Below are 72,089 nucleotides of genomic sequence, written 5' to 3'. Positions count from 1 at the left end.
CAGCCCTCCTCCCCCACCCAGACACCTCCACTGTGCGCTAATATAGCAGAATGTGCTGGTACTCACCCCCTTGTGTCTGCTGTGATGTCCTCATGCGCCCATCCAAATCGGGGTAGGCCACCGCCAGGATCCAGGACATCAGGGGAGTCAATTGCTGTGTGGCACCCCTCCTAGGTTGGGAGGCCATCCCCAGCAGAGCCTCAGCGGTCTTTCTGCTCCCGCGGCGGATGTCCTCCCACCTCTTTCGGCAGTGGGTGCCCCGTCTGTTGTGGACCCCCAGGGTCCACACGTCCTTGGCGATGGCACGCCAAATGTCGATCTTCTGATGGGCGCTGACCTATGTGACATGGACAGAGTGGGAAAATAAATATCATCATTTTCTGCATGGTCGATGTGCGTTGCCCCCCCCTCCCCAACCTTGCCATATGGCACATGCTCTCATCTGTTGTGCGATGCATGCCTCATTCGCTCCCCTCCCCACCATCTTTCATCCACCCCACTCAACACAGGCATTGCCCACAAAGCATGGTCCCAGTGTACTTACCTGTTGGTCTGGAGGACCGTAGAGTAGCGCATACTGGGGGAGGACCCCATCAACAAGTTTCTCCAATTCCTCAGATGTGAAGGCAGGGGCCCTTTCCCCAGTCGCAGCAGCCGTTGTCTCTTCCAGACCGAGGTCACAGCAGCACTTGCAGTATAGGTCCTCTCCTGTGGATGATCAGGTCTCGAGTGATTAAGCAGATAGAAAATGGCGGACCCTTGGCGCACATCGTCATTGGCTCCTGAGACCCATAGGGTTCAATGTTAACCAATGCTTCTTTGCGCCGCAGTCTTCGACCGCCTACCGCCACGTGTGCCACGCCAGCGCTTTGACCTCACATCCCATTGTCACACTTCACAGGTCAGGCAGCCGCCATTTCAAGGGCCCACATGGCTTAATTTCTACTGCGTCACGCAGGCCTAGGCGTTGCATTGCCACTCATACATGCCATTCAATGCATAGCGAATCGTGTTCTGTGCAAGCTGTGGTTACGTACCTGTGGGTTGCTTGACTCTGTGCTCCATGTTGTCCTTCCTAGGCACCGTCCGCTGGGACTTGCGAGGAGATGGAGGAATGTTCCCGTGTACAGACCGCTGGTGGACCTGTCGACAATGGAAGAAAGACATGTCATACTGACATACAGACTTGACCGAGCCACTATACAGGAACTGTGTGCCCAGCTGGAGCCAGACCTGATGTCCCCCATTCGCCAACCCACAGGGATTCCCCCTCTGGTGCAGGTTCTGTCAGTACTCCATTTTTTGGCAAGTGGATCATTCCAAACAACAGTGGCCATATCATCAGGGATGTCTCAGCCTATGTTTTCTAAGGTTTTGTCCAGAGTGTTGTCTGCCCTGATGAAATACATGCGGAGCTACATTGTTTTCCCTGAGGTGGGCGATTTGGCTACAGTGAAGGGTGATTTCTATGCCCTTGGCCATATCCCCAACATCATTGGTGCCATTGATGGGACCCATGTGGCTTTGGTTCCCCCCAGTGAAAGTGAGCAGGTGTACAGGAACAGAAAAAGTTATCATTCGATGAATGTCCAGGTGGTCTGTTTGGCTGACCAGTACATCTCCCATGTAAATGCCAAGTTCCCTGGGTCAGTGCATGACGCGTACATCATGCGAAATAGCAGCATCCCTTATGTGATGGAACAGCTACAGAGACACCGTGTGTGGCTAATTGGTGACTCTGGTTACCCCAACCTGTCGTGGCTACTGACCCCAGTGAGGAATCCCAGGACAAGGGCAGAGGAACGGTACAATGAGGCCCATGGGCGTACTAGGAGGGTGATCGAGCGGACCTTCGGCCTCCTGAAGGCCAGGTTTAGGTGCCTGTATATGACAGGTGGATCCCTAATGTACTCACCAAAGAAGGTGTGCCATATCATCGTGGCCTGCTGTATGCTTCACAACCTGGCTTTGCGACGCCAGGTGCCTTTCCTGCAGGAGGATGGTCCAGATAGTGGTGTTGTAGCAGCTGTGGAGCCTGTGGAGAGTGAAGAGGAGGAAGACGACGGGGACGACATAGGCAACAGGGACACAGTGATACAACAGTATTTTCAGTAGCACACAGGTACAAATCAACCCCGCCATTTTACATTTACTTAAAGTCTCCTGCCTCTCTACTGTATGTGTTTCCCCCCAGTTCCTGTTAACTGAGTTGTGACTTTCCCTTCCGTTTTCAGAGGTGTGGGCCCCACTGCGTGACCTCTGCTTTGTTTGCCCATGGACTACAGCTGTGTGACAGTGGTATGTTGTCATCACAATGTAACTGAACATTTTGGCACCGTTATGTCTAATACATTTGTTCAAAATACAAGCAGACTCCAGATTTTTTAAGTGCAATAAGTGATTTTATTAAAGTGCTAAATTTAGGGACATGATTGTAAAACGGTGATGTGTGATGGTGGAGTAATGTCCATGGCAGACTCCAGTTTTCACTCTCACAGGTGCATTGTCCATATGCCTGTGGAAGGATGGAGCAGGAGCAGTTTAAGTTTGGACAGGGTTACAATGTGGGACAGTGGGATGACATCAGGGGGTATCGTTTGCTGGCGGGGGTCTTGGCATCCTACTCTGTCTTCTTCTGAGATCTCAGGTACCGCTTGCGGGGTGGTTCTTCTTCTGCAGGAGGTGGGGTTCTGGTGGCCTGTCGTTGTGTGGGGGCCTCCTGTCCACTAGCACCGGCGGAGGTGGTAGCCTGGTCTGGGTCCATGCTAGTGACAGGGGCCCTTTGTGGTGCCACATGGTCCCGCAATGTGGTGACTATCTGGTTAAGGGCCACGACGATGGTCCCCATTGCGGAACTAATGTTTCTCAGTTCCTCTCTGAACCCCATGTACTGTTCCTCCTGCAGTACCTGGATCTCCTGGAACCTGGCCAGTACCGTAGCCATCGTCTCCTGGGAGCGGTGGTATGCTCCCATGATGGAGGAGAGGGCCTCTTGGAGAGTCGGTTCCCTGGGCCTGTCCCCCCCCTGTCGCACAGCAGCCGTCCCAGTTCCCCTGTTTCCCTGGGCCTCTGTCCCCTGGACCGTGTGCCCACTACCACTGCCCCCAGGTCCCTGTTGTTGTTGGGGTGGTGGGTCAACCTGGGTGCCCTGTAGTGGTGGACACACCGCTGATTGACGTGTCCTGGAGACAGAGGCATGGGCCCGCTGGGCGGGAGCTGTGCTGGTGTTCCCAGAAGGGGTTAGGTCTGCTGTAGCCTGTGGCTGTCTGTGGGGAACCGACTGTCCCGAGGTCCCCGATGGGCTGGGCTGGTCATCTGGGTCCAGGGAGACAGAGCTGCTGTCATCACTGGGGGCCTCTTCTGGGGGTAGGATGGACATCTCTGGACCCTCCTGGGTGGTGTGGTGGCGTTCGGGTCCTGCAGGGGTATAAGAGTATGGTTATTGCTTCTGTGTGTGCCATTTCGTGTAATGGGTGGGTGGCCGTGTACCCCAGTGCTGTCATTCCCTTGTGGGGGCTTTTGTGACGGTGGCTTGTGAGGGAGATGGGTATGTGCAGTGGGCATGCTTTGGTGATGGGTGTCCATGCTTTGGGGACGCATGCAGGGCTAGGTTTTGGGATGGGTGAGTTGTGATGGTGAGCCATTTGCAAGGAGTTGGTGTGATGGGGGTGGGGGTGAGGGTGGGGGTATGATTTGGCATGCAGGTGGGGTGGGGGGAATGAAGTAGTGAAGATTTGACTTACCAGAGTCCATTCCTCCGCCTACTCCTGCGAGGCCCTCAGGATGCAGGATGTGCAAGACTTCCTCCTCCCATGCTGTGAATTCTGGGGGAGTAGGTGGGGGTCCGCCGCCAGTCTTCTGCACCGCGATGTTGTGCCTTGATACCATGGAACGCACCTTCCCCCGTAGGTCGTTCCACCGCTTCCTGATGTCGTCCCGATTTCGTGGATGCTGTCCCACAGCGTTGACCCTGTCCACTATTCTTTGCCATAGCTCCATCTTCCTGGCAATGGTGGTGTGCTGCACCTGTGTCCCGAAGAGCTGGGGCTCTACCCGAACTATTTCCTCCACCATGACCCTGAGTTCTGCGTCAGAGAACCTGGGGTGTCTTTGGGGTGCCATGGGGTGGTGTGGATGAGGTGAGGGGTGGTGTATGTGTTGTAGAGTGTGGTGAGTGTGGTGGTGTATGGTGTTTTGTGCGTGGATATTGTGTGGGTGATGTAGTGATTTGCCTCTGTGTGATGGTCTACTCTATTCTGTGCTGTCTCTCTCTGTCCTTCAGTCGCAATTGTGGTCGTAAGGGTTTGTGGGTGATGTGGGTGTGTGTTTTATATTTAATTGGGTGTGTGGGAGTGGTGTGTGTATGTGTCTCAGGTGTGTGTATTTTGAATTGTCCAATGTGGCTGTGTTTTGTAGAGGTGTGTGTATTTTGAGCGCGGCGGTGTGTACCGCCAATGGAATACCGCGGTTGAAAGACCGCTGCGGGGATATGTGGGTTGGAATGGCATGGGCGTATTTCTGTTGGCGTGACGGTGGAGGTTTGGTCATCGCCAGTTTTTTGCTGCCCGTTGCTGTGGCGGAATTTTGTTGATGTCGGGTTTTTGGCGGTTTGCCAGTTGCGGGTCAGAATGACCGTGGCGGTTTACCGCGACCGCGGTGGTGTTATGGCGGTCTTCTGACCGGCGGTAAGCGCCTTTTACCGCCAGGGTCAGAATGACCCCCTTAATCTGTCTTCTGTTGTTGGCATTTTAAAGAGGAAACATTATAGATGGACCGCTTAGTATTGGGACTGTGATACACAACAGGGCCCTGTTTCTAATATATACGGACTTAACTGTTTTTCTATTGTGTTGGTGGGGGGCTCTTTGTATGATGAATGAATTATCAATTGAATAATGTTTTCATGGAATACCGAATGAATTATGTTATACTGTGATCAAATGTTTAGTTACAAAAATTAAAGGTTTGTCTTTTGGGTGCATTTAAGAATATTCATTAACAAACAAAATAACTATTTGTAATCATTTGAATTATTGGTATTCCTTTGAATTACGTTTTGGTCTTGGGCAGTTGTTTGTTAATGATGTCTTGTGTATTCCTTCTAGGCATTGGGATAAAAGGGGCTTGGGTGTGGGGCAGGTTGTTTCTTTACTGAGCAGGTTGTCTTCCAGGGTTGTTCTCAGCCTTCCTGAGCTTCGAAGGGTAGCCTCAGGGCTTGCCATCTGTTTCTGACTTCTAAGAGCTACCTGCCCTGCCAATGACAAATGCAGCTCACTCCTAGGCCTGACTGCCTTTTGTTACTCTGGACAGTTTGGAGTCAAACCCAGAAAAGCAGAAAGGTTAGACATAGGGGGCACGTCCCAAACACAGGTTGGCACTGGGGATAAAAGTGGCACCTTCAGAAACACATATCAGAACACTCCTGGACCTCTGGAAGTTAAAACCTGTAACTTTAAAACTGTGATTTCTTCTGCTCTATCGTGGTCCTGAAACTGTTTAAACTGGTGTAAGCTGCCAGGGGTTCACTGCATTTGTCACTGTTTCTGTGAAAAACAGGCTGTACAGAACAAGGGTTCTGGAAAACATTCTAGCATTTCTGCAACTCCGTCATTAAACATGCCCAATCTCAACCCTCTGGGGGGTGAGGTGGAACCCCCTACTCATGACTTTGAAGCAGACTCTTCAGGCCAAACAACAGCCACATACAACACCTGCCAACGTGAATCCTCAGCGCCAACTCTCTTTGCATCAGATATAACAGTCCACATCAAACACCATTGTGAAGCTCCTGCAACAACCCACTCTTTATGCTACAACAGCAACTTTCTGCAGTGCCTGACCTTTGTCTTGAACTGACCACAAACCCCTCTTGTCTCCTGACGACACAGACCTCTACCTTCTGCTCCTTGCATTGACTTGGACTCAGGAAGGTAAGCTCTTAATTGGGTTGAACCTGGTGCCTGTATCTGGCCTGCACTCCCATGCAAGGTGCCTGAAATTGTGACTTCCACACAACCAGATAACTGCAAGAGGCGCTTTGTGCTTTTTGGTGCTATTTTTAACTGAAACTTTCACAAGCCATAACTCTGTTTCTACTGAATGGATTTCTGACGTTTTGTTATCATTCTATGTTTTGAAATGCACTCTATTTTTTCAAATTGATTCCGAATTTTATTGGTGCTGTGTTTTCACTTAAGTACTGTTTGAGTGCTGCATAAATACTTTACACATTGCCTCCATGTTAAGTCCGGCTGCTTAAATGGTAAGCTAACAGAGGGCTAAGTACATGTTTATTTAGAGACTTCTGTGGTTCATCCTGACAAGGACTGTGATTATTATTTGTGTGGGGCTTCCAACCTTTTCAACTAATAACCCAATAGCTTACAGCGACTCTTCCGAATATCCATGGAACTATCCTTCACTTTGTAATACACGTGAAAAGTGTTAAGTGTCTCCTTAATAGGGTCTCATTTGTGAGGAAAAAGGGAGAAGAGTAAACAGCCTGCTTGGCAGTCATGTAGCTCTTAAGTGAAGATAGAAATTATTGCAGAAGTAGGCAAACAAGACACCAAACTGTTTCTGCCACCAGGGCAGAGAATCAAGTCAGGACATTAAAAAGAAGAGGCAAAGGGAATTATAGCCACATTGAGGAAAAAATAGGGAAGGATAGTGGAAGATTAAAGTGACAAAAATAAGAGAACAAGTGTGTTGCAATGCATCCATCACTTGCTAATGCCTCCTTTCTACATGGTTCAGACAGGAACTGATATCACATGAAAAGATGCAACTTCATCTTGAATTGGGTAGCTTACACTGTAACACGTGGATGGACTACCATCATGGAGAGGTCCTTTCATAAGGTTTAGGAATACCTCATTCTTCCATACATGGATTCTAGCTCCCACGCAATCCTGAGCCCTCCTCTCACACCTGCACAGGCCCTTAAAATTTGTGTAGGGAATCCCAAGATGGCCACCTCCATTCTGTAGTACCAGCTTCTCTCTACCCTAAACAGCGCAGTGAGCAAATAGACAAAGAAGATAGTAAGAACACAAATTTGTGCTGTGTATTCTTGAAACTTTGAAGCAGATTTTTCCTCTACTCGTTTAAATTGAGTTCTTGGCTTTTTATGCAATTTGTTCATTTGAAACTGCTGTTTTTTGATACCCGTTACTGTTTACATTTTTCTTCACGTTTTCATTTGTACTGTGACAAGGCCTGTAAAGTGTAATCCACAACCCCCACTCCCCCTGTGTATCTGAAAGGTCAAAAGACAAACTATATCTCAGAGGCTAAGCAGAGTGACTTTAAGAGACTGCTTAACCTGCTTTATAGTTTAAACTGTATTTGCCAAGAGTATGTAGCACTCGTTTTGTGCTAGAGAAAGTGATTTGTTTAAGTACGCAAAAAGCAGTACTTTTAGTGGCTTTAGATTTGGGTCTTAACTGCAGGATTGAACATGACCTGCAAAGTGTGGATTGCACCTGTCTGTATCCAAAGAGATTATGACTTGAGGAGCGGCTCCCTGCCCACCAGCCTATGCTTTCCTGATTGGCCCTCTAGCTCCCAAGAAAGCCTGAGCTCTCCTCTAACACCTGCACAGGCCCTTAAAGTTTGCGGTGGGAACCCTAAGACAGTCACCTCCATTTTGTAGCCCGAGCATCGCTGTGCCTTAAACATGTCCAGTGAGCATAAAGACAAAGAAAGTGGTAAAACACAAACCTTTGCTATGTATTCTTGAAACTTTAAAACTGCTTTTTCCTCTACCCATGACTGTTTATATTGAACTCTTGGTCCATGTGCAATTTGTACTTTTAAAACTGCTGTTTGTTTTTGCCCATGACAGTTTAAAATTCTCTTCTAGTTTTCCGCTGAACTGTGCCAAGACTTGAAAAGTGTAAAGGGTAATACGCCCCGACACCCTGGGTTTTTAAAAGGTAAAAAGGAAAACTTTATCTCAGAGTCTAAGCAGAGTGTGTTTACAAGACTTTTTAATCTACCTTATTGTTTAAACTGTGTTTGGAAAGTTTGAGTAGCACGTATTTTGGGCTAGAAAAAGTGATTTTAAGTGTGCAAAAAAGTAATATTTTAGTGGTTTCAGATTCGGGTCTTTCCTACATGGTTGAACCGGACCTGCAAAGTGTGGATTGAGCCTTTTTGTATCCAAGAAGATTCTGATTTGAAGAGCATTTCCTTGCCCCTGCCCATCAGTCTGTGCTTTTGTGATTGGCCCTCTCACTCCCATGCAACTCTGAGCTCTCCTCTTACAACTGCACAGGCCCTTAAAGTTTATGGAGTGAATCCCAAAAGAGCCACCTCCATTTTGTAGTGCCAGCTTCTAAGTGCCCGAAATAGCTCAGTGAGCAAATAGACCAAGTAGATGGTAATTACACAAAGTTGTGCTGCATATTCTTGAAACTTTAAAGCTGCTTTTTTCTCTTGCTGTGACTGTTTACATTTAGGTCTTGATTTCTGTGCAATTTGTACTTTTCAAACTGCTGTTTTGTGCTGCCTGTGACTGTTTGAATTTCTTTCCTAGTTTTCCCCTCTACTATGCCAAGACTTGAAAAGTGTAATCCAACCCCCAACCCCGAGTTTTTAAGAGGAAAAAAGGCAAATGATCTCAGAGGCTAAGCAGAGGGTATTTAAAAGAATGATTACTTTATGGTTTAAACCTTGTTTGGAAAGTGTAAGTAGCACTTGTTTTTGGCTTGAAATGTGATTTGTTTAAGTAACCAAAAAACAGTATTTTTAGTGGCTTTAGATTAGGGCCTTACCTGCAGAGGTTGAACAGGACCTGCAAAGTGTGGATTGCACCTGTCTACATCCAAAGAGATTATGACCTCAGGAGGAACTCCCTGATTACTGCCCACCAGCCTTTGCTTTCCTGAATGGCCCTCTAGCTCCCAAGCAACCCCAAGCTCTCCTTTCACACCTGCACAGGCCCTTAAAGTTTGTGGCGGGAACCCTAAGTCAGCCACCTCCATTTTCTAGCACCAGCTTCTCTGTGACCTAAACAGCGCAGTGAGCAAAAAGACAAAGAAAGTGGTAAGAACACAGACTTGTGCTGTGTTTGCGTGACACTTTAAGACTGCTTTTTCCTCTGCCAATAACTGTTAAATTGAACTCTTGGTTTCTGTGAAATTTGTACTTTTAAAACTGCGTTTTTTTGCTCCAGGTGACCATTTAAATTTCTCTCCTAGTTTTCTGCTGTACTGCTGTACTGTGCCTAGGCCTGTAAAGGGTAATCTCCACCCCCCTATTTTTAAAAAGTAAAAAGGCAACCTTTATCTCAGAGGCTAAGCAGCATGTGTTGCAGAGACTTTTAAATCTATTTTTTGGTTTAAATTGTGTTTGGAAAGTGTAAGTAGCGCTCGTGTTTTGGCTAGAAAAAGTGATTTATGTGTGCAAAGAGCAGTATAGTGGCTTTAGATTTGGGTCTTTTCTGCAGGGTTGTACAGGACCTGCAAAGTGTGGATTTAGCCTGTCTGTATCCAAGGGGACTCTGACTTGAGGAGCAGCTCCTTGCCCACTGCCCACCATCCTGTACTATTCTAATTGACACTCTAGGTTCCAAGCAACCTTGAGTCTTCCTCTCACATGTGCACTGGCCCTTAAAGTTTGTAGAGGGAACCACAGGAAAGTCACCTCCATTTTATAGCCCCAGCTTCTCTGTGCCTTAAACAGCCCGGTGAGCAAAACGACAAGGATGCAAATAAGAACACAGACTTGTGCTGTGTATTCTTGAAACCTAAAACAGTTTTTTCCTATACCTGGGAATGATTAAATTAAACATTTGGTTTCTGTGCAATTTAAATTGTCAAAACTGTTGTTTTTTGTTACCTGTGCCTGTTGAAATGTCTCTCCTAGTTTCCCCCGATACCATGCCAAGGCCTGTAAAGGATAATCCACTGCCTACTAATAAATGCTTGATCACGCTCTAAAAAACAAGCACCACATCTAAGAGCTATTCACTGACAGACAACCTGACTTACTCTTAATAATTACATCATGGTTTGGAGATGACATGGCTCTAGTATTGCTTGAAGCTGTTCCTACAGGATATCCAACTATCATACAAAATCATATAGGCAAAAGAGGAGGAGGACTAGCTGTTATATTCAAGCAAACAATAAATCTCACCAATGTTTCCAAAAAGGTTGTGTGGCCCTCATCAACAGATGCAACCCTACACCAACTTCCTCCTGTAACTTTCTTCTCTTTCATAGATCGCCACCTACAAAAGCAACATTCTCAGGCACATTTCTAGACATAGTTTCAAACCTCATAACACTATACTCCAACCTATGCATTTTTGGTGACTTAAACATTTGGTTTGACAACCTCAATAGGCCCTATCCACAAACTATCATCACTGGCCTAAACACAGTGAACCTACATCAGATCGTCCATGAACCCACACACACCGTGGGATACATCCTAGATGTCATTTTTGCGAGTCCAGAACTAGTTACCTTGCAAAGGATTACTCCAGTGGCATGGTCAGACCATCATTTGCTAGCTTTCGAACTTAAAACACCACAAAGCAATACCCCTAATACCACCTTACATGCATCTCCCTATTGAATAAGGAACAAACTCAATTTTGATTAATTGGAAGCACAACTAACCCCCAAAACAGGTCTAGACACATTAAATTATGTTAAAAAGCATTAAGAGTGGCTACATGAAGTTTTTGATATCCTAATACCACTAAGACAAATAAAACAGGACAAAAGAAAATAAGCACCCTTGAGAAATACAGAAATAAAAGAGATAAAACAACAAATTAGAAAGCTGTAATGCACCTGTCTCAAAGAAAAGGCTAAACATCACCCACAGAAACTTAACAGAATGCACAAATCAACAATCAAAAAAGCTAAAAATGTACTATTCAGACAAAATTTAAAATAAGAAATGTGCAAATAAAGATTTTTATGGAGTTCTCACTGAATTTCATAAACCTAAGTGCACAGAATGAACTCCTCCCATTATTCAAGAATTCACTGACAAACTAGCAAATCATTACAAAACTAAACCCAGGGCTGGAGAATTCATATTGCCCGAGACATATTGAGTTTGACAGATTTAATATCTATTTTGTCCAACAAACAACTAGACATTAAAACAAAGTAAACAGGGGCAAAGCAGAAACACTTGAAGGCTTAGCATGGGAAATGTGCAAGCCGGAGACCCTTTCAATAATCCTCTCAGGCCCTTCCCTCACTTTATTTTCACCCATTGCATGAATTTGACGTTCTGGGCCTTAACAGGGAAAGATCATTTATTTACGATGCATTCCAGTGCTCGAGTGTCTGGCAGGAGCCCAAGGTTGTTTGCGAATTAAATGAGAGGGAGAAGTGTCAGTAAAAAAAAGTCTCCTTAGAAACACATTTTGGTTCCTTTTAGAGAGCTGATAATGTATATATGAGTGCAGGGCCATAAATGTGCAGGAAGCTGACTAAAACTTATAATGCTGATTTGGGCCAACAGAGCTGAACTATACTGTAAGAGTGTTTTGACCTGTAACTTTAAAACTGTGATTTCTTCTGCTCTGCCGTGGTCCTGCAACTGTTTAAACTGGTGTAAGCTGCCAGAGGTTCACTGCATTTGTCGCTCTTTCTGTGAAAAATAGGCTGTACAGAACAAGGGTTCTGGAAAACATTCTGGCATTTTTGCAACTCCGTCATAAAACATACCCAAGCTCAACCCTCTGGGGAGCAAGGTGGAACCCCCTCTCCCCAGCCCACCTAGTGCTACAAAGTACTTGTGAATGTGAGTACTATCTTTAGCTACATCAACTAGCTGCAGCTTTCTAGGAGGGCATGTGTATAAGTATATACATACTGACAGTAAGTTTGTACTCAGTTCTGTATTTGCCCAAATTGCACTTGTACAGAGCTGGTGTTGTTATAACAATAGTAGGCACCTGATTACGGTGACATCAGTTGTGCTTAGAATTATCAGGCATGCCCCAAGTAGCCCATCATTGCAAACAGATAACACTCTCCATGCTCCATTTAGTCTGCTGTGTGTCCCACAATATGCAGTAGCTACACAGTTTCAAGTTCTCTCTTTAGTCCTATGGTATGGTGTGTGTACAGTCCAAGTCGGTCAATGTTGTACATCACCTTGAAATCTGAATCACTGTACCATCTCCTCAAAACAGCAGTGAAGGTGGTTCTGTTTGCTTGAGCCAGGCCCTGACTCCTGTCAAGAGATCAGCATTACCAGAATATTTTCCACATTAAAGGAATTAAGTTGCGAGAGTTAAAAATGCAGTACTTTCAAAAATTAAAGCAACTAAGCTCAGAAACTTCAATTTTGTTGATTAATGCCATTTATTCTGTGCTTGGTGGACTTGTGAAGTTTAGAACATCACATGTAAAAGAACAGAGATCCTTAAACAGCCAAAGATACTGGGGGTGTCCAACGTGGGCCAAGGAGGCTCAAACCCATACTAGACTTTTAGGGTTATCACACAAAATAAATAGATACTCAGTTAATCTCATTGGACCTTATTTGGATATATGTATGTCTGTGCAGGGCAAGTGTGTCTGCAGTGGGTGTGTGTCTACACAGAAGTTGTGTGCCTGTACAAGAGTATGTCTCAGTCTACCCTGGAGGAGGGGTGAGAGGTTGTGCCTGTCAATAGGAGGTGCTTGGATCTTTCTATAGTGGGTGTGTTTATGCCTGCACCTAGGGGCGTATCTCTAGGGGCACGTTTCTGCATGGGGTTGTGTGGCTGTGCAGTAAGTGACCTATCTGTCGATGTCGGGATGTGTGCCTCTGTAGTGCAGATATGTGTATATGCAATGGGGTAATTTGAGTGTGCAGTGGGTGTGTTTGTCTGTCTAGGGAGTGTGTGTCATTGCAGTTGAGTTGTGTGCATGTGCAGTGGGTAAGTCAGTAAGGCAAGATGAAAGGGAAAGAACCAACTAGGATGGAATCGGGCCTGTCGTCTCATGATAGACAGCACCTCGCCTACTGCACAGAATTATTGATCCATTTCTTTGTTACTACAATACTGATATTGACTTCAGAATATCGTGCCACCAGAATATTATATACAAACTATTGAGGACTGAAATATCTAGAAGGTAATTGGTAAGTAAAGGTTTACTATTCTTAACTCCAGACTCCATATTTTGGTCCTCAAAATGTTGGCAATATTTTCTGTAGTTGATATTCTAACATACAACCAACATGGCTGGATGTGCAAATATGCTTTACTTGCCTTTTGGACTAGTATATCCAAACTGCTGTACCTAAAGCCAGTTATTAAAGAACATTATTGTATTTTAGTAGATAAGGAGACTATCACTTTTCTTAGCAACTAAGTCAAGTTCTTTAACATTTGTGAAAGTCATTGAAACTGCTGGTCAGTTTTAATAATGTGTCTGCCCACATAATTGATTTGGGAATAGGTTGGGCATGTTGATGGTCTTAAAGGACGTATATATTTTGGTTTCATTTTGTCCCATGGACAAGTAGATCATTTAAAGATCTCCACACCCCTGCAAAACAGACACATTGGACTACTATTTAAAACATTGAAAACAACCTGCACCAATCTACTTCCCAAAATCCCCTCCAAGAGTAGGCAAACCCAGCCTCTGCATTTCGTCAAACAAAGATCACAAAGTGAATTTATGGATCTGGTCAAAGCAAGCAGACCAACTGGTTATGCTTCTGACCCTCGTCCACCACAGATCTTCTAAAACATTATTTTAATTACCTCGGCTGCCACACCAGTAAGAAGGACTATCAATAAATCTCTAACTATGGGAATCTTTCCTGAATACCTAAAAAAGGCATACATATGTCCATTATCAAAGAAAATTAACCTGGACCCACATGACCTCAATAACTACAGACCAATTACAAATGGAATTTTCCTTGGCAAACTGATAGGAAGTACAGCGATCGCCCAAATGTCACAGTTCATTATTGAAGATAACTCCATAATTTCAGACTACCAAACAGGATTCCATCCAGGAAGAAGCACGGAATCTGCACTCATCGCCATCGGGGATGACCTTAAAAATACAGTAAACCGGAATGGGGTCCCTGCACCACTTCTCTTGGACCTCTCAGCTTTCTTCCACACAGTTGACCATGATACTGTAATACAAATAGTCTACAAAGCCAGCGTAGAGGGGACTGTTCTCAACTGGATCACATCCTACCTTCAAAACAGAATAAATGTAATCTATACTCCCCCTTTCTCATCCAAACCCTAGATCACAAAAGCAGGGTCCCTTCAGGCTCTAGCATCTCACACATTCTTTTCAACATCTACATGAAGTCATTACCGACAATGATCGATGAATTTAAGCTCACATGCTCTAACTATGCAGATGACACACAAATACTTCTTAAACTGGAAAGCCCCAAAGATATTGGAAATACAAAAATCTTCAGTTGTCTCACAGCCGTTAGTCAGTGGATGACATGGAGCGATCTCCAACAGAATTCCTCCAAAACTGAAATACCTACATGAGGCAATTGGAAAAATGATGACCCACTCTATGCCTGACCTGACAATCGAGGACCATCTCCTAAAGTGTCTGAGGAAGTAAGAAACCTTGGAACAACCACTCCAAGCTACCAATGAACACTCAAGTGAACAAATTAACAAGCTCAAGCTCCATTACTATGAAAACTGTGTGACCCATCTTCCACCACGTGGGATTGCGACACAAGGTCAAGGCAACTACCTCTCTTGTACTGTCTAAACTGGATTACGCCAATGGCCTCTGCCACAGATCTTCTTTATCAACTATGAAAAGGCATTATTGATTCAGAACTCTGCTGCCGGAATACTCCTACATGTAAAGTCACAAGCCCACATCTCCCCTGCCTTGGGGGCCCACAATAGGTACCGGTTGGCAAAAGATCCACGCTCAAGCTGCATTGTACTACCCACAAAGCAATACATGGAACAGGACTGCTTTTTATCAGGAATATAATCACCAAATACATTCAACAAAGGAACCTCGGCTCAAGATTGGCAAGATCGCCTCAAAATCCCACAGTGCAAGGGAAAAAAATAGGTGGTACATATTTCCCTGTTGAAGCAGCCAAACTATGGAAGTTGTTACTCCCAAATAAAAGGTATACGGATAACCATCATATCTCAGGAAGGCTACTCAAAAGGTGTTTCTTTCTTACATAACTACCATACTCAAACACTACGGTACAGCATTTCCCTGTTTATGTAAACATTTAGAATGTGATTATATGTATCTAGATATGTGTATTTCTTTGTGCAAATATGTCTAATAATTCTGTTTTTTAAATGTATAGATATATGACTGCTACTGCTTAATTGATATTTTTATTGATGTTATGAAAGTTGTCATGAGTGCTGTAATATCTGGAGTAATTAGCAGCTCATGGCGAGGGAGCGAAATATAGTTAGAGGTATTTCAAATAACTATAACTCGCACCCTAAGGTAACTATAACCTGTGACCCCGTCAAGCACAGTTTTTCCTTAAAAAATGTGACTGCTACTGTTTCATTCATATTTTTATTGACGTTATAAAAGTTGTCACGAATGTCTGGGGTAATTATCAGTGCATGGCAAGGGCACAAGTTACATTTAAGTTAGGGCATGATTTAGAGTTACTTGAAATAACTCTAACTATAACTTCTGAATTTCTACGGTTTTGTGCGAGTAAATTCAGAAACTAACTATAACGTCCTTGTAACCTTTTGCTATTTTAAATGAATTTCTAGGATTTTTAAATTCTATTTCTTAACTATAACATCCATGTACCGTTTGTTTTTTTCAGTGTATTTTTATGATTTTTTTAAATCCAAACACCTCCGCACACAGACCTTGGCCGTGCACAGCAGGGGTTGGCTGCAGGGCCTGGCTTGCAGCCAACCACCTAAAACCACCCAGCCCCGCACTACACATAGCCTTTGGCAAGGCCCTGCGGCTGACCCTCTATAACCACCCAACCCCGAATACATAGGTCTCTGAGTGGATCCGGAGGTCTGTGCATGAGTACTTCAGTGGGCCTGTCAGTGGGTGCATGGGTCTCTGAGTGGGTCTGTGATTGGGTGCATGAGTCTTTGAGTGGGCCTCCGAGTGGATGCATGACTGTCTGAGTGAGTCTGTGAGTAGGTAGGTGTGTGAGTGTCTGAGAGGGTCTATGAGTTGGTGCATGAGTGCCTGAGTGAGTCTGGGAATGGATGTGTGAGGGTCTGAGTGAGTCTGTGAGTGGGTACATGAATCTTTGAGTAGATCTGTGAGTGGGTGCATGAATATCAGAGTGAGTGTCTCTGTGAGTGGGTGTGTGAGTGCCTGTGTGGGTGTGTCAGTAGTTATGTGCATGACTTGGCCACAAAGGAACCTCACCTGCCCTTTATATCCAACAAGAGTCCAGAGCTTTGCACAAATATCTACCTAAGTGGAGTTATTTCTGCTTCCTTGCGTAAATGTCCAGTACGTATTCTACACTACAGCTGTGTAATGCTACAGCTGTGTAAAGTAGCACTAAGAAATGTCACCAGTGACCTTGTGTGCATTTTGGCAACATGATTGTTCCAGTTGCGTCTTTCTCTAGAATTCTGTGATAACATAAATCCTCCTATAGAGAGGCCAACAAGACTACAAAGACGTAAATCTCCACCAAGCCAGGCTCCTTCCTCTTATCTATATGAAGTAAGTGCTTCTTTATATTGTGGACAAGTCCTCATATTCCTCAGAATCAAGAACATGCCGCCAAAACCAGTGGGAAATGCATTAGGGGGCCTCTCTGTAAGCTATACATCATCCTAGCAAAAGGCAAAAAGACCTTTGCATACTACTAAAGTGGACAGGCCAGGGCCAAGGTAGCGCAGTTGCCAGGCAATTTGCACATTTGCATACTTTTAGCAATTTAAATGGAGAATCCTGGACTCTATGGGAGTGGGGCTGTGAGCCCTGCATCCCTCCAGGCTGGTTTCAGCCCCAGGGACCCCATTCCCCAGGGCCTGACCATGAGGAAATGGAGTAGGGGGGCCTTCATTCAACAGGGGCAAGGGCCACGTGGCCCCCCTCCCCTGGCCGATTTCATCCCCAGGGACCCAATCCCTGGGGCCTGGCTATGTCTCTTGGGTGCCCCCCAGGGCACCCATTGTGCAATAAAACAGCGGGGGAGCCTCAAGGCCCCGGGGTCCCAGACAGCTTCCTGCCTCCTGCGGGAGCCGACATTGCTATTGTACACAGAGAGCTGCTACACATGCAACTCCATGTGTGCAAAAGCAATCGTTTCATCTCTGTCCCTGCCTGCATGTCTGCGGGCAGGGAAAGGGATGAAACCTTTACTTCTGTTTCCAGCAGGCAGGAGTACTTTGACAGCTCTCATCTACTGGATGCAGTGTAGTTGATCTGACTTAGCCGGAGCTGTTAAAGCTCCTGCCATGTCAGAGTAAACAGCTGTGGTGGTCACCCCGGGATACAGCAGGAGCCGGCCCTGAGGGGTGCCGGTCCCCCGGGCCATTTTTGGCTCCACAAGGGGGGCCATGTGTCCTCCTCCAAAGTTAAAGTTAGCCGTGGGGAGGTAATGGTTCCTGGGGGTCTGTGCCGGACACCTCCATTATTTTATTTGAAGCCTCGGAGGTAGTGGTCCCTGGGGCTGCAGGGGGGCTGCATGAACCCCCTTTAATTCCTAATTGCAATAAATTCCCCTGGAAAGGTCGCAGTCACCGGGGCCATGGGGGAGGCCATATGGGCCTTCCCTATTACAAATAAACTTTTATAAATATTTTGCCCCAGGGAGGTGGTGGTCTCCGTGGCCCGGGGTGGCAGAGAACCCCATCCCCCCAAATATTTTTACATCATCACCGGGAGAAGCGGTGGTGCCTGGGACTAATATAAGCCCTAGGAGAGGGCCCAGTGCGCCTCCCTTCCTTTTAAAGACCCAGTGCCAGGCCCACCTAGGACAAAATTTTAAAAAGGAAGGAAGATCACCCTTTAAAAAAAAACACTGAAAATCCTTGGATCTGGATCCGCAGATCTTTCTGAGATTTGTAATTTTTTAACAAAAATGCTTTTGTCTCTCTGTGAGAGACCTCTAGATCAAGGCTTGGGGTTCAGAGTGACCCTACCGTGGCCCACTTTCTTTTTTTAAACTTTTTTTGTGGGACTTGGCTGAAACCGAGTTCCAAAATGGCTGCTAATGCTTCTTTGTTCAAATGTTGGCAGTCAAGTCAAATATCAGCACAGGGACAGCTGGATCCGCAGACGAACTGCATCCCTAGATATTTTATTTTTTTCCTATATTTTATATACTCTAATATCTCCAAAACTACTGAATCGATTTATAAAAAATCACAAAGAGCACAATTTGCGGAACAGGATCTATCATTCTGCCAAATCTGGTGTAATTCTGTTAAGCAGTTTGGGCTGTAATTGTGTCTAAAGACCCTATGGAAAAATGAATGGGGAAAACACGTTTTGGGACCCCCCCCTTTTTCTCAGCCAACTTTCAAGATAGCAGCTGAACTGACTGTTGTATTGCTTTTGAAAATATTGTGAAGATTCATCAAGCGGCGCCAAAGTGTTTGGCAAAACAAAAAACTCTCTTCCTGTGGAAACTATGTCCTATCTAAAACTATCTATAAGTGACATTTTATATATATGTTATTCTTTACTAAACATGTATATAGGCTACTGCACAGTTTTCTTATACGTTATTTGATTATATGCTTATGGGTCTTTGTTTTTATTTAGATATCAAAATATGTAAATGTTATCATCACCACTATTGTATCTACAGGTGCATCACTATTTGACATATTTAGGAAAATATAAAAAGTCATAAAAATACACATATCAATTAGATTAAAATACAGCAACACTTGAAAGTCTGAGTTCATAAAATACAGCTTTAAATCTCAATATATGATGTTCCTCATACATGTATACCCTCTCTGTGTACTTATGTATCTATATATTAATTACTTTACTCCTACTGTAGGTGAGAAAAAAACCTTTCACTCTCTCCAATGCACTACTCTATGTCTCGCCCTATACCTCTCTCAGTATATCCTCTACCTCCACTCTCTGATTCATCCCAAACCTCATTCTACTACTATGAGGTCCAAAATAACCCTTTCTAGACTCTTCCCTCCTCTATCCCTCCTTTGATCACTCTAAACCTCATTTTATTACTATGATCTCCAAACAACCCTTTCTAAACTCTTCCCTCATGTATCCCTCCTCTATCTCTCCTTTTACTCATCCCAAACCTCATTTTATCACTATAATCTCCCAAATAACATGCTCTAGACTCTTCCCTCTTCTATCCCTCCATTATCCTGTTCAATAAAACTAACAGACTGGCATATCCACCGCTCAAATGAGCTCATGTTACCATATACTAATCCACCACTAGTTCTTTTTGGGTTCTGGAGTAGCGTGTTACTTGCCAAAAAGTGATTCAACGCCTCATCAGGGGTATTAAGCTTTATATAAATACAATTACAATTATTCGATGTAGAAGACTAAGGCCCTCATTACAACCCTGATGGTCAGTGTTAAAGTGGTGGTAATACCACCAACAGGCCGGCAGTAACAAAAATGGGGTAACGACCATGGCGGAAACCGCCAACACAGACAGCCACTTTAACACTCCGATGGCCACAGCGGTAGCAACAAACACCGCAGCGGTAACCGCCAACAGACAGGCGGAAGACAATATACCGCCCACACTATTACAAGGCACCAATCCCCCAGCTTTTCCGGGGCGGTACCAACGCCATCAAAAGCACGGTGGAAACAGTACACAGAAGGGAAACCACTCACCTTTCAACACCCAAGGAAGAACTAGGACACCATGGACCCCGAATTGAAGATCCTACCCATGTTTCTGTATCTATTAATACACCATGAAGTGGAAAGAAGGCAGCGGCGATGACGACGGTGAGTACGGCACCTAGCACACATGGGAGGGGAGGAGGGAAAAGAGAGTGACACACCCATGCGACACGCAACACCCCCACCCACAACAACATACACACACACATATCGAATAACATCACAGATACACCCCGTCACCCCTTGGAAGAACGCAAGGACAAAACAAAATGAGTTTAACTGGTCTTATATTGGAGCAATCAGATAGATCAAGAGAACAGCAAATAATCAGTATACACAAATATTTACATCAAGTACACAAGTCCGTACACTGTCCCATGAAATGTCCATGGACCAGTGGTCCCAAAAGGCATGGGCGAAGCCCACACATGACACCTGCCTCAAAATGGAGAGAACACTGCAGGGGCATGAGGTCAAAAAAAATCAGGCACCTCAGGGGGAATGGGAGGGGGGGCACCTCAGCTGTATGATGGTACGACGCCACTGCTCCTCGAGGGGGCTCCATGCCCACTGCTTGGTCCTGGGGAGTGCAAAGCTACAGTCTCTCAAGTGAGTGCACTGCCCACTGCTTGGTCCTGGGGAGTGCAAAGCCACAGTCTCTCAAGTGGGTGGTTTGCCCACATGCTCTGGAGGGGGCTTTCTGTCCAGAGTGCTTCATCCTGCCAAGGACTGGGTGAGTGGATGCATTTCTCCACTGGTTCTGGAGGGGGCTTTGTGCCCAGAGTGCTTCATCCTGCCAAGGACTGGGTGAGTGGATGCATTTCTGCACTGGTTCTGGAGGGGGCTTTGTTCCCAGAGCGTTTCATCCTGCCAAGGACTGGGTGAGTGGATGCATTTCTCCACTGATTCTGGAGGGGGCTTTTTGCCCAGTGATGCTGCACCGGGGGTGTGGCAGTTGACATCCTCTCACCTGGGTGTCTTAGCCACGCGATGTACCTGGAACAGGTAGCATGATACTCCATGGAAGCAGAGCCACACTCTATCCTGCGGTGACTTAGGCTGCCAATTGCTGGTTCGTGTCAGTGCTAGAGGTGGTATCTCAAGGGGCATGTCCAGGGTCCAGGACGTCACCTGCAGACTCTGATGGCTGCCCACTGGGGACGGGGCTGACGTCTGACAGAGTGGCGTCGGCTGTGCACGTGGCGGTGCTGATGGTGGTGCAGGTGGCGGTGGCTGCAGCGGAAATGTTGCCAGTGCTGGCCGTGGTGCAAGTGACTGTTGTGGTGGATGGAGACACCATACCGTCTCCGGCAGCCTCGGTTGGATGATCCTTGGGGAGTATGCTGCAGCCTGACGTTGTGTCAGCAGTGGTGCAGGTGGCGGTGCAGGTGGCGATCGGAGCAGCGGTGGTGACTGTGGTGCATGTGGCTGCCATACCCGATGATATGGTGGTCACCAGCCCCTCATCAGGAGACATCGTGCCCTGAGGTGACGTGCCCTTTGGCTTGTGGCCCTTCCCCATCTTGACAGTCGCTGCAGGGACCTTGGCACTGTCCACTCGGTGTTTGGGCGAGGTCTTGCTGGGTGGGTGGTGTGACTGTCCCCTGCTGAAAGCCAACCCCTTTGGACCTTTGCAGATGGTGGAATAGGGTGGTCCTTCTTTTCTGTCGGTGGCACACTGGCAGCTCTGACGGGTGCCCCCCTAGAACGTACTGGACTAGCAAGGACCACAGCGGATGCAGATTTTGTTGCTGAGGTGCTGGGCTGGGATTTGGACATCCTGGCCCTAGGGGAAGGACGGGGGAGGTGTAGGGAAGAGGTTAATGTTAGCTAGGAAACGTTTTTTAGACACACTGGGATGGGAAGATGGAGGGGGTGTGGGAGTGGTGGAAGAGGTAGTGGTTGTAGGAGGTGTATGTCTGCTGAGTTTGGGTGAAGGTGCATGGGCTGGAGGCTGTTGTGAGGTGGATGGCTGTTAAGTAGGTGTGTGCCTGCGTTTGTGCACTTTGGGAGGAGGGCTCACAGACTCACTTGGAGAGGACACAGGGGACATCTGAATGCTAGTGGGGGTGGTAATTGCACATGAGCGGTGTGTAGTGATGGGCGTGCTGGTAATGGAGGCAGTGGCTGATGATGTATGCCTGTCGGATGTGTGGTGCTTATGTTTTCCTGAGCCACTTTTGTGTTTTGATGTGTGTGCATGCTGGTCTGATGGTGTGCTTGGGATATCATGAAGTAGAGGGGATTAGGTCTGGGTAGTGGAAGTTGGAGGGGGGAGGCGGGACACAGGGGCAATGGCTGCCATCAGTGCTGAGGCCAGAGCCTGAAATGCTCTATGTTGGGCCGCCACGCCAGAATGAATGCCCTCCAGGTATGCATTTGCTTGCTGCAAATACTTCTCGACACCCTGGATAGCATTCAGAATGGTTGACTGCCCAACAGTGAGGGATCTCAGGAGGTCAATAGCCTCCTCACTGAGGGCAGCAGGGCTGACTGGGGCAGGGCCTGAGGTCCCTGGGGCGAAGGAGATGCCCACTCTCCTGGGTGAGCAGGCACAGGAAACACTCTGAGAGGCTGCTGGGAGGGCAGTGCTTGTGGGGGGGTTGGCGGCTGTACCTATTGTTGGGGTGGGCACAGAGGTGTCTGCCACGGCCAGGGAGCTTCCATCAGAGGAGGAGTTGCTGTTGCTGGTATTCCCTCCTGTCCCCGTTGTGGAGCTGCCCTCGCTCTCCGTCCCACTGGTGCCTTCACCCTCTGTGGATTCACCCTCCTGGGCCATGTGGGATGCAGCTCCCTCTATTGCCGGTGCCTCTGCTGCTCTGCCAGATGATGCTAATGCACACAAGGACAGGGTGATAAAACAAGAAGGAGGGAAAGACAGAGGATGCACAAGGTCAATGCCAGCAACACCACAACCGTTGGTGGACACAACACACAGGGAGCATCCCTATGCACTAGGCCATGCACTACCAGTTAGTAGGAAAGTCACCAGACAATGGGGTGCAATGCCTAACGCCATTTGCTGAACACCTGGAACCCACAGGAGCCTGCCCAGTAGTAGATGCTCACTAAAAAATATTGGGGTTGGAGTGCCTCAGAGCAGGCCCAACAAGGGACCTACACTGCCATGTTCGCCCTGGCCTAGGAGAATCCACAGCCCACATCCCCCACCCAGACACTTCGTAAAGCATGCAGAGTCAGCTTTATGACACTGTACTCACCCCCTTGTGGCTGCTGTGATGGTCTCAAGTGCCCATCCAACTCCAGATAGGCCACGGCCAGGATGCAGAACATCAGGGAGGTCATGGTGCGAAGGGCACCCTTTCCACGTTGGGAGGCCAGCCCCAGCTGGGCCTCCGCCATCTTCTTACTCCAGCAGCGCAGGTCCTCCCATCTCTTACGGCAGTGGGTGCTCCGTCTATGATATACCCGAGGGTCCGCACTTCCTTGGCGATGGCACGCCAAATACCCTTCTTCTGGTGCGCGCTGACCTAGAGAAAAGGTACAGGAGGAAAGGACATTACTCACCCAGCCGCACAGTTTGTCCAACTCCTCCGCGGTGAAGGCAGGGGCCCTTTCCCCAGACACTCAAGCCATTGTCGCTTCCAGACTGAGGTCACAGCAGCACTTACAGTGTGGGTCCTCTCCTGTTGAAGGTTATGTATCAAGTAAGTGAACAGCTAGACAATGGCGGTCACGTCTGCGGCGATGCATGCACATCCGCGCCGGTGCGTACCGTCACCGCCGGCGCACATCGCCATTGGCTCCTGGAACCCATAGGGCCCAATGATAACCAAAGCTGAATTATGAAGCGGTCTTCAACCGCCTACCGCAACGCAGCACAATGCCAGCGCAGTTACCTCATTTCCCCTTGTCCCGCCTCACAAGTCAGGCAGCTGCCATTTCAGTGGGGCACATGGCATGGCACCTAACTGCGTCACAGCACATTTTGGCACATATACGGACTAACTACGCCACACACTGATTTACTCACATTACTGCAGACACACTTGTGCAACCTATGTAGTACATGACCCTCTTCTCACTGTTCTCCACCAAAGGCCACAACTGCTTGGGCAGATGATAAGATGGCAGCATCCTCCGGTGTACAGACACCTGGTGGACCTGTCGACAATGGAAGACAGACACATCACAATCACCTACAGGCTTGACCGTGCCCACAATCCAAGACCTGTGTGCCCAATTGGAGCCAGACCTGATGTCATCTATCCGCCATCCCACAGGAATCCCCCCTCTAGTGCAGGTCCTGTCAGTGCTCCATTTCCTGGCAAATGGTTCCTTTGAAACAACAGTGGCCATGGCATCAGGGATGTCTCAGCCAGTGTTTTCTAACGTGTTAACCAGAGTGTTGTCTGCCCTGCTGAAACACATGTGCAGCTACATCGTGTTCCCCGAGGTGGAGGACTTGCCCACAGTGAAGGCTGACTTTTATGCCCTGGACATATCCCCAACATCATTGTTGGTACACATGTGGCATTTGCCCCCACCTGCAGAAATGATCAAGTATCCTGGCTTTGTGCATGACGCCTACATTTTGAGGAATAGCAGTATTCCTTATGTGATGGGCCAACTCCAGAGGCACCGGGTGTGGCTAATAGGTGAGCCCAAGGTCCCCACACAGTATGAGTAGGTGTCTGGGTATGGGGTAGTCCCTAAGGGTTAGTGTGTAGTGTCTAACAGTTATTCCTCGACATTTGCAGGTGACTCTGGTTACCCCAACCTCTCATGGCTACTGACCCCAGTGAGGAATGCCAGGACAAGGGCAGAGGACCGCTACAATGAGGCACATGGGCGAACTAGGCGTATTATTGAGAGGACGTTCGGCCTCCTGAAGGCCACATTCCGGTGCCTCCATCTAACAGGTGGCTCCCTATACTACTCACTGAAGAATGTGTGCCAGATAATCGTGGCATGCTGCATGTTGCACAACCTGGCATTGCAACGCCAGGTGCCTTTTCTGCAGGAGGATACGCATGTGATGGTCTTGTGGCAGCGGTGGAGCCTGTGGACAGTGAGGAAGAGGAAGAAGATATTGACAACCGAACAAACATCGTCATGCATTACTTCCAGTGACACACAGGTAAGAGACTGTAACTGCTCATCACATTTCTGAATACTGTAGGACATTGTATAAGTCAGCCTCTTAACCTCTGTCTATGGACACTGACAGTTCACTTTGGATTTAAATTTTTCAGATCTGGGTACCTCATTCTGCTATATGTACTGCTACCCAACAACTGTCATATATTGGTATGAGCAAATTAACATTTACATTGCTATTTGTTGCTGATGTTGTAATAATATGTTTGTGAAAGATCAGACTGACTCCAGATTGGTTTGTGATTAAAGGGTGTTTATTTGGGGCTAATGAGAATAGGGCTATAGTATGTGCAAGGCGCTGGGGTGATGGTGGAGGAATGTCCATAGTAGAGTCCAGTCTCTTGGTATCACAGGTGCATTGTCCAATGGGGCATAAGAACGGGAGTAATGGCAGTTCAAGGTGGACAGGGTAACTGAGTGGGACAGAAGGGTGACAATAAGGAAGGTCCTATTTCCTGGCAGGTTCTTGGCAATGTTCTCTGTCTTCTGCCTGGATCGCAGGGACCGTTTTCGGCTGGTTCTCCTTCTGCAGGGGGTGGGGTGCTGGTGGCCTGTTGTTCCTGTGGCAGGGCCTCCTGTCCACTAGCACCGGCGGAGGTGGAGGGCTGTTCCTCGATTTGGCTAATGTCAGGGGCCCTTTGTTGTGCCACTGCCTCCCTCATGGTCTTGCCTAGGTCAGCCAGCACCCCTGCTATGGTGACCAGGATGGTGTATATGGTGGTGAGGTCCTCCCTGATCCCCATGTATTGTCTCTCCTGCAGCTGCTGGGTCTCCTGAAACTTGGCCAGTACTGTGCCCATCGTCTCCAGCGATTGGTGGTATGCTCCCATGATGTTTGATAGTGCCTCGTGGAGGGTCGGTTCCCTGGGCCTGTCCTCCTCTGTCACACAACAGTCCTCCCAGCTTCCCTGTTGTCCTGTGCCTCTGTCCCCTGAACTGTGTGCCCACTGCCACTGACCCCAGGTCCCTGATCCTCCTGGGTTAGTGGGTTTGCCTGGGGTCCCTGTAGTGGTGGACACACTGCTGATTGACGTGTCCTGGGGACAATGGCAGGGGCCCGCTGGGTGGTGCTGTGGTGATATTTCCTGAGGGGGGAGGTTCTGTGGTGGCTTGGGACTGTGGCAGGGGAACCAACTGTCCAGAGGTCCCTGATGGGCCAGGCTGGTCATCTTGAACCAGGCGAGCAGAGATGCTGTCATCACTGTGGGCCTCTTCTGTGGGGGGACTGGATATGGCTGGCACCTCCTGTCCGATGACGTTGGGTAGGGGTCCTGTTGGGGTGTAAATGCATTGTTATTTTATCTGTGTGTGCCATCTTGTGCAATGGGTGTGTTTCCCTGTATGATTGTGATTTCCCTGTCAGCCTGGCCTTGTGTGAGTGGTGATTTTGTGGGCTGGGTGAGTCTCTCTACTGGGTATGCTGTGGTGATGGGTGTCCATGCAGGTCTGTGTTGAGGGTCAATGCATTTGTGTTATGTGCGGGGCATGGTATTGGGATGGGTGGGTTGTGATGGTGGGGTATGTGTGAGGTGGTGGAGTGATGGGATGAGGGTAGAGGTAGGAGTTTGTGATGGCATGCAGGTAGGGTGAGAGTGATAGTAGTAAAGATTTGACTTACCAGACTCCAGTACTCCTGCCACTCCTGCGAGGCCCTCAGGATGCATGATCCCCAAGACTTGCTCCTCCCATGTTGTTAGTTGTGGAGGAAGAGGTGGGGGTCCACCGCAAGTCCTCTGTACTCCTACCTGGTGTCTTGATACCACGGAACATACCTTCCCCCGTAGGTCGTTCCACCTCTTCCTGATGTCATCCCTTGTTCTTGGATGCTGTCCAACTGCATTGACCCTGCCCACAATTCTCCTACAGAGCTCCATCTTCCTTGCAATGGATGTCTGCTGCACCTGTGATCCGAATAGCTGTGGCTCAATCCGATTGATTTCCTCCACCATGACCCTGAGCTCCTCCTCCAATGGTTTACCGCGGTTGTAAGACCGCTGCGTTGATTCGTGGGTCTGTGGGCGTATTCCTGTTGGTGTAACGGTGTGGGTTTTGCTATCGCCAGTTTATCACTGACTTTTGGTGTGCCGGACTTGTGTGGGTGTCTGTATAGTGGTGGAATTGTCAGTGTGGGTCACAATACCCATAGAGGATTTCCACCACGGACACAGTATGTTGCCGGCCGTCGGCACGGCGGTAAGAGGGATTTACCCACAGGGTTGTAATGTGGGCCTAAGGCTGATGTCTTTCATTCAAGGCTATACTTTGCGATCTTGCCACTGGTCTTCCTTCCTGATGTTAGGTTTAGGGGCACTCCTCCAAGTGATCATGGGAACACTGACACACTCTAAACCATGAGGAGGCCCAACTATGTGTTGAGCATGGAGTCTTGTGATGCTTTCATTGGCCGAGCAATAAGCATACCATGTTCCCCGGTATGCTTACTGCCTCAGGTAGCTCTGGTAGGTTCCCGGCATAGATGTAACACATGCAACAATTCACCAGTACAAGGTTGATTGGTTACCAGCCTGTTGCTTCATTAATGGCCTTGAGGGTAGGGGTGGGCAGTGTTTTTTGATTTCCATATTAACTGCATGAAAAAACATTAGGGAACTATGCCTGTTTTCACAGTTATCATTTCCTCCGTCACAGATTGACAAAATGAAACACTTAGACAGAATGTCCTGTATTTGCGTTTCTTTGCAATGAGGATTACAAAGACTGCATGCATTTCCCCAGCAGTGATCAAGGATTTCATATGCAGTTCAGCACTGTCTGGGGACATACAGGGGGTCATTACGACACTGGCGGTCGGAGACCACCAGGGGTAATGTGGCGTCCGTACCGCCAACAGGCTGGCGGTAAGGAGACCCGTATTACGACCGCGGCTGTAGCGCCGCGGTCGCACCGCCGGGGCCGGCGGTTTCCCGCCATTTTAGCCCCGGCGGTGATAATCCGCCAGGGCAGCGCTGCAAGCAGCGCTGCCCTGGGGATTATGACTCTCCTACTGCCAGCCTGTTTTTGGCGGTTTGTACCGCCAGGAAGAGGCTGGCGGTAAGGGGAGTCCTGGGGCCCCCTAACAGGGCCCCGTGCAGCTTTTCACTGTCTGCATAGCAGACAGTGAAAAGCGCGACGGGTGCTACTGCACCCGTCGCACGGCCGCTACTGCACCCGTCGCACGGCCGCAACACCGCCGGCTCCATTAGGAGCCAGCTCCTATGTTGCAGCCTCATCCCCGCTGGGCCGGCGGGCGTAAACTAGGTTTGCACCTGCCGGCCCAGCGAGGATGTTGTAATGGGGTCCACTGGAGTGCGCCCGCATTGGCGGCCGCACTGCGGTTACCGCTTGGAATGACCCCCACAATGTCATTATTTTAATGGTGATTGCATTAAGTTAGTTATGGTGTGCAGACCCCAACAGTGTTTCAAAGCAACTTCCCCAATAACTTGCATGTATACTATGACTGTAAGAGTGCCAGGACAACCCTGCAGACAGATGCCTCACACAAGGTCCCTTTTTCACTTGGCACTGGAACCAAACTACACCCGACTAAAGAGCAGAAACAGTACCAGTTCAGAAAGGACCTGACATGGCAGTTTGGGCTGGACTGTTCCCATTTGAGCAGGGTCAAGACTGATTTGCATATAGCTGGGCCTAATCTTAGGTAGCATGGTGCACAAAAGACTGATGAGTTGCAATTCTACCCTAGCAATTACCAGTGGTTAGATTTATTGCAAGCATCCTTCCATCACCTGCTGTGTGTTTCATGAAACGCCCCAGGTGGCCAAGGGTTTTCCAGGCATTTATCCCTTGCTCATTGGGCCACTGGAACCAAGCTATATCAAACTGAAGAACTCCATTCAGAGTAAAACCGCTCTTTGGTTGCTTGAGTAGCAGAACTCAGCTAAGTTCAAAGCAGCAAGAGACATTTGTTTAATTAAGATTAGGTTGGAGTATATGATGCATAGATGCAGCTCTGTCTTCTGTAGGGTAGACCTCAGAAGCATGAGCAGGAAGGTGAAGAGCTAGTGAATATGTTTACTCTCTCTTGATCATTGCTACATACCCTGCAACCCACCCTCCGCTCCCAAAGAAATGACAGCTTGTGTCCCAGTGCCCATCTCCTACTGTAGAAGTTTCCCAGTGGGCTACTGAAACCACATGAGCCCATGAGCCCTAGCAGATAAAAACCAGGTCATTCAGTGCAAGATGGGAGTTAGAAGTGCAGGCTTTATGGATTAAAAATTTAGGATTCCCGATTTCTTTCATGCCTAAATCACAGTTAGGCTGGAGAGGGCAGGTTCAGCATCGCTGTTTACCTCAGGGGCATGTATGCTTAACTAGCTGTGTACTACACTGCCTGTTTTTAATCCGGAACCAAGGCACCCAACAGAACAATAAAATAAACAGTAAGTGAATGTGATGGGAAGGGCTAATGTGAAGCAGTGCCGAATACGTCCCTACCTCAACACAAAATTACCCGACACCTAAATATTGCATGACTGTACTGATTTGCCCCAAGGGCTACTGATTCCTCTTGGGACTGTGCTGTCAGCCTATAAAGCAGCAACCCTCATAGGACCTGCCTACACCCAAGTAGATATGTCTCTCACTAATGGCACAATGCATTGCCATAGCTTTCAACCCCACAGTTGCCACACTCCTCTCACTCATCCTGTGACCCGAATGTCCCTGACAAGGGGGGGCCTAAGACATGATGCTACACAAGCCTGTTTGATGCCAGAATTAGAGGAGGATTGATGTCAGAGCCTACAGTGTTCTCCCTCATCACAAATAAAGCCTCTAGCAGAAATGGATCAGTTGGCTCTGTCCTGAAGATGGTGCCACACTCCAACACATAGAAGAAAAAGGAGGGTGTCCTAGCAGTTCACACCAGCATGCTCAAACTCACGCCTATGAAAGGAGAGAGCTATTTATGTCCATGATGGTGTAAGGTTGATTCGCATTTCATGGAAAGATGAACCTTGCCCGATGGTCTCAGCCTGGTACATGGTTTGCAAAGCTAACTGGGAGTGCATTGTTGGAAAATGGGTTATTGGTAAGGGCAGGTAGGTATCTACACTTAGCAATAGGCCACTAACCTCCACTTAGGTCCAGTTAGGTCTCAGTAAATTAAACCCAGCTCAACCCTAGGTGACAGAGTGTAAAGCATTCAAATATCACAAAACAGTAATTAAATAAAACACAGGAAACAGTTTGAAAATCCAAAACCAATGTATAAACATAGATGATATTTTTATATTTAAAATGACACAAAAACTAATAAAATCGGATAAGGGGAACCAGAGATATGAATTTTTAAAGAATTATTGTTTTCTAGCGCCTAGAAACAAAAAGCGCCAATCTGGGCATTTGGTCGCACCTCGACCGGGGCAAAGTCAAAGTTTAAGGCCGACCGCGATGGGCCCAGGTCAAAAGTTTACCTTCGGACTTAGTCGTTTTTCTGAAGATTTTCTTCAGCGAGACGAACCTGCCAGTCCAATCTGACAACCTGGAACTCTTCTCCGGATACGCGTCGCGGGAGCCCTCGGTGGAGACTTTTACCTTCAGACTTAGTCGTGTTTTCAAGGTGAAAATCCTTCGACCGGGGCAAACCTGGATCTTGATCCGACGTCCTTGGAGCCCTCCACGGATACGCTGGCTGGGAGGTCCCGGTCAACTTTCTACGTTCTGACTTAGGGGGTCATTAACGACCACGGAAGCACCGCCAACAGGCTGGCGGTGCTTCCTGGGCCATTCTGACCGCGGCGGTAAAGCCGCGGTCAGAAAAGGGGAACCGGCGGTTTCCCGCCGGTTTACCCCTGGCCCAGGGAATCCTCCATGGCGGCGCTGCTTGCAGCGCTGCCATGGGGATTCCGACCCCCTTCCCGCCATCCTGTTCCTGGCGGTTTTTACCGCCAGGAACAGGATGGCGGGAATGGGTGTCGTGGGGCCCCTGGGGGCCCCTGCACTGCCCATGCCACTGGCATGGGCAGTGCAGGGGCCCCCTAACAGGGCCCCACAAAGATTTTCAGTGTCTGCTTTGCAGACACTGAAAATCGCGACGGGTGCCACTGCACCCGTCGCACCCCTGCAAATCCGCCGGCTCCATTCGGAGCCGGCTTCCTCTTTGCAGGGGCTTTCCCACTGGGCCGGCGGGCGATCTTTTGGAGATCGCCCGCCGGCCCAGCGGGAAAGTTAGAATGACCGCCGCAGTCATTTGACCGCGGTGCGGTCTTTTGGCGGTTTCCACCCGGCGGGCGGCGCCCGCCGGGGTCGGAATGATCCCCTTAGTCTCTTTTTTGGAGATGTTCTTCATCTGGATGAACCTGCAAATCAGGCCGGGTCGCGGTTGAGGTAAGCCGGCTAGAATTGCTGCAGCGGGTCGGTCCCTCTATGGAGCTTTTTTTCGAAAGTTCTCCAAACTTCTGGATCTTCTTCCAGATGTTCCTTTAAGGTTCTTTCTGGGGTCCAGAGCTCACCCCAAGATTCCGGAAGCTCTGAGATGATCCTTGTGGGTGTGGACTACAACTCCCAGAATGCACCTGGCGCAAACTCCTTTTTGGCCACTGGACAGTGGTCAGCTGGTTGATTTCTTCAGGAGTTGGTGCAGGGGACTCTGGTTAGCAATTTTTCACCTGTAGCAAACAGGGAGTCCCTCCTTGAACCAGATGAAGCCAGGCAAAGTCCTTCTTGTGGTGAAGCCCAAGTGTGCAGCTGGTGCAGTCCTTCGGAGTGCAGCAGGTGCAGGCCAGGGGTCCAGCAGGGCAGTCCTTCTTCCTCTGTGGTTCTTCATTGTTGGAATCTGATGGGGATCTGAGGTGTGGGTGCAGGTCTGCCAGTTTTATCCTTGCTCCTGGGTGAAAAACAGGGGGGTCCTGGTTCTCCAATCAGGTCCAGGGTCCTTACCCCTGTGATGACCACTTTCTGGGAAGTGTGGCAAAAATCAATCCCAGGAGGCAACATTCCTCAAAAATCCATCATGGCTGAAAGTGATTTTTGGGGGTTACATCTGGCTGAGCCCACCCACTGGTGTGGTTAAAAATCCTAAACACCCCCCCCCTCCTGCCCTCTCCTAATCTAATCAAGAGGGCACCTAACTGTCTGGGTTTGCAGGATGTGGGGGTGTTGCTGGGTTGCTCCAAGTGTCCTTCTCTGCCTTTGAAGACCAGTTTGGCAGCCCTCCCCCTTCCTGCCTCACCATCTGCTGAGGGGAGATAACCTCCCACAGGCACATCTCTTTGTGTGAAGCCAGGCCACTTCACACATCATCAAGCAGCCTGGCCAGGCTGCCAGAGGCTGCCCAATCAGAGCACAGCAGCAAAAACACTGCAGGGCTGAAATTGGCAACTTTTCAGGTAGAGTTTAAAACTCTTTACCTGAACAAGTTATATTAAATCCCACAACTGAAAGTTGTGGGATTTATGATGACAATTAATTTGATACCAAACTCTTGGTATCTGTCATTTAAGGGGACTTTTAAAATTAAAATAAAGTCTCCCCATTCTAGCCTATGGAGGCAATTCACTACAATGAGGGAAAAACGAATTTGGCTGTTTTACCTCACCGGGGCTTATAAAACTATTTTTATAAGGTCCCTGCTTATAATTACATGGCACCCAGCCCTAGGGGCACATGGGGCACACCTTAGGGGTGACATATGTAAAAATAAGGTAGTTTAAGACTTTGGAACTACTTTTAATTCCAAAGTCGAATTTGCTTTTAACTTTAATTTAAAAGCAGTCAGCAAGGCAAGCCTGCCTTTAAAATGACACTGGTCACCTCAGCAGTGCACCTATGGGGGCACTACCTATGCTGGGGTCCCTAAATCTCCATGCCCTACCATATACTAGGGACTTATAGGTAGGTTAACTTTGCCAATTATAATTAGCCTAATTTGAATATCCACTTTACACAGAGCACTGGCCCCGGGACTGGTAAGCAGTACCCAGGGCACAGCCAAGTGTCAGTAACCACCAGTACCTGTCCAAAAAGTGTGGGGGTGACCAGGGCAAAAGGAGGACTTTCCTACATGCAATAATTGACTTAAGAGCAGACAGATTTTCACTGGTGAAAAGTGAAAATAACTTGGCTAAAGTGTAGCAGGAAAGCAATTGGGTGAGCCACCCACACGTACTCCTGAGTATCTACTTCCAGCTTCCAACAGCAACAGTCCAGACACCATCATCAGCTGCCTTAGAGTCCATAGAATCTATGCCAAGAGGAGCCATTGACACATTGCAGCATCCATACCTGTAATTCACCAACCCATCACAACATGTCTTACTTCCTTCCATTTTCAAACCACCAGCCTCCCGACACAGTGGTATGCTCAATGTCAGACTTCATGCTCACTGCAAGACATGATTCAACATAATTCAACTATCTCAAATCTTTGGGGAAGGCGCTGACTACTTCAGCAGTTCTGAACAGTTACGTTTGTTATAAGGGTTACAACTGTGATAAATGTTTTATCCATTAGTACTTCATCATCCTGGATGTATCGCAACCAAGCAGTAACAACACAAATGTGCCAATTCCACTCTGCATTGCCATTACAACTTTCTGAGCAACTCACAACTGGACTGGAGGCACATAGACTGTCAGAACCATTTCGATAAGTTCAAATAGCATCATTGACACTGTGAAGCAACAACCAATCCATCAATGTTCAACCAAATCACTCCACAGGTATTCCAATGTATTCTTAATCTGTTCCAGAAGACCAGTGACCATGATTGCCCAACCCAGAAATATTACACATGTGACTTGACAGAGGCTGTAGTACATGCAGGTAGTGGTCCAGCAGCAGCCCGCATTCAGCTTTAACACAGCCTACATACAGTCTTATAGTACACAACCAAAGCGCCTCCTTATGCACAACAGTGCACTGCTCTTCGGGTTTATAGGTGAAGACGAGAAAGACTTTAGAAGCACTTTCTAAACATTTCCAGGTGTCTTAGAAGCTGTCTTTGTGTATAGTGGATTGTAACTAACACAACAGCATTCCAGGATAACTCCTCCTTCAATGCACAGTTTGAACAATTGGAAAACGACCACAAATTCTCAGAGACACCAGCAAAGTGGACTGACCAGGAGTTCTTTAGGCATCATCCTGTCGCTTATGACGGTCATATTTGAACCCAAGTTCCAACATTCTGGGCACAGCTGCAACCAGTATTCTTACTTTGAATCACAAGCCACGTTAAACTGTGAACTCCGGTGACATTTGCCAGTGACATTGTTGCAGCAGACACCGTTAATCTAGTGTCCACCAGTGTCCTGCTAATTGACCATAAAATTAAAATAGACTTCCAGGGAAGTTCTACTGCTTTGTTCTTGGCCTGTTGGACTGTATTACCTCACATTTGTTTTTGCTGACCATACTAATAAAAGGGAATGCACTCATGCCTCACTTCAGTTCAGCCACTAAAAGATTTCCCGATGCAGCGCTGATCTTCGCCATATGACAACCTCAACCTGGAGATCACATGAAGTGTTGACAGCAAACACTTATCTATCTTCTCAAAACAAGTAGTAATGCAAAAAATATGAATTTCCTCTAGGATTGGAAAGTCACTTCTGTGCTCAGGTTGCTGAGATAAGAGAGGTTAACGTCCTGTAATTTACAGTGCCGGTTAAAGGTGCTTTCTCAACATTGACTCTGGTTCCGAGTCCATATCTGATCTTCCAACACAGAGTGTTCGAAATCCTAAAGATTGAGATATTAAGTGCTGTAGCTCATGCTTCCATTTTCTTACGATAATGGCATTACTCCTAGTCCTACTCCCTCGCCTTCCTTTTAACCAATGAGGCCTCCCGCCTCCCCCCTAGACCCTCCCTTCCCCTTTCAAAACCCCCCCCCACCCTTATCCCCTCCTGTACAAAAACCAAGCCCAAGCCGCAACTCGGACAGTCCGTACCGGGAGGGTGGGAGGGAACGGAAAAGGAAGGCGAGGGAGTAGGACTAGGAGTAATGCCATTATCGTAAGAAAATGGAAGCATTACCTCCCGTCCCTCCCTCGCCTTCCTTTTAACCAATGAGACATAGCAAGAAAAACACACAGGAGACGGACATCGAGTTGCAAGACCCTTATTTAATATCCTGCACCAAGAACATCCCAAACAGTACCTCATAGAGGATAAGACCCGGTGACCAAACACCGACTCCAAACCACCCAAGTCCGACAGCCTATAATGACGCACAAACGCCGAAGGAGAAGCCCAAGTGGCGGCCCTGCAAATATCCACCACTGAAGTCCCCTGAAGCTCTGCCACCGTCGCCGCCATGCCTCTGGAAGACCTCCCCTGAATCCCTAGAGGAGGAACCACCTCTTTCAAGGAATAGGCCAACAGAATCAAAGATCGAACCCACCGACTCAAGGAAGCCGTGGAAGGTTTCTCACCTTAGCGCGCCGGACCAAAAGTAACAAACAGAGAATCCCCTGTACGAAAAGGAGCCACCACCCGCAGATACTCCAACAAAACCCTACGTACATCCAACGAATGCAAACGGACCTCCTCCCCTGATGAGGGATCCGGACAAAACGAAGGAAGGATGACCGCCTGCCTGGAATGGAACGAAGAATTGACTTTTGGAATAAAGGAAGGCACCGGAACCAGAACCACCCTACCGGGAAAAACTTACAAAAAAGGAAAGGAACATGCCAATGCCCCCAATTCCCCCAACCGACGAGCCGAAGCAATGGTGACCAAAAAGAACGTCTTCAAAGATAGACGTCGCAAATCACAGTCCCCCAATGGGTTAAAAGGGGCCCCCGTCAACACATCCAACACCAAGGACAGATCCCATGAGGGAACAGAACGTACCGGGCGAGGAAATAAATTAATAAGCCCCTGAAAAAATCCAGGCATCAATCGCCCTTCAACTTGAAGATTACGCCACGGTCCCTAAATGCCCGAATAGCCGCCCACAGTACCCGAAGAGAAGCCACTGACAACCCTAAACGAGCACCGTCCTGCAGGAACTGCATCACCTCAAAGAGAGAAGCGCAGGAAGGATCCAACTCACGACTTAAGCACCAAGATGAAAACACCTTCCACTGTCCACCATAAGAAAGCAAAGTTGAACGTCTCCATGAAGCCAGCAAGGTAGAACTCAAAGCCACTGGCACCTAACAGAAACGCCCTGAATAGTTGAAACGGAGGGAACGCATATAAAAAGGCCCTGCGGCCAAGGACATGACATCCCGTCCACCTCCCATGCTTGGGGACACCGAAACCGGGAGCAGAAGCACCCCACTATCGCATTCTCTACTGACGCAAACACATCCAGCACTGGAAGACCCCAAAGCCGAAGCAGATGCCGAAAACAGAGACCTCTGGAGAGAGAAAAGTTGAGAGGAAGGAAACACTCTGCTCAGTAGATCCGCCCGAACATTTACCACTCTCGCCGAACGACATAGGCCACGGCCACTAAGACGTCTGTGCGAACCAGAACCGCCAATCCCCTCAGGGAATCCTGGAAATGGACCAGAGCCAGGAATATAGCCCGCAATTCTCGCCAATTAGAAGACCGACTCGCCTCCCGAGGGGACCAAAACCCCCGAATCTGAGCTGACCCCATCCATGCCCCCCAACCGGAGAGGCTGGCATCCGTCGTCACCACCACGGGTCTCAGAGGTGACAAAGACACCCCTACCCTCAGGTGGTCTGCATCCAACCACCACTGCAACTCTCTGTGAATCAATCCGAACCCTGGAACCCCGTCCCTCAGAGAACCGGACCCTGGAGCCCACCTACTCAAGAACCACGTCACCAAGCACAGGGGATGGAAACGTGCCCAAGAACCCCAAAATATCACTGACGCCAAATGTGCAGTCGCAACCATAGAAGAGCTCGGGGAGCAGACAGTAACCATACCTTCGTTACCAAAGCCTGGAGAGCATCCAACCTATTTTCGGACACAGTCACCAACCCTAGAATAGGCTGAAACCGAGCCCCTAGAAAAACCAGATCCTGGGACGGCACATGATTACCCCCAATTGATCAAAAACCCGTGTTTATTGCAGGACCCCCAGAACTTGGGCCACCTGCCTTTGCAAAAGGTCTCGTGAATGGGCATGAATCAAAATGTCGTCTATATAAGAGTGCAGAAACACCCCTTCAGAATGAAGCAAAGCCACTAGAGGAGCCAGCACCTTCGTGAAAATTCGGGGAGAAGATTTCAGACCGAAAGGCAGAACGCAAAACTGGAAATGATCCTGCCCCACAGCAAACCTCAGGAACTTTTGAGAGGACCATGCCCCCGGTACGTGTGGGCAAGCATCCTGCAGATCCAGTGACACCAGAAAATCCCCTTGCCTGACCAATGGAAAAATAGTCTGAATGGACAGCATGCGGAAATGCACTGTCCTGATCCAGGTATTCACCTCCTTCAGATTGAGCACCGGTGGAAATCCCCCTGAAACTTTCCGCACAAGAAACAAGACCGCATAAGTGCCCTGACCTCGGGCCTCTAGCGGAACGTGGGAAATGGCCCCCATGACCAGTAAGTCCCGCACTCCGTCCCATAATGCTCCACTCCAAGACCCCTCTGAAGGCAGAGGTGTGGGATGCACCCCGGAATCTGGAGGAACCGCCACAAAATCTATGACATAACCATTGGTCACCATGTCTAGTACCCAATGATCGGTTACACTGGCCTCCCAAGCTGAAAGAAAGTGACACAGTCATCCCCCAACCGGCCCTCTGCCAGGCCCACAGCGAATGCCAGGACCCCTTCTTGAAACCACCCCGGGTCCCAGGAGTAGACTTCATAGGTGAAAAACGCGGATGAAAACGCCGTTTCCCAAACGAAAAGGATTTAGCAACCCTAGTAGGAGAAGAACTGGAATGCTTCTTCCACCCTTTACCCGAAGAAGAAACCCCTTTATAAGGTAAGGCATGCTTCCGCTCCTTAAACGCCATGGAAAGTATGGATGGTAATAGTTCTCCAAACAAGTTACAACCCTCAAACGGCAGTCTCAACAAGGCCGCCTTTACCCCTGGATCAGCCTTCCATGAACGCAACCAGAGGGACCTACGAGCCCCAATCAAAGACCCAGATGCCAGAGCCGAAGTACGGACTATATCTGAAGACACATCCGCCAATAATCTGGCCTGCTGTTCCATACCAGCCAGGAGCTCCGAACATTCCGCCCCTTCCTGGACAGCCACCGCCAGTCTATCAAAGCCTTGAACCAATGATTGTGACGCATAAGCCGAATAAATCCCTTCCTTCAGCGCCAGATCCTCCGCAGCAAAAGCCCTCTTAAGACCTGAATCCACTTTACGGTCTGTGGCATCCGTAGGCACACAATCCTCCGGATTGACTGCCGTTTTGCCAATCAGAGTAGCCAGAATAGAGTCCAGGCGTATTGAAGGAGGAAAAACCCCCTCACCCTCAAGTAAGTAAAGTTTCTGAAGGAATCGCGGAACCGGAGCCTTCTCCACATCCTTCCACTCACAAAACACCATATCCTTCACAGGTCCCTGGAAAGGCATGGCAAACATAAAAGGCGTCTGATATTTGAGGAAATAAATGAGACTCTGAGTTTGTAGGTTGAAACACAGGGAAACCTAAACTGTCCCGAACATGTGTCATCACTGCCCACATTACCTCTTCTGGAAACCTATTTCCCCCCAGATGACGTTGATGGGGCCTCGTCCTCACTCTCCGATGAGGATTTCCTTGCCGCTACCGATGAGTGCGCACGCTTAGACTGAACAGTCCTGGCCACGCCAGCCTGCAGTGCCCTGGTGACCGCCAATTCAACCATATCCTGCACCTCCTCACCAGACATGAGGGGAGTACCCCTGTCAGGTACCTGTGGGTTCACAGGAAGAGCAATGCTACCCTCCCCTCCCACCTCCGAGGAGGAAGAAGAGACAACCACGTCTCTTTGCTGGAGCTTTAGGCATGGTAACCAAAACAACACTGTCTTACATTCCAAAACACTATCCTACATATAGGACCCTGGTCCTCCCCTAACAGGGCTCCACCAAACCCTAAAAAGGTTACAATCCTTGTAAAAATCCAAAAAACCACGGGCAGAACGCCCGTCCTACCTGACCAGCATCCAAAAATTGAAGTTCCTCGGTCCTCGCGGCTCCGCGGCGCGGAAACCCGGAAACTAACGCCCCAGCCACAGAGGGCCGGCTGACGTTCGCTCAAGACGTGACCCAGCCGTAGCACTCCTCGCGGAGCACCGCGTCCCGAGGAGTGCCTCCATCGACGACCTCCAGGCCCCGCCGTGCAGGTAAGAAAGGGAAAGAAAACCGTCTAGCGTGGGCTAGACAAAAGAACAGGAGGGGATAAGGGTGGGGGGGGTTTTTGAAAGGGGAAGGGAGGGTCTAGGGGGGAGGCGGGAGGCCTCATTGGTTAAAAGGAAGGCGAGGGAGGGACGGGAGGTAATGTGTAGGAGTGCAAATAGCCTTCTAACAGATAGAATACACGCCAGTGATAAACGCCGGAATATAATCCCACTCCGATATTACACTATAATTATATTCAGTTCTCATGCAGCAGCATAGTACCCATATTTACCAACAGATTTAGGGATTTGATTTAGCATGCCATAAAAAGCAGCTACCTCTTTAGGGTGGTGCTCGACAAAAAAGTTGGTATATTTTCGTTATTTTGGCAGAGGTTCTTCAGCAGTGCTTCAGAAGCAAACCTATCACATTAGTGGAGCCAAATATATGCTTGCACATTAAAGGGTCCTGTTTACCACCGCGCCTATGCGAACTTTGTATTCTGGTCATATTTGCAAAATGTTCAGGATAGCCCAGTGTGATAGCTGAACAGTGACACTTTCCCATGGGCTAATGGCATGCTTTAACTTAATCTTAACTAAACAAACCTCTCTTTGGCTGCTTTGAGCTTAGCTGAGTTCTACTGCTGATGGATTGGGTGGACACTTAAGAATGTGGCTGGGCCTCACCCAGTTTGAATGGATTGTACACTGTCTAGCACATCAGTAATCAAATGTGATATTCACATGAGGTTAATGACCCTCGCTGAGGTGTTCAAGGCTCCTTTGTTGCCAAGAGAAAGGAAGAACTGGTTTGGTACAAGGTGCAAGATGCCAGAGGGCTCTCTAAGGGTTGCTAATAAGAGTATGGGGCGTCTTAGATATTCTGAAAGATTAGAAAGATCTCAGGGCATAGCTTCAGGGGGAGGTATATGGGGTGGAACATCCCCTTAATAATACCTTAGTCGAGTCATGACCTGGCAGCATGTACCTAAGATGCCCCTATCTGCTGCAGAGGTGTTTGTGGGGGGTGGGGTGCTGGCTTGGACTCAGTGCTCACCATCTTCATTCTGCCTAAGCCCAGCTCCATGTACCCTTCCTATATACCTCTCCCTTCAAGTTATTCTGTAATGAAAAGCATATAGTGGGATCCCATTGCATGCCTGCTTTATTGCCTGCAGGTGTTGAAACTCATTTCCCGGGGACATCATGCACATAAATCATCTGCAAGCCACCCAGCTGGATGTGTGCTTGCTAACTTGTACATCCTGATAAGCCATACTTACACATCACACAATTGAGTCAGTATGCACTAAACACAACTCCTAGCACCCTCATGTGCACAGTATGGTGCCAAATTATCCTGTGGTTAGGTGTTTGGGCCCTCAGTTGTACATCCCTTCAAGTGATACTGACAAATTGCATCTTATCACCAATTTACATAACCATCATGGAGAAGTAAAATGAAACCCAAACACCCAAGAACAAATAGAATAGCAACAAAATCACCTAATTAGCAAAGTTACGTCAAAACTTAAAAACCCCTTAAAGACAAAAGTTGGCAATCGTACACCCCAGTAAAAAAAAAAAAAACTGCAACCTCTTAAGGCACACGACTCCATGCACATAATCTTCATACTTTGATTCTGTGATTTCATTACTATCTTTTCGGCTAAAAGAGAAAGAAAAGAGGATCACTACTTCCTCCGTATGCAGATCACTCCAGTGTACAAGAGATTTATGGTCCAGATAGGTAAAAAATGTCCTTTCATGGAGTTTTGGGTGCATTGTGTTACCCTTTGATAGATATTCCACTGCTTTTTTCGTATTTCACAGCTTTCACCTTGCCTGCTCCCTGATTCCTCTCTCCTTCCAAGTGTGGTCTGCTGCTGGGATGGGCTATTACAATGCCTGCTTTCAATGGCCCCCTAAGCCAGGTCAATCACTCAATCAAACATTTATAGAGCACTGCAAATCACCTGTGAGGGTTTCGAGGTGCTGGAGCTGTGTGGAGGTTTGGGCATTTGAACCTTCAGGTCTTTGGTTCTCTTCTGAATCGCTAGAGTGATGGCGTGGCCCTGAGTTGCAGGGCGAGACTGTTCCTAGCCTTGGCTGGCAGGTGGAAGAAGGAGCGTCTTCCACTGTCTGTTGGCTCAACAGATCCGTGGGGTGTCTGTGAGTGAAAGGGAAGCTGATCAGAGGTATCTGGTTGATTTGTGAAAGGTCCGGCGTTTATGTATGCTGGTCCTTTGTTGTGCAGGGCCTTGTAGGCGTGGGTCAGCATCTTGAACTGGCATTTCTTCCGAATCTGGAGCCAGTGATGTTTTTTTAGATGGGTTGTGATGTGGGTCCTTCTGGGGAGGTCGAGTAGGAGTCTTGCCGCTGTGTTCTGTATTGTCTGGAGTCTCTTCAGGAGGCGTCTTGTTGCTGGTCTGCTTGTGCTAGGTTTCTCCTTGGCCTCCCTGCTCTACAATGCTGTAAAGCAGAAATGGACTGAAGAGGACAATGTATTGCAGACTATTTGACTGAGTCCCTGCACTGACTCACCTTACTTTTATAAATAACTCAAAACTAATGATCCTGCCCATTACCCCATCCACAGGCTCCAGCCCACTCTATTCTTTTCAGTTGAGCGCACCACATTGATTGTTGGGAAATTCCTGACACACCGTTGTGTAAGCTGCAAGTCAGGTGAAGAAGGGCTGTAGGAGACAATCATTATTATGCTAATAAACTGTGAGTAAAGTGTACCTGTACCTATTTGTGCCATGATTTTCAGACTAGATTGGGAACCACCACCAACATGGACTCAGTGGCACACTATCACACTACAGAAGCAGCATCCAGATCCTGAATAGGATGTCTTTCATATACACATGCAGATTCAGATGGAGGAAACATGTGCAGCTGAATGCAAACAAAATTAAGAATCACCTTTAACTACTGGAGCAATGTGTCCAAGGGTCACACCCAAGGACTGCCAGAGGTGCGAACCCTCTACACGCGTTTGGGTCAAGCTGTGTTTGTTTCTGGTTATCCCAGGCAGCACACAGAAGTAGAGTGAGTGACAGGCAGGAGTACACAGCACCAGCACCAATTTTATATCAGTTAAGCACTATGAACCCTGTGTGCGCATCACACACCCTCTCCTAGGTGCTGTCAGCCCCCAAAAGCAACAGTGACCTGAGATCTCAAGTGAGACGACGGGCAGCAGGGCCAAACTGGCACTGCCAGGCCATAACTGCCATTTTCGAATGGTCTGCATGCTCCAGTACTACTTTTAGAGCAGATAGGCTGCCATGACCCATCCAGGCCTCACGGCCGATTCTACTTGAGGTCTCCTGCAGTGTGGGGCTTTTGAACATTTTTGCCAGGAGCAATTTTGGTTTGCAGTCTTGCCCTGGCCTTGACCTGACTAAGAAATTATTAAGGGGTTGTTCACTTGCACATATACCCCTTAAACTAAACTCATGCGATTATGTGTAAAGTAACATATTTAAGGGTTATCGAAACAATGTATTTCCAAAAAATTGATCCTTCGTGGTTGATACAGACTATGAGGCTGTAGGTCGCTTAGTATGATGGAGGTATAAAATCCATGTCCTGGAGAGGAGGTATGTGTTTGAAGCTTTGAAATGGGAGGGTGTAAAATAAGGTGGACACCAGGGCACTGATGGGTAATAGCACAATTTATGGGTTGTAGAGCCCGATATGTGAAGATGACAATGATGTACATCCGTTATCAACATTATTTTAATATTTCACGTCGAAAACTTTAAAAATAGCCTTTAAAGTCATGCAGGTTTTTTAATACGATCCATCAAATGTGCTCTACCATATACCGGTCGCAAAATTCCTATTAGAAGGAAACTAATGCCACTTACCAACGTGCATTATACGAAACTATTTATGCTCATTGAACAAATAAGATCCTGAAAGATAGCCCTGAAATCCTTCGGCAAATGTGTCATCAAACTTTATTCCGCTCCAGCGGGCGGTTGTTGCTGCACTGGTTTTTCTTACGGAAAGTTGGCAAGATTTGCTTTGCGGCTCTTCCCTGTAAAGACAAACAAAAGCACGGGCAAGAACCAGCAAAGCACTACAACGAAGGTAATCTACAAACCTCAGAGGTAATCGCTTCGGTCCAAGATAAAAACGAAACCAGGGCGCCTCTTCACACGCCTTTTGTCAAGATCAAACTGTGCCGAAAATGTGTAACATTTTGAGAGGACACGCTTCACCCATCATGTTTCCATGTATAGCACTCTCCTTCTTAGTAAAGTCCTCTGGATTTATATTTAAATTAAGTAAATTCTTCTTGGTAAAGTCCTCCGGATTTATATTTAAGTTATGTAACTTGCAGTCTATGTCAGTTTTTTTCAGACTAGTTTTCCCTTCTGAACGAAGAACCCAATTATAACATTCACATTTTTTTTTTAGCTTTGTACTTATATAGTTATATTGCCATCCAGTGGCAGATCTTAATTCTGCCAGTTCATTCTAAAGTTTTGTTAAAGATCTGAATTATTCATAATTATTAAGTCTGGCTTTAGCCAAGGCATTTTGAGTTTAGTACATTATAACTATAACATATATTGACTTATAGGAACTGTCTCCCAGACTTTTGATCTGTGGATATTTTCTTCTGCCCACTTTATATAGCATGGGGCCAGTCCCATTGGCTAGCTACTCTATGAGTAACAGCGTTCTTACCATTTACAAAGAGTCCACCTACACAGAAATTAGTTCCCTTCAGTGTCAGGGACTACTAAGGTAGGGTGTGTGTTTTTTTTTTGCACAACAAAACATATTTTTGCTGTTTTCCAATATTTTAGTTTTGGGAGCGCTAAGACGCACCTATAAAAACTTTGGCATAACGAGCACTGGCAGAGCCAAAAGGGGGACAGTCAACTCCAGACCGACTGCCTTTGCCAATGCTTGTTTCATATTTGTAATCTAGGCACCTACAAGTAACTTATATCTGTGATTCTTGGAAACGGAGTCCGTTCCCTTAATTTTTTGCTGAAACACACACAGGGGCAGACTTGCTAACAGGCTTTTGCAATGTAATTCCACGAATATTCAAGGGGGCATATTTTCCAAGTTTTTGGTGCAAGTGCCCTAGCAATCAAAGTTGCTTCACTGCGTAGCATTAAAGGGTGAGAGAAAAACAACGCCATAGCTAAGCCCAGACATAACAATCCTTTAGTATGTAAACGGATTGTCACTACTCTCGGCGTTTCTTTGATCTGCTTTTTTGTCACACAAGTGCCTACACCAGGAGTATTCAAACTGGGGGGCAAGCCCCATTAGGGGGCCCTCAAATGATCAGGGAAGATGGGGTGGAAAGGTGTCTGGCCAAAAGAGGTATTGTGCTGATAACAGAGCTTTATTTTAAGCAGAAAAAATGAATACAGTAAGCAGCTCTGTAAAGGGCCATCACTAACATGTTTTGTCATTTATATCCAAGCTGGGAGTGTGTGTCAAAAGGGAAGGAACTCCAAATGCCCGTCAAAACTCCCACCACCCCCAATAATCACACTGTGGATACCTTTAGATGTTAGTAAGGCCTGCCGGACTAGAATAGTGTTTGGCATCATGTATTGTATTTTTAAAACAGTAACATAATGTAACTGCAACGTTTATATAAGTCGATACCGATATAAATGTTGCCAAATTGATAGAATAATTGTTTAAAATGTGGAGGAGGGGCCTCAATTATTTTTTTTACCTCGGGGGGGCGCTGCGTTAAAAAGTTTGAAGACCACTGGCCTACACTAAACATTCGTAAATTTGGGTCTTAGTCTTGACTTTTTCAGGATTAGTTTGCATTTATTTCCGACTTAGAAAATACCATTCACAACTTCATAGGATTTTTTTTTGTATTTTGCATGGAATATCTCCTTTCTGCCACTGATCCTAAACACTTCAACCCTTCTTAAGGCGTACTTCGCGCATACGCACGTAAATAGGTATTGTTGTTTACATTTTTGTAATTACAAAAACAAAGTTTAGAGTGGTTATGAGTTGTGGCTCTTTATGGGCACTTGGAGTGAACTTCCAGATAATGTGAACAACAAGTTATGTTGGTCCAACCATTTAGTGTGGGAATGCAGGGAGGTGAGGGGAGGTAGGAATGCGTAACTCCAGAACATTGGTTCGGGACCATTTTCACGAGTCAGACCACTAGAGCTAAATATGAAGTCTAGTGAATCTATTGACTCAAATAATTTGTTAACCTTGTGAGTGCATTAGGAGTTTGCTACTCAGATGGACTACAATAGCAATACACGGGCCCGTATTTATACTTTTTTTGCGCCGTATTTGCGTCGTTTTTTGACGCAAAAACGGCGCAAACTTGCAAAATGCCATTGTATTTTGTAGGTTTGCGCCGTTTTGCGTCAAAAAGCGGCGCAAATGCGGCGCTAAAAAAAGTATAAATACGACAGTGTTTGATGTATGGAATAGACTTTGGCGCCATACGTGCAGAAGAAAAGTTGTCAAACCGCGTGTTCTGTTTCGTAAAGGTTTTTTTTAAGTTCTACAACCCTACGCAGCTTTCAAAGTTAGTGAAAAAATCCACAAAATCCGAAGAAAAAGATACTTTTCAGTGGAATAGATAAGGTATTTACCATTACCTTGGAGTGAAGTAATTACCACATGTTGTAAATACCTTCTATTCTTTTCAACTTGCAAATGATGCTTTACCACAGCCAGTCCCACATATTTAGCATTTTCCACGGGCCGTATTCCCATTAGGGGCCAGAGGGGGGCGTGCATGCCGTGGAACTCAAGTCTGCTCTAAAAACCCTGGTTTTAGCACGTCTTCCTTCCCCGCATATTTGGGAGGTGGGCGTTTAGCCATACACCCCCGGGCTTTTCGGGGAGGTGGCTCGATCCGGGGCCTTTGGAGCCACGGATTAGTAGTGATGAAGCAGAAAATGAAGGTTTTACATTTATTAACGCGTAAACGTAGTGTGAAATAATCATGTGTGACTTTAACCGAACTGATAAAGATTGTACGGGGACAAAATGTGCCCTCAGAGTAGTTTGCCAACCTTTATACGCGTGCTTTATATAACGTGGTGTACTAGAATTGCACTAATCCGACATAATCATAAACGTGTGCTACGATTTGCTTGTTTGAAATGTTTTAGCTTAGCATGACTTTAGCGGAGGCTTCGGCCTAGTTGCCTGGTCTCACAGTTTAGATGCCCGTATTTTTCCACTGTGCTAATAAACGTGTATTTTTGCTTGAAGCTGTACTTTTCCACAGAAACCGTTCACATGCTTATCTTAAGGTTTCGTGCCAGCCTGGCATATTTTCTCTTTACTCCAAGGTCGATTTGCAGGTGCGGACAATGGAGGCTCTGAAAGTGAGCTAATTGGTATAAAATGTTGCAACTTGCGTACCCATCTCCAAGGATAATGTATGCTTAAGTAAAAGCTTGAGAACTGTCGTTTTTGATTGGACAATTTGAAGCTAACCTATGAACCCTCCAATGGAAGACCCTACTGGATTTGAACTGTTGTCTATAAAAACCAGGTGCACGAGAAGAAGGTAGCCATTACCAGCTCGATACCCGCCATTTTGCAGACCTCGTAGCTATTATGGCCCACTTTGCTGCGACGCCATTTTGAGGGACTTTGATGCTTTCTCTAATCGAGAGAAAGAGACTTTAAATGATTCTGGCCCTAGAGACTTTAACTTTGATTTATCCCTTTGCATGAAGTAATAGTTTCACCTTGCCGCTGTGAGGCAATTGCCCCGTCCACCCCTGCCCCTTTGCCCCGTTCCATGCTGATCGAAACGGTACCCATGCTGATCGAGAAACGGTACCTGTGAGACGAAGACTTCCTTGATTGCTGATCGTAATTGGTAAATATGAAAGGAAATTGTAAAATTGCATTGTGTTTCTTTTAGGTAACCAACTGCTGATTTTGATAAGATCCCTAGCTAGGAGTTTTCTAAATGAATGTTGCTAAATTGTTTTTGCATGAAGTCCCACATGCCGATGCTAATTTGAGGTTAGACGAGGATTCCTTATGTCGCACGATGCAATTTGAGATCTTGTTATGCTGACTAAATGTATGCAATTAGTTCATTACAGATTATCGTATTAGTGATTTGCATTGCTATTATCGAAGGCCTTGTGATTCAAATGCTACATAGATTGCACTTGTTTCGCCGTTATGGACAGCTATTAATGTTCATATATGTTTATCATTTGGTGTGGAGACACATCTATATTGTGCTAGCTTTGTTAATATAGGGAAATAAAATTCATTAACTTTGAATAAACTGGTGTGATTATTCCTGACTGAAAGGTCAGGGTTCGCCGAAATGTATTCTGGATTAATTGTTAAGTGTTATGTGGATCAAGGTGTTGCTTATGTTCGTTATTAATTATTGATTTTAATGAAATTGATTGATTAAGAGTACAGAGAGTTCACACTTAGTCAAAAGATTCATCGGCCTAAAGAGCGTCCGAACACAGGTAAATTATTAGTACGGACCGCTCTATCAGTAGGCATACTATAGAGTGCGGGACTAGGTGCAGTTAAATGGATTGTTTTCCAGTGACTGTTAACAGCGTTGAGTCTATTCATAACGCGTCGGTCACAGGATGCTAGAAATTTTTCTGAAGTTTTCCTGTAGGCTCCTTTGGGTGCCATTGCTAGCGAATAAAGTAAGAGGGTTGCGGAGGCCCTGCTTACGTTGGAGGTATAAGGGAGGTCGGACCTTATCATGCCCAGTTTGTTAGACTGGGTTTGGGTCCCTAGGAGGGTGTGGCAGCAGAAGAGGTCAGCGGGTGGAATGGCGGCTGTTTTGGTCTGCTGTCCCCCCAAAATTAGGTGAGCAAGGAGGTTTCTGCCCTGGGCGAAGCAGGTGAGGAGATTGCAGTGCTCCCCGGGCCTTCTCAACAGGGCCGTGAGGCCTCATCAGGCGGTTGAAAATAAAGAGGGAAAGTACAGGAGGAGTGTGGTGGGCAGGAGCACGTGGGCGGCAAGCAGCTGCTGTCCAGGCAGACCGTGGCCCCGAAGCACAAACTGGGTATCTTAATTGGTGCGGTGCAGGAGGACAGTACAAGGGCCAGGGTGCTGGGCGTAGACGAAGAGCCTTCTGGTGTAGCATAATGGGCACGTGGATTTTCTTTCAGGTGAGGAATTTTGGAGTGGTGGGTTTGGGCGAGGTTAGTTGAGCAGCTGGGAGCCGGCTTATTGCGGACAGGCAGGGGAGACAGCCGGTTTTTGAGTAAGAGGCAGGCAATGGGGGATTAGTAGAGTTCCTTGAGGTGTGCCAGGTCCTGTTTGGAATGGCAGCGATCACGGTTTGCTCCTTGCTCAAGTACATAGGGGTGGTGGAACTGCAAGGAGGTGGATGTGGGTTAAGGAGGAAGAGATTGGTGGTACTAGGAGGAGTGCACAGGTAGTGAGGGCAGCTGACCAGACTAGATAGGCAGGGGGTTTCGTCAGGGATGGTGGAGTTGCACAATTGCAGCACGGAGAGTTTGGCATGACTCATCAACTCTGGTCCAAAGACAAGACGCGTGCCTTTGCAACCAGCTCTGGGATGGCGAGGGACCTGAGTGGAGGTGGCAGGGGAAGGCTTTATGTGGCATCCTCACAGTACACAAAGGTCTTTGAGCAACCTTATGACACACAGTTTGGTTATGGTAGTGTTGATGATGGAGAGGTAGCAAGCATGAGTGTTTGTGGGAGTGGTGTTTTTGATCATAGAATAGAAGAGCCCATGTTAGATTATTATGAGGAGCACCTTAAAACGGGCAAATGACGGGACTTGGAGAGCAAGGAGACAGAATAGTGAAGGGCTGTAGGAAGTTGGCTCTGTATGTGCTATTTCAAAGTAAGGAATAGCATGCACAGAGTCCAAGGGTTCTCCTTAGAGGTAAGATAGTGGCAAAAAGAGATAATACTAATGCTCTATTTTGTGGTAGTGTGGTCGAGCAGTAGGCTTATCAAAGGAGTAGTGTTAAGCATTTGTTGTACATACACACAGGCAATAAATGAGGAACACACACTCAGAAACAATTCCAGGCCAATAGGTTTTTGTTATAGAAAAATATATTTTCTTAGTTTATTTTAAGAACCACAGGTTGAAATTCTACATGTAATATCTCATTTGAAAGGTATTGCAGGTAAGTACTTTAGGCACTTTGAATAATCACAATAGCATATATACTTTTTACATAAAACACATTTAGCTGTTTTAAAAGTGGACACAGTGCAATTTTCACAGTTCCTGGGGGAGGTAAAGTAATGTTAGTTCTTGCAGGTAAGTAAACCACCTACGGGGTTCAAATTGGGGTCCAAGGTAGCCCACCGTTGGGGGTTCAGAGCAACCCCAAAGTTACCACACCAGCAGCTCAGGGCCGGTCAGGTGCAGAGTTCAAAGTGGTGCCCAAAACGCATAGGCTTCAATGGAGAGAAGGGGGTGCCCCGGTTCCAGTCTGCCAGCAGGTAAGTACCCGCGTCTTCGGAGGGCAGACCATGGGGGTTTTGTAGGGCACCGGGGGGGACACAAGTCCACACAAAAAGGACACCCTCAGCAGCGCGGGGCGGCCGGGTTCAGTGTGCAAACAAGCGTCGGGTTTCCAATGGGTTTCAATGAGAGACCAAGGGGTCTCTTCAGCGATGCAGGCAGGCAAGGGGGGGGCTCCTCGGGGTAGCCACCACCTGGGCAAGGGAGAGGGCCTCCTGGGGGTCACTCCTGCACTGGAGTTCCGATCCTTCAGGTCCTGGGGGCTGCGGCTGCAGGGTCTTTTCCAGGCGTCGGGATTTCAGAGTCAGGCAGTCGCGGTCAGGGGGAGCCTCGGGATTCCCTCTGCAGGCGTTGCTGTGGGGGCTCAGGGGGGACAACTTTGGTTACTCACGGTCTCGGAGTCGCCGGAGGGTCCTCCCTGAGGTGTTGGTTCTCCACCAGTCGAGTCGGGGTCGCCGGGTGCAGTGTTGCAAGTCTCACGCTTCTTGCGGGGATTGCAGGGGTCTTTAAATCTGCTCCTCTGGATACAAAGTTGCAGTCTTTGTTGAACAGAGCCACTGTTCTCAGGAGTTTCTTGGTCTCTTGGAAGCAGGGCAGTCCTCTGAGGATTCAGAGGTCGCTGGTCCCAGGGAAAGCGTCGCTGGAGCAGGTTTCTTCTGAAGGAGGGAGACAGGCCGGTAGGTCTGGGGCCAAAGCAGTTGGTGTCTTCTTCTTCTCTGCAGGGTTTTTCAGCTCAGCAGTCCTCTTCTTCTCTAAGTTGCAGGAATCTAAATTCTTAGGTTCAGGGAAGCCCTTAAATACTAAAGGTCTGGGGGGTTAGTAGCCAATGGCTACTAGCCCTGAGGGTGGGTACACCCTCTTTGTGCCTCCTCCCAAGGGGAGGGGGTCACATTCCTATCCCTATTGGGGGAATCCTCCATCTGCAAGATGGAGGATTTCTAAAAGTTAGAGTCACTTCAGCTCAGGACACCTTAGGGGCTGTCCTGACTGGCCAGTGACTCCTCCTTGTTTTTCTCATTAATTCCTCCGGCCTTGCCGCCAAAAGTGGGGCCGTGGCCGGAGGGGGTGGGCAACTCCACTAGCTGGAGTGCCCTGTGGTGCTGGAACAAAGGGGGTGAGCCTTTGAGGCTCACCGCCAGGTGTTACAGCTCCTGCCTGGGGGAGGTGATAGCATCTCCACCCAGTGCAGGCTTTGTTACTGGCCAGTAATTGTCACACACCATGACCTTTCAGTCATGAATAACCACACCTTTAGTAAAAGTTTAGAATGTTTATTTCCCTATATTAACAATGCTAAGGTCATGTAAATTAATCTCAAAATCAAATGAAACACAAACAGGAACAATACTGGTTGTCCGAAGAAACGTAATCTAATCAAAGCTTGAACTACAACACATTCTAAGGGTATGGTACAAATCAATAACAAAGTCAACTGTGTCAATGTTATAACATACATGTAATTCAGCAGAGAAATTCATCAAGCGTTAGTCCCTGTTATCATAAGTCATCAGTGAGAATCCTTAACTATCATCAAATTAGCATCAGCATGCTGGGCTTCATGCAAAACAACTTAGTAACACAGATTTGGAAAAAAACATCTAACTATGACTTTATCAAAACAGCGCAGTTGGTACCTAGAAAGAAAAAGCAAATAGGAATAATAATCACAATCTGGATATACCTATCCTCAGGGTGGATCAGCAAAGCAGAATCAGTCTTCGTCCTCAGGACATCAGTCGATCAGCAAGGCATCATACTTCAGCATCAGAATTTAAAAGGGCAAAGTCTTTAAGCATTAAAGTTAAGCATGTCTTTTGTCACAACGCATAAGAAAGTAACAACCTCTTGGTCAGGAAAAATGGGCAGTAAGCTGTCTTCTCCCCGAATGAATCTCTTCTCTCTCTGCCGTGTTGTTAAGTCAAAGTTACCTAAACTACCCCCCAAAACACTATTGGCTAGTTAATCGTATGTTCACACTCTGTCCAATAAAGCTAAAATCCCAAATCTATGAATTCTAATATTTCTCCTTTCACATGTCGTTAATTAGTTTGTCTTGCAATGTCGTCATCATCCCGCTTGTCAGGTAACAATATTGTTGCAGCTTTTACTCTATTCCAGTGGTTCCCAACCTTTTGACTTCTGTGGACCCCCATTTTATCAGTACTGGAGCCCGGGGACCCCCACTGAATCATTATTGGAACACGGGGACCGCCAAGGAGTCATTACTGATACCTGGGACCTAATATTATTAAATTTTTTAAGCAGCCGCGGACCCCCTGAGGAGGCTTCACGGACCCCCAGGGGTCCCCGGCCCACAGGTTGGGAACCACTGCTCTAGTCAGTATCTTCATTGTTCTTGTTCTGGGAAAGTCAGTCTCACACACATTACACATAAAATCTTGCATTAGCAAGAACATCATCTCCTAGCAGTCGGTTCTCACAAAAAGCTTCTGTTATAAGCACATTTAACAGTACAATAGTAATTCACATTTTAACTTTCTTGGTCAGCTATTTCAGTAAACGCTAAGAAATACAGCTCTTACACGAGGCCTGGCAAGTAGGCCAAGACACTCGCTAAGTTAAGGCCTACAATTAATAAAGCTAAAGCTTACTGCATAACCTTTAATATGACATATTACTGCATTAGTTTAACATATATTCAACATTTCATACTACTTAATCATTGATTAGTACACTTCGTTAACACGTTAACATTGGTGGCCATTCTTCGTGATCACATTTTCGAATGCGTGCATTATTTTGCTACGTTATTATTTTTCTACAAAAACATATTATTCAAAATACATAAATACTAATTAATAATTTTTTTTATTAAGACACCTGTGCAAGCAAGTGCAATAAAAACATTTCCGCAAACATTTCAACTTAGGCAATAGCTCAAACCAACCCATTCCATGCTTGCCATACCATTTTAACTGAAATTTCAAATCATTAAAACCCAATTGTTTGCCGGACTTCCTGGATTTAGCCTGTTGTTCGGCCCATTTTACAATAGAGTGGCTGCAAACTGAGGCAGTGATGTGCTCTCGCCTAGGCGCTGCAATACACCCTACAACAAACAGTAAAAGGAAATCTTAATACACGTCTCTACCACGTCGAACGCCATTTCATGTATTGTTTGTAGCACTTAGATGTTCACCTTCCCACCGTTTGAATGTTGTGAGCCTGCCAACCATGCATCTCTGCCTCAGTTGCCATCCTGATTCTGAAGGAATGTGTACCAAATACCTCCCCGGGCAAACCCAACACTTTCAGGGCCTTCAAGAACACTCTGAAAATCTGAAACTGTAGTACTCTACACCCCATTGCATGTTGGAAGACTTCACCCTCATGAGGGTCCCCCGTGGGGGTCTGCAACACTGAAGCAGTCAAACCCTTTCATTCGGTTGCTCCAAAGACTGACAAACTTTCCCTGTCCTTTCTGATGTACCTTGGATTGTGGCAATCACACCCTCACTTTCCCCTGAAGCACCAACACATTCTCCCCCTGAATGCCATCTCTCTTCTTTAAACCAATTAACTCTCCTACCCAAAAAGCTCCCAAAACAGCCATACTATAAGCCCAGAAAACAGCCTAGTACTTCCCGATGAGCCTGCGGAAGAATGTTCACCAGTCTTTTAAAAATCTGTAAAGTCACCAGCCTTCTTATCCCTTCCCTGGGTCCTCTCACTCTGGCCCAACCTTCCAAACTCCTTCTCCCCAACTGACCTGATGTCAACTCATAAACCCAACACAGCTTGCCAAAAAAAGGCAAACCAGCCAGCTCGCCCAAAGTTGTCACCACCGACAAACCCCGATCTATCAAAATCATAATGAACTTTAACACATTCACCCAGCTCAACTCCTCTCCATGCTATGCACTCCTCTGCTGAGCACCAGACCCAAGGAACTCTCTCCAAGACAGACAGTAAGCTTCTCTGACACTGAGGGCCTGATTACAACTTTGGAGGACGGTGTTAAACCGTCCCAAAAGTGACGGATATACCACCTACCGTATTACGAGTTCCATAGGATATAATGGACTCGTAATACGGTAGGTGGTATATCCGCCACTTTTGGGACGGTTTAACACCGTCCTCCAAAGTTGTAATCAGGCCCAGAGTCTCTAATAGGGTGCATCATGCTCTCTCTTCAATGCCCCAGAGGTGACTCGGCGTAGGTGTCTTCCTCTCGTCTGCCCAAGGAGCTAGTGCATAGAATCTTTGCCACTGGGGAGGAAAGACAGCATCCACAATGCTCTTATCCACTGCTGCAAAATGCCTTGCCCTAAAAATGACATTCAGGCACAGACATTCTGAAACAAAAACTTGCAACAACTTCAAAGCATGCAGGTCTCTTGTTAACTGTCTGTTAACAATGTTAACCACTGCCATGTTATCTACCTAGAACAGCACTTTCTTGGGGAAAAATGTTGTCCCCACAAGCAGACTGCCACCACTAATGGAAAAAAAGTCCAAGAATGCAATGCTGCTGCCAATGTCTCTTCATTGCTCCAGCCAGGATTCCGCACACCAGTGCCCCTGCCAAAACACACCAAAACTAGTCACCTGCTGCATCAGAAGAAAACTCCAAAGACTACTCCACTTCTTTCCCCATCCCTGCTATTGGGACCCCATTCGTGTCAATCAAAAAAGTATGCCAAATCCTCAAGTCTGCCTTTACTCCTGCTTTTAACCAAAATCTGTGATGAGGGAGTGATGCCCCTGACATAGCAAACCCAATCTCCTACAGAATGTACGGCCTGCACTGACAGCTTTGCAAGCAAAAGTAATATGTCCCAGCAAGAACTGAGTCTCCTTTGCTTGTGCCTTTTCTTTAGCTAACATCTTACTCAGGAAAGAAAACCATGTCTCTTTTTTCGCCAAGGGCAGCCCCGCCTCCATTCTCACATAATCCAGCTCCATACCTAGAAATGTCAAGACCTCCACTCGTCCACATGTTTTTTTCTGGTGCCATAGGTACCCATAAGAGACCCCAGGCAACATCTGAAACCTGCCCAACAAATCTGCACATTCTCTGGAGTGTGGGGAACCAGCAATGAAAAAATCGCACAAGTAATGGGTCATCGCATCTGAACTGGTAACCATTTGAAACAAATTCTGCAAAAATGTACTAAAGGCTTCAAACAAGGAACAAGAAACGAACAACCCACCAGCAATTCCTTGTCCACAAATAAGCAACCAGCAAACTAAATTCCAAGCAATTCAAAATAATTCGGGTGAACTGGCTGCAACCGAAACACTGATTTAACATCTCACTTCACCATCAGGACACCAGGCCTTAGCTGAGTCCACTAATGCATAACACACTCTACTCATTTCTTCAGGAGTATAATAATTGATTTATAGACCTTTGAGCCAGAAAAAAGTCAGGGTCTAAATTTCCCTGGCTCCTTCTTAGGGACAACTCCAACAGGGGTTATGATAGATTAGGCAAAGGCCAATCAACAAAAGGACCTGCCACTTGTCCTTCACCAGCTTCCTTCATGAGCTTGTGTCACACCAGCTCCTCATGCTCAGGGATGGAACGCAAATTTTCAGTCCAGAGACGCTCACATGGACCCTCACAGCCCAACTTAAAACCATGTTCTAAACCTTCCATCAATAACGCTTTGTCCCTCAGAGTATCACTCTGGGACAACCAGTATTTCAATTCCTCAATCTTAATTGATGCATGGGCCTTTCACCTTGTTGTTCTGTCCTCCTTACCTCCTTCTGCTGTCACTGTTGTGTTGCCATTTACCTACCCATTACCACCTTGTGGCCCACATTACAAGACTATGGCCCTCATTCTGACCCTGGCAGTCGGTGATAAAGCGGCGGCCAACCCGCCAACAGGCCGGCGGTCCAAAATATGCAATTCTGACCCTGGCGGGAACCGCCAACACAGCCCGCCGCATTAACACTCCGCCCGCCACGGCGGAACAAACAAACAGCGCGGCGGTCCCCGCCAACAGCCAGGCGGCAGACAATGTACCGCCCACCCTATCACGACCCACCAATCCGCCACCTTTTCCGGGGCGGGAGCACCGCCGATAAAAACACGGCGGAAACAGACTACGAATGGGAAAACGCTCACCTCCACATACACCACACGAGATTCCGGCAGTATGGAACCCGAGTTGCAGGTCATCCCCGCACTCCTATACCTGCTCCTGTACCAGGAGCACGCCCAGCGGCGCGGAAGACATCGGTGAGTACTGCACCTACGACACAGGGGAGGGAAAAGATTACCGGCACACACCCACCCACCCACACCCACTACAACACACACATCAATGCATTCCCACAGATCACTGTCACAACCCACAAACCCCCCCCTTCCGAAATAATGCAAAGACCAAAAGAAGAGATCTCAAACGGGCAGATATATTGAAAAATGGACAGCAGTAATCCAAATAAATAAATAAACTATGTACAAAATATATACAGCTACTAAATGTAGTCCAACCACTGTCCGTGGACCACAGGGGTCCTGAGCAAAGGGGCAAGGCCCAGTCCCACGACAAGAACTCCACGGAGAGAACACTGCAGGGGCATCAGAAAGAAAAAAGGACAGGCACCTCAGGTGGAAGGGAAGGGGGGGCACCTCAGCCACTTGAGTACACGACGCCAGATCCACGAGGGGACTCCATGACCACTGGCCCATCCTGGGGAGAGCAAAGCCACAGTCCAAACAGTCCATACAGTGGGTGGCCTGCCCACTGGGCCATCCTGGGGAGAGCAAAGCCACAGTCCAAACAGTCCATACAGTGGGTGGCCTGCCCACTGGGCCATCCTGGGGTGAGCAAAGCCACAGTCCAAACAGTCCATAACAGACTCCACTGCCACTGGAGGAGGCATGTTGGCCAGAGGACATCCTGCAGCCCTGCCCGAGACAGATCCTGCCCTGCCACGTCTGCCAAAGGGCCAGCGGTTCCTGCCTGGAAGGGCCCAGTTCAGCGGTTCTTGCCTTGAAGGGCCCAGTTCAGCGGTTCTTGCCTTGAAGGGCCCAGTTCAGCGGTTCTTGAGACGGCGGTCCCCAGCGGAGCGGTGCTGGAGACGGCGGGGCCCAGTTCAGCGGTTCTTGCCTTGAAGGGCCCAGTTCAGCGGTTCTTGAGACGGCGGTCCCCAGCGGAGCGGTGCTGGAGACGGCGGGGCCCAGTTCAGCGGTTCTTGCCTTGAAGGGCCCAGTTCAGCGGTTCTTGAGACGGCGGTCCCCAGCGGAGCGGTGCTGGAGACGGCGGGGCCCAGTTCAGCGGTTCTTGCCTTGAAGGGCCCAGTTCAGCGGTTGTTGCCTTGAAGGGCCCAGTTCAGCGGTTCTTGAGACGGCGGTCCCCAGCGGAGCGGTGCTGGAGACGGCGGGGCCCAGTTCAGCGGTTCTTGCCTTGAAGGGCCCAGTTCAGCGGTTCTTGAGACGGCGGTCCCCAGCGGAGCGGTGCTGGAGACGGCGGGGCCCAGTTCAGCGGTTCTTGCCTTGAAGGGCCCAGTTCAGCAGTTCTTGAGACAGCGGTCCCCAGCGGAGCGGTGCTGGAGACGGCGGGGCCTAGTTCAGCGGTTCTTGCCTTGAAGGGCCCAGTTCAGCGGTTCTTGAGACGGCGGTCCCCAGCGGAGCGGTGCTGGAGACGGCGGGGCCCAGTTCAGCGGTTCTTGCCTTGAAGGGCCCAGTTCAGCGGTTCTTGAGACGGCGGTCCCCAGCGGAGCGGTGCTGGAGACGGCGGGGCCCAGTTCAGCGGTTCTTGCCTTGAAGGGCCCAGTTCAGCGGTTCTTGAGACGGCGGTCCCCAGCGGAGCGGTGCTGGAGACGGCGGGGCCCAGTTCAGCGGTTCTTGAGACGGCGGTCCCCAGCGGAGCGGTGCTGGAGACGGCGGCCATTCTATGGCCAACTGCTCATTGCCTGGTGGTGCCCTCCTGGGCAGCGGGGATGGTGCTCCTTCAATGCCCACCTGGGCTGTGGGTGGTGGGGCCCTCCTGGCCAGCTGGGCTGGGTCCTCCCTGGGCAGCGGCTATGGGGGTGGTGGGCTCTCCCGGGGCAGCTGTGCCGGTTCCTCCCGGGGCAGCGGCTATGGGGGTTGCGGGCTCCTCCTGGGCAGCTGTGACTGGTCCTCCATGGGCAGCAGGCCTGCTGCCTGACTTCTCCGCCTTGCTGCCCTTGCCCTCCTTAGTCGGGAGTCTGTGGCCCTTTCCTCCCTTTGGAGCTGTGGCTGTTGATGGTGGCTGGCTAGTGTCCTGGGGGGATATCGAATCCGGGCTCCGGCGGCGGCCCTTCCGCCTTCTGCTCCTCTTCCCAGGGGGTGGGCTGGCTGTCCCCTTGCTGCTGGGCGAAGATCCAGACCTGCGGGCTGGTGGGCTCCAATACCCCTGCACCCTTGTCAAGGGGGCTGCAGGGCTGGTGGTGGCTGAGGTGCTCTTTTTACCCCGACGAGAAGGAGGGGGGGGCTCAGGGTCAGGAAAGAAGGTAGCAGTAGAGAGATAGATTTTCTTGGGACAATGGAGAGTGGTAGGTACAGTGGGTATGGGAGTGGAGGGAGAGGATGTGGTTGTAGGCGAGACAAGTTTGCTGTCTTTGGGTGCAGGTGCAGGAGCGGGAGGCTGTCGTGAGGTGGATGGCTGTTGGGTGGGTGGGTGGCTGCGTTTGTGTGGTGTGGAAGAGGGGGTGACAGACACAGTGGGAGAGGACACAGGGGACGTGTAAATGGCAGTGGGGTGGTGACTGCACGTGTGCGGACTGTAGTGGAGGGTATGCTGGTGATGGAAACACTGGCTGATGGTGAGGTGAATGAAGGTGTGAGTGTAGACGTCACAGGGAGGGAGGAGGGAGACGAGGAGGTGGGGATCACAGAGGTGGTAGTGACTGTTGGCATGTCTGCATCGGAATGTTGCTTGTGTGAATGTCTGCGTGATCTGTGGTGCTTATGTTTGGATGAGCTGCTCTTGGGTGTTGAGGTGTGTGCAGGCTGGTCTGATGGTGTGGGTGGGACAGGCAGAGGAACAGGAGACTGGGAGGAGGGAGTTAGTAGAGGGAGGCAGGAGACAGGGACAATGGCTGCCGTCAGTGCTGAGGCCAGAGCCTGGAACGATCGCTGATGGGCAGCCTGACCCGAATGAATGCCCTCCAGGTACGCATTGCTGCGATGAACCTCCCTCTCCACCCCCTGGATGGCATTCAAAAGGGTAGTCTGCCCAACAATGAGCGTTCGGAGGAGGTCAATGACCTCCTCACTGAGGGCAGCGGGGGTAACAGGAGCAGGGCCTGAGGTGCCTGGGGCGAAGGAGATGCCCGGCTTCCTGGCAGAGCGGGCACGGGGCGAACGCTGAGGGGCTGCTGGGAGGGCGGAGATGGTGCGCTGGGTGGCGGCTGTACCTGTAATGGCGGGGGGCACGGATGGTGCCACCCCCGCAAGGGAGCTCCCTTCCGAGGACGTGTCCGTGTCGCTGCAGGGTCCAGTCGTCCCCGTTGTGGAGCTCCCCTCGCCCTCCGTCTCACTGGTCCAGTCAGACTCTGTGGCATGGCCCTCCTGGGCCATGTGAGATGCAGCTCCCTCCTGCCCCGATGCCACTTCTCCTCCGCCTGATGATGCTGATGCACACAAGCACAGAAAGACAAACAAAAAGGGGGGGGGAGAGAGAAATAAAGAGATTTTGAGTACATGGATCACCGGTACAGTTAGCGGACATGACAGACACAGATGCCCCCTGCACTAAGTTGCGCACTTGGGGTCCGCTACGCATTCCGTGGAACATGCCCTACACGCCTAGAGTTGACAACTGCACCCATGGATGACACGGCCCAGGGATGGCTGTACTGACACACTACTGAGGGTGGTGGCTGGGGACACAGGGGCTTACGGGGGTGCCCAGCCTACAGATATCGCCCTGGCCTAGGGGGACCCACAGCCCTCCTCCCCCACCCAGACACCTCCACTGCGCGACAACAGAGTAGATAATGCTTGTACTCACCCCCTTGTGTCTGCTGTGCTGCCCTCACGCGCCCATCCAAATCAGGGTAGGCCACCGCCAGGATCCGGAACATCAGGGGGGTCAGTTGACGGCAGGCACTCCGCCTACGTTGGGAGGCCATCCCCAGCAGAGACTCGGCGGTCTTCTTGGTCCCGCGGCGGATGTCCTCCCACCTCTTGCGGCAGTGGGTGCCCTGTCGATGGTGGACCCCCAGGGTCCGGACTTCCTTGGCGATGGCACGCCAAATCCCGATCTTCTCATGGGCGCGGACCTATGTGACACGTACAGGGAGGGAGAAATACCACGTTCAAGTTTGTCTGCATTTTCGTTGCCAGTGGCCCAACGCCCCCCATCCCCGCCAGGCCCCCCGCCAGGCCCCCCGCCAGGCCCAACATGCCCCCCATCCCCGCCAGGCCCCCCTCCAGGCCCCCCGCCAGCCCCAACATGCCCCCCATCCCCGCCAGGCCCCCCGCCAGCCCCAACATGCCCCCCATCCCCGCCAGGCCCCCCTCCAGGCCCCCCGCCAGGCCCAACATGCCCCCCATCCCCACCAGGCCCCCCGCCAGGCCCAACATGCCCCCCATCCCCGCCAGGCCCCCGCCAGGCCCCCCGCCAGCCCCAACATGCCCCCCATCCCCGCCAGGCCCCCCGCCAGGCCCCCCGCCAGCCCCAACATGCCCCCCATCCCCACCAGGCCCCCCGCCAGGCCCCCAAGCCAGCCAGTGGCCCCAAATCCATATTGAATTAAACTCACTTGTTGGTCTGGAGGACCGTAGAGTAGCGCATACTGGGGGAGGACCCCATCCACAAGTTTCTCCAACTCCTCTCCAGTGAAGGCAGGGGCCCTTTCCCCAGTCGCAGCAGCCATTGTCCCTTCCAGACCGAGGTCACAGCAACACTTGCAGTATAGGTCCTCTCCTGTGAAAGTTCAAGTCGCAAGTGGATAAGTAGATAGAAAATGGCGGTCACGCCCGCGGCGGTGCGTACCGCGGCGGTGCGTACCGCCACCGCCGGCGCCCTTCGCCATTGGCTCCTGAAACCCATAGGCTTCAATGTTAACCAATGCGGCTACGCGCCGCGGTCTTCGACCGCCGACTGCCGCGGTGTGCCACGCCAGCGCATTGACCTCACATCCCATTGTCACACTTCACAGGTCAGGCAGCCGCCATTTCGAGGGTCCACATGGCTCAATTTCAACTGCGTCACACAGGCCTAGGCCTTGCATAGCCACTCAGACACGCCATTCACTGCATAGAGAATCGTTTACTGTGCAAGCTGTGAGTACGTACCTGTGGGTTGCTTGACTGTGTGCTCCATGTTGTCCTTCCTAGGCACCGTCCGCTGGGTTTGGCGAGGAGACGGATGAATCCTCGCGTGTACTGACCGCTGGTGGACCTGTCGACAATGGAAGAACGCCACATTATCCTGACCTACCGGCTTGACCGTGCCACAATACATGAACTGTGTGCCCAGCTGGAGCCCGACCTGATGTCCCCCATCCGCCAACCCACAGGGATTCCCCCTCTGGTGCAGGTCCTGTCAGTACTCCATTTCTTGGCAAGTGGGTCATTTCAGACAACAGTGGGAATTGCTTCTGGGATGTCTCAGCCCATGTTTTCGAAGGTGTTATCCAGAGTGTTGTCTGCCCTGATGAAATACGTGAGGAGCTACATCATTTTCCCTGAGGTGGGCGAATTGGCTACAGTGAAGGGTGATTTCTACGCCCTTGGACATATTCCCAACGTCATTGGTGCCATTGATGGGACCCATGTGGCTTTGGTTCCCCCAAGAGACAGGGAGCAGGTGTACAGGAACAGAAAAAGTTACCATTCGATGAACATCCAGGTGGTGTGTTTGGCTGACCAGTACATCTCGCATGTAAATGCCAAATTCCCAGGGTCAGTGCATGACGCCTACATCCTGAGGAATAGCAGCATCCCTTACGTGATGGAACAGCTAGAGAGACACCGTGTATGGCTATTGGGGGACTCTGGGTACCCCAACCTGTCGTGGCTACTGACCCCAGTAAGGAATCCCCGGACCAGGGCAGAGGAACGGTACAATGAGGCCCATGGGCGTACTAGGAGGGTGATCGAACGCACCTTTGGCCTCCTAAAGGCCAGGTTTAGGTGCCTGCATATGACAGGTGGATCCCTAATGTACTCACTTAAGAAGGTGTGTCACATCATCGTGGCCTGCTGCATGCTTCACAACCTGGCTTTGTGCCGCCAGGTGCCTTTCCTGCAGGAGGATGGTCGAGACGGTGGTGTTGTGGCAGCTGTGGAACCTGTGGACAGTGACGAGGAGGAAGACGACGGGGCTGAAACAGACAACAGGGACAGAATCATTGAACAGTACTTCCAATAGGACACAGGTAACAATTCAAACATAATTTAGTAAATGTGAACTACTCTCCTGCATCTCTGCTGCCTGTCTATTTGCCCCAGTGTATGATGACTGAGTTGTGGCTTTTCCCTCCCTATTTCAGATCTGGGGTCCCCACTACGAGTCCTGTGCTTCGTTTCCCCATGGACTACAGCTTTGTGGCAGCTGTTTGTTGACTTCACTATGTACAAGGACATATTTGCACTGTCATGTCAATTACAATATTTTGAAATCACAGCCAGACTCCAGATAGTTTTGTGCAAAATAGGTGTTTATTTCAGTGCTCAAAATGGGATGGGTGGTTTCAAGTGGGTGGGGGCTATGGTGAAGGAATGTCCATGGCAGAGTCCAGAGTAACAGTCACACAGGTGCATTGTCCAGAGGCCTGTGGAGAGATGGAGCATGGGCAGTTCAAGGATGGACAGGGTGACAATGTGGGACAGTGGGATGACATCAGGTGGTATCCTTTGCTGGCGGGGGTCTTGACATCCTACTCTGTCTTCTTGCGAGATCTCAGGGCCCTCTTGCGGGGTGGTTCTTCTCCTGCAGGAGGTGGGGGTCTGGTGGGCTGCTGTTGTGCGGGGGCCTCCTGTCCACTAGCGCCGGCGGAGGTGGTTGGCTGTTCTTGGTCCAGGCTAGTGGCAGGGGCCCTTTGTTGTTGTTGAGTGTCCGTCCTGGTGTTGATGAGGTCCTGCAGCAGCCCTACCATGGTAACCAGGGTGGAGGTGAGGGTTCTGATGTCCTCCCTGTACCCCCGATAGTGTTCCTCCTGCAGTACCTGGATCTCCTGGAACCGGGCCAGTACCGTCGCCATCGTCTCCTGGGAGCGGTTGTATGCTCCCATGATGGTGGTGAGGGCCTCGTGGAGAGTGGGTTCCCTGGGCCCGTCCCCCCCCTGTCGCACAGCTGCCCTCCGAGTTGCCCTGTTTCCCTGGGCCTCTGCCCCCTGGCCGGTGTGCCCACTACCACTGCCCCCAGGTCCCTGTTGTTGTTGGGGTGGTGGGTTATCCTGGGTGCCCTGTAGTGGTAGACACACCGCAGATTGACGCGCCCTGGAGACAGAGGCATGGGCCCGCTGGGTGGGAGCTGTGCTGGTGTTCCCAGAGGGGTTTGGGTCTGTAGTGGCCTGTGCCTGTGTGAGGGGAACCGACTGTCCAGAGGTCCCCGATGGTCCGGGCTGGTCATCAGTGTCCAGGTCGACAGAGCTGCTGTCATCGCTGACGGCCTCTTGGGTGGGGGGTGTGGAGAATTCTGGGCCCTCCGTGGCGGTGTGTTGACGGTCGGGTCCTGCAGGGGTATAGAGGTATGGTTATAGTTTCAATGTGTGGCATATGGGTGTATCTGTGGGTTCCCGTGTCCCCAAGTGCTGGCATTCGTGTGTGGGGGCTTTGGTGAGGGTGGCTTGTGGGGGGGATGTGTATATGCATTGGGCATGCTTTGGTGATGGGTGTCCATGCTTAGTGGACGCATGCAGGCCTAGGTTTTGGGATGTGTGGGTTGTGATGGTGAGACATTGGCAGGGAATAGGTGTGCTGGGGGTGGGGGTGAGGATGGTGGTGGGGGTGAGGATGGTGGTGGGGGTGAGGGTGGGGGTGAGGATGGGGGTGGGGGTGAGGGTGGGGTTCGAGGATGGGGGTGAGGGTTGGGGTATGATTTGGCATGCAGGTGGGGGGGAGCAGTAGTGAAGCTTCAACTTACCAGTATCCATTCCTCCGCCGACTCCTGCGAGGCCGTCAGGATGCAGGATGTTCAAGACTTCCTCCTCCCATGTTGTAAATTGTGGGGGTTGAGGTGGGGGTCCTCCGCCAGTCTTCTGCACGGCGATGTTGTGCCTGGATACCATGGAACGCACCTTCCCCCGTAGGTCGTTCCATCGCTTCCTAATGTCTTCCCGATTTCTGGGGTGCTGTCCCACAGCGTTGACCCTGTCGACAATCCTCTGCCATAGCTCCGTCCTCCGGGCAATGCTGGTGTATTGGACCTGTGTGCCGAAGAGCTGGGGCTCTACCCGAACGATTTCCTCCACCATGACCCTGAGTTCTTCGTCTGAGAAGCGGGGGTGTCTTTGGGGTGCCATGGAGTGGTGTGTATGATGTGTGGGGTGGAGTATGTGTAGTTAAGTGTGTTGAGTGTGGTGGTGTGTGTTGTTTTGTGTGTGGATATTGTGTGGGTGATGGTGTAGTGTGCCTCTGTGTGATGGTATTCTGTGATCGCTGATGTGTCTCTCAGTGCTTCTTTCTGAATTTCTGGTCGTAGGGGTTTGTGGGTGATGTGGGTGTGTGTTTTATATTGTATTGTGTGTGTGGGAGTGGTGTGTGTATGTGTATCAGGTGTGTGGAATTCAAATCGGCCAATGTGGCTGAGTTTTGTTCGTGTGTGTGTATTCTGACCGCGGCGGTGTGTACCGCCAATGGAAAACCGCGTTTGAAAGACCGCCGCGTGGATTCGTGGGTCGTAATGGCATGGGCGTATTTCTGTTGGCGTGACGGTGGAGGTTTGGTCACCTCCACTTTTCCGCCGACCGCTGGTCTGGCGGTCTGTTGTGGCTGTCGGATTTTCGGAGGTTTGGCTGCTGCGGGTCAGAATGACCGTGGCGGGTTACCGTGACCGCGGCGGAATTATGGAGGATTTCTGACCGGCGGTAGGCGCCTTTTACCGCCGAGGTCAGAATGACCACCTATGTTTCCCAAAGCATTCATGATGAAAGTGGCAGTATTGTCTATTGCACATGTCTTTGTCTTAGGCCCAGCATGCTCCTGTGTTTGATACTTGTTCTCGATGCCCTACTCCCACCCCTCCTTGGGTTGGATGACCCTAAAAAGGCTTGTAAAGCACCGACCACCCACTTGCCGTATAATTTCTAGGGGCCAGTGTGGCTGATATCATTGCTTGTAGAAACAATTCATTGTTTATCTGCCCTTAGACTCCATCTGCATCTTCTGCCAAATGGGCCCTAAATTCCTCGTCATACCTCACCCAATCCCAGCACCAAAAGGTTATCTGGGACTTCTGCATTACATCCAAGTGTCTAATCAATGACACGCATCACTCTGGTAATTCTTGCAATATACACTGAATTTATCAGGAAAACTGCTGACCAATTTTCTAGGCTAACAAGCACCCGCAGTCACATGGACAGCGCATACTCCTCCTCTTTGGACCCTTCTTTAGCCCTGACCTCCCTGTGTAACAGCCTGAACACCTCCATGTACTCTCACTAACAAATATGTTCTTTCGTAGCTGCCATGATATGCACACCAAGTGGTTTGGTAATCCCCACGTAAGGAAGTTTCTTATGTTTGATGTGTTTACTTTATTTAGCCCTTCTTCAGCCTTCACTAAATCAAGTTTTGGCCTCCTTCTGGTGCCTTACCATGTGAGTCTGCCTCTGTCAGTCTCTGCATACGATGCTTTTTTTTTCATATGTACAGTCCATCTCTGATGACCTTCAGTTTTGTGACTATTCCAGACTGCTTCTGCTCCTCTACCTCATACGTGGACTCTCAGGACCTCATTACGAGTTTGGCGGTCCGGGGACCGCCATGTTGGCAGTGGCTGTCACTCCACCAACAGGCTGGCGGAGAGGACCGCCAAATTATGACTTTTTTGGTGATGCATACAGAATCCAGCCAAAGCACCAACGGCACCGCTAGTGCGGTCAGACCGCCACAGATGATTGAAGGCAATTGCGGGCCGTCGGAGACTAAGGCCCTCATTACAACATTGGCAGTAAATCCCACATACCGCCGTGCAGAAGACCGCCAACATACCGCCGCGGCCACGGAATACTGCTGCAGCTATTACGACCCATAGCCCGGAATGCGCCAAAAACCAGACACCCGCACAAGTCCGACACACGAAAGGTCAATGATAAACTGGCAATAACAAAACCTCCACCGTCACGCCAACAGGAATACGCCCACACTATCACGACCCACGTATCCACCCGGCGGTCTTTCAACCGCAGTATTCCATTGGTGGTACACACCGCTGCACTCAAAATACACACACACTTACAAAACACAACCACATTGGACAATTGCAAGTACACACACCTGATACACATACACACACCACTCCCACACACTCTATACAATATAAAACACACACCCACATCACCCACAAACCCCTACCACAAAAATTGAGAAAGATGCCCAGAGAGAGACACCACCAGAAATAACACTAGCATCCACAGGCATACAACACCATCACTCACACAACATCCACGCACCTCAGACAACACACACAAACACATCCCCTCACACATCACAACACACACCACCTCACACATCACCCACACCATGCCATGGCACCGCAAAGACACCCCAGGTTCTCTGAGGAGGAGCTCAGGGTCATGGTGGAGGAAATCGTCTGGGTAGAGCCACAGCTATTCGGATCACTGGTGCAGCACACCTCAATAGCTAGAAAGATGGAGCTATGGCACAGAATCGTAGAGAGGGTCAACGCAGTGGGACAGCATCCAAGAACTAGGGATGACATCAGGAAGAGGTGGAACGACCTACGGGGGAAGGTGCGTTCCGTGGTCTCAAGACACCAGATTGCAGTACAGAGGATTGGCGGCGGACCCCCACCTCCACCCCCACAACTAACAACATGGGAGGAGCAAGTCTTGGCTATACTGCATCCTGAGGGCCTCGCAGGAGTAGCAGGAAGAATGGAGTCTGGTAAGTCAAATCTTTACTATTACATCCCCCACCCTACCTGCATGCCATCACATACCCCACCCTCACCCTCACCCCCATCACTCCAACACCTCACAAATGTCCCACTATCACAACCCACACATCCCAACACCAAGCCATGCATGCAACACCAAAGCATGGACACCCATCACCAAAGCATGTCCACTACAGATACCCACACAGACCCCAAACCTATTATCATGCAAGGATCTACACAAGAATGCAAGCACTGGAGTACAGGGTCACCCACCCATTGCACACGATGGCACACAGAGATGCAATAATCATGCCTTTACATCCCTGCAGGACGCCTACCCAACGTCACCAGACAGGAGCTTCCAGACATGTCCACTCCACCCACAGAAGAGGCCCACAGTGATGACAGCAGCTCTGTCCAACTGGATCAAGATGACCAGCCCGGCCCATCTGGGACCTCGGGACAGTCGGTTCCCCTGACACTGGCACAAGCTGCCACAGAGCCTCCCCCTCAGGAAACACCAGCACAGCGCCCACCCAGCAGGCCCATCCCTCTGTCCCCAGGACACGTCAAGCAGCAGTGTGTCCACCACTACAGGGAACCCAGGCTATCCCACCACCCCAAGAAAATCAGGGACCTGAGGGCAGTGGCAGTGGGCACACGGTTCAGGGGACAGAGGCACAGGAAAACAGGGGAACTGGGAGGACTGCTGTGCGACAGGGAGAGGACAGGCCCAGGGAACCCACTCTCCACGAGGCCCTCTCCAACATCATGGGAGCGTACCATCATTCCCAGGAGACGATGGCAACAGTACTGGCCAAGTTTCAGGAGACCCAGCGGCTGCAGGAGGAACAGTATCTGGGGATCAGGGAGGAACTTAAGTCCATCAACACCGCCCTGGTCACCATTGTAGGGATGCTGAAGGACCTTGTGAACACCAGGAGGGACACTGTGGCACAACAAGGGGCCCCTGACACTAGCCTGGATGATGAACAGCCCACCACCTCCGCCGGCGCTAGTGGACAGGAGGCACCACCACAAGACCACAACACCAGCACCCCACCCCCTGCAGAAGGAGAACCACCCTGCAAACGGTCCCTGAGATCCAGGACAAAGACAGAGAACAATGCCAAGACCCCTGCCAGGAAATGAGACCCCCCTGAATGTCATCCTTCTGTCCCATTTCGTCACCCTGTCCATCCATCAACTGCCCTAGCTCCACTTACTATGCCCCTTTGGACAATGCACCTGTGAAACAAATAGACTGGACTCTGCCATGGACAATCCTCCACCATCATCCCTGCCCAATTTTACAACCCCCTCCACTATTTTGCACTGAAATAAACACCCTTGAATCACAAAACAAGCTGGAGTCAGTATGTGCTTTCACAAATGTGTATTTGCAATAACTATGAAATATAGCAATGTCGATTGTATTGTCAACATACCGATGTAACACAGCTCTAGTCCATGAGGTAATATAGCAGAGGTCACACAGTGTGACCTACATCTGTGAAATGGAACGGCAAAGTGACAAGTCAAGGTCCATACACTGGGTGAAAGTGACAGACATATGATAGGTCTAACAATTGTATGAGAGTTCTGAGGCAGTGACATCTTCTTACCTGTGTCTCACTGGAAGTATTGCTGGATAACGTTGTTTCTGTTGTCGATATCCTCTTCTTCTGCCTCCTCTTCTTCACTGTCCACAGGCTCCACAGCTGCCACAAGAACTCCATCTGGACCATCCACCTGCAGAAAAGGTACCTGTCATCGCAAAGCCAGGTTGTGCAGCATAACAGCAGGCCACGATGATCTGGCACACCTTCTTTGGTGAGTGGTAGAGAGAACCACCTGTCATATGGAGGCACCGGAACCTGGCCTTCGGGCGGCCGAAAGTCCTTTCGATCACTCTCCTAGTTCACCCATGTGCCTCATTGTAGCGTTCCTCTGCCCTTGTCCTGGGATTTCTCACTGGGGTCAGTAGCCATGACAGGTTGGGGTAACCAGAGTCACCTGCAAATGTTGAGGGACAACTGTTAGACAACCCCAGATCCAGACAACTATTCACAGAGTATAGGGTCCTTGTCCTCACCTATTAGCCACACACGGTGCCTCTGGAGTTGCCCCATCACATAAGGGATGCTGCTATTCCTCAGAATGTAAGCGCCATGCACTGAGCCAGGAAACTTGGCATTCACATGGGAGATGTACTGGTCGGCCAAACACACCATCTGCACATTCATTGAATGGTAGCTCTTCCGGTTTCTGTACACCTGTTCACTCCTGCGAGGGGTACCAAGGCCACATGTGTCCCATCAATGGCACCTATGATGTTGGGGATATGTCCCAAGGCATAGAAGTCACCTTTCACTGTAGGCAAATCCTCCACCTGAGGGAAAATGATGTAGCTGCGCATATGTTTAACCCCTTCTGTGCCCAGGACGTAATGGTTACGTCCTGAGGCACAGTGCTGCTGTGCCCAGGACGTAACCATTACGTCCTGTGCACAGAGCCCAGAGGGAGCGCTCTCGCTCCCTCTGTGGGGTTCCCCCCCACCCCCCCAAGTCAGGGATGGAAGGGGAAGCCCTTCCCCTCCCACCCCCGACCCCCCCAACCCTTCCTGTGACGTCAGCGCGCGAGCGCGCGCTGATTAGTCACAGGGTCTCCCCCATCGCGCTGGAAGCAGAGCTTCCAGCGCGATTGAAAAAGAAATGCTTTTGCATTTCTTTTTCAATCCCATGGGGGAGGCCCCGAGAGGCTTCAAAGGGAAGGAAATGTATTTCCTTCCCTTTGAAGTCTCTCACAGGTTTCAAAAGCCGGATTGCTTGCAATCCGGCTTTTGAAACCCCACTAGACACCAGGGATTTTTTTTTTTTTCCTTGAAATTGGCAAAAGGGAGCGACCCCTTGGGCAAGGGTCGCTCCCAGGGGGGCATTTTTTTAGGAAGGCCTTTTCTGCCCCCCCTGGGGGCAGATTGGCCTATTATTAGGCCGATCTGCCCCCGGGGGGGCAGAAACCTCTAGGCACCAGGGACCTTTTATTTTTTATTTTATTTTTTTGTGATGATTTCTTTTTTTTTAGGTGGGGAGCGATCCCTTAGGCAAGGGTCGCTCCCCTACGGGGCAATATATATTTAGGCCATTTCTGCCCCCCTTGGGGGCAGATTGGCCTATTTTGATGAGGCCAATCTGCCCCCAAGGGGGGCAGAAACCACTAGGCACCAGGGATCTTTTTTTTGCGCCGTCACACAAGGGGAGCGACCTTGTAGTCAAGGGTCGCTCCCGGGGGGGGGGGGGTAGGGGTGGGGGGGGGCAAAATTATTTTAAGCCATCTCTGCCCCCCCTGGGGGCAGATCGGCCTATTGGTATTAGGCCGGTCTACCCCCAGGGGGGGCAGAAACCTCTAGGCGCCAGGGCAAATGTTTTTTTTTGTGTTTTTTTTATTGGTTTGGTGTTTTTTTTAGAGAAGGGGAGCGACCCATCAGGCAAGGGTCGCTCCCCTGTGGGGCAAATTGTGTTTAGCCCATTTCTGCCCCCCTTGGGGGCAGATTGGACGATTTTAGGTCAACCTGCCCCAAGGGGGCAGAAACCACTAGGCACCGGGGATTTGTTTTTTGGCGCCAATGTCACGCAGGGGGAGCGACCCCGTAGGCAATGGTCGCTCCGGGGGGGGGGGGGATGGGTGTTCGGGGGGCAAATTTATTTTAGGCCATTTCTGCCCCCCCTGGGGGCAGATCGGCCTATTATTAGGCCGATCTGCCCCCAGGGGAGGCAGAAACCTCTTGTTGCCAGGGCAAAAAAAAAATTTGTGTTTTTTTTTTGTTTGTTTGTTTTTTTTTAGAGATGGGGAGCGACCCATCAGGCAAGGGTCGCTCCCCTGGGGGGCAAATTGTGTTTAGACCATGGTCGATTTTAGGTCAATCTGCCCAAAGGGGGCAGAAACCACTAGGCACCGGGGATTTGTTTTTTGGCGCCAATGTCACGCAGGGGGAGCGACCCCGTAGGCAAGGGTCGCTCCGGGGGGGGGGGATGGGTGTTCGGGGGGCAAATTTATTTTAGGCCATTTCTGCCCCCCCTGGGGGCAGATCGGCCTATTATTAGGCCGATCTGCCCCCAGGGGGGGGCAGAAACCTCTTGTTGCCAGGGCAAATTTTTTTTTTGTGTTTTTTTTTTTGTTTGTTTGGTTTTTTTTAGAGATGGGGAGCGACCCATCAGGCAAGGGTCGCTCCCCTGGGGGGCAAATTGTGTTTAGACCATTTCTGCCCCCCTTGGGGGCAGATTGGTAGATTTTAGGTCAATCTGCCCCAAGGGGGCAGAAACCACTAGGCACTGGGGATTTGTTTTTTGGCGCCAATGTCACGCAGGGGGAGCGACCCCGTAGGCAAGGGTCGCTCCGGGGGGGTGAGGGGGTGTTCGGGGGGCAAATTTATTTTAGGCCATTTCTGCCCCCCCTGGGGGCAGATCGGCCTATTATTAGGCTGATCTGCCCCCAGGGGGGGCAGAAACCTCTTGTTGCCAGGGCAAATTTTTTTTTTGTTTTTTGTTTGTTTGGTTTTTTTTTAGAGATGGGGAGCGACCCATCAGGCAAGGGTCGCTCCCCTGGGGGGAAATTGTGTTTAGACCATTTCTGCCCCCCTTGGGGGCAGATTGGTCGATTTTAGGTCAATCTGCCCCAAGGGGGCAGAAACCACTAGGCACCGGGGATTTGTATTTTGGGGCCAATGTCACGCAGGGGGAGCGACCCCGTAGGCAAGGGTCCCTCCGGGGGGGGGGGGAGTGGGTGTTCGGGGGGCAAATTTATTTTAGGCCATTTCTGCCCCCCCTGGGGGCAGATCGGCCTATTATTAGGCGGATCTACCCCCAGGGGGGGCAGAAACCTCTTGTTGCCAGGGCAAATTTTTTTTGTGTGTTTTTGTTTTTGTTTGTTTGGTTTTTTTTTAGAGATGGGGAGCGACCCATCAGGCAAGGGTCGCTCCCCTGGGGGGAAATTGTGTTTAGACCATTTCTGCCCCCCTTGGGGGCAGATTGGTAGATTTTAGGTCAATCTGCCCCAAGGGGGCAGAAACCACTAGGCACCGGGGATTTGTTTTTTGGCGCCAATGTCACGCAGGGGGAGCGACCCCGTAGGCAAGGGTCCCTCCGGGGGGGGGGGGTGAGTGGGTGTTCGGGGGGGCAAATTTATTTTAGGCCATTTCTGCCCCCCCTGGGGGCAGAAACCTCTTGTTGCCAGGGCAAATTTTTTTTTTGTGTTTTTTTTGTGTTTTTTTTTTTTTTTTTTTTTTAGAGATGGGGAGCAACCCATCAGGCAAGGGTCGCTCCCCAGGGAGCAAATTGTGTTTAGACCATTTCTGCCCCCCTTGGGGGCAGATTGG

The sequence above is a fragment of the Pleurodeles waltl genome, chromosome 1_1 (genome assembly GCF_031143425.1).
Source record: "Pleurodeles waltl isolate 20211129_DDA chromosome 1_1, aPleWal1.hap1.20221129, whole genome shotgun sequence".
NCBI classification, from domain to species: Eukaryota; Metazoa; Chordata; class Amphibia; order Caudata; family Salamandridae; genus Pleurodeles; species Pleurodeles waltl.
The sequence above is the reverse complement of the archived record's forward strand: the minus strand, read 5'-3'. Positions refer to the sequence as shown.